Consider the following 68,068-nt stretch of genomic DNA (forward strand, 5'->3'; position numbering starts at 1 on the left):
GGTGCATGACACACTCGGTGCATCATGGTGCGACCTTGCCTCGTGCGCTTAATATTTCGCAATCCTCGAATATTCTTATGTTTTTAAGTTAATAAGTCCATCTTTTGAATTAATGGATTTTCCATTCGTGACAATATGCGGAGAAGGCTGATATGTGTGTTTTCCTATTGGTTTTCCCCTTCTTGTAAGAAAGATTTGTAGTGTATATAATGCTAATTTGGGATGACAACTAAATAACAGACAAAATTTCTAAACCCCATATCAAATTTATTTGATAAGCCTGGCCCTAATCGGAAGAAGCCCGAACATTTCTTTTTAATACCCTCTCAGGAGCCTTTGACAGAAATATAGATATTTGAATTTCTATGTCTTTTATGGTGACCCCCTCAGAATACAGCTGTACTGCTTCTGAAATATAAAAAAATATGATATATATTAGAGTCCTCAATTTTAATTGATCATTAGATACGTACTATTGAGTACTTTTAAAAAAAGCTGGAAGTATGTATGAACTTTTGACAACTTACCAATTAATGCTTGAGCAATTTTTAACCCCTTTAGAGGTTTTTTCTTCTTGTGGCCCACGTAACTGTACATAAACATAAACTCATCCGTACATAATTTTTCCATTCCACGTTTAATTAGCTCCTTATAATTCCGCGCTCCCAACATTTTTAGACGCTGTTTCTGAAATGTGTAATAAAAATCGTATATTTTATTAATATGCATGTAACCTACATTTTCGAAAAAGCTGTGTTTTGATACACTTCAAATACAAAAGATACATATAAGAAGCATGCATTTAAAATACTCCCATGCACATACACAATACATATAAAGACAACATTGCACATGTTTTGTTTTCCAATTTTGGTCAGCGTTAGAAGAAGAAACAGAGAAAGCAAATTGATAATAAAACTACATTTTACCAAACAGTTAAAAACATCCTTCTCCTGAAGCAGCTCTTCTACTTCATTCAAAATGTCATTCGAACTGATCGGCAATTTTAATTCCAATGCTTCCAACTGTGCCAAATTATTATTTGATGGATAAGATTCGTTTGTTTCAGCACCATCAGATAATTTATTGAAAATTTGTTTCAATAAGTCATAGTTTTTATCAAGTTTGTTATTAATTTCCATTAGTTGGTTTTCATGGTCTTTTAATATTCTTCTTTGTTTGACTAAATATTCTAGGGATTGCTTGCCCATTTTCTCTAGGAAAATAAAAAATACATCAACACAACCAACCAATTTACGAAAAGGGACATAACCTAGGACATGACAGCTTTAAAAACTTGCTATATTTGCAACCTACAATAAACTATATGGTAAATGCCCTAAAAAAACCATCTATTTCGATTAGGTTAAACTGTTCAATTTAAACAAATTCCTTTTGGATTTTTTTTATGATGTGGTTGGACTGTCAAATTCAAAGTTCACAACATACAACATAAAATTAGTAACCTATAAATTGCAAACATCTGGATAGAGTTAAGGGATTCTTGCCTGTGCTAACATTATCAAGTTTATTGTTTGACATACCAATATCGTGATTTTCATTTCCTAACGGACCTCCTGGATAAGGCTGATCATAGTGTTTCAATTGGGCTGGGTGTTGGGCTTCTCCATGAAGATTATTTAGAGGTCCTGTAAAATTATGTATTTTAGAACTGCTGCTTTTCAAATACTTTTTTATTGAGAAAAAATCTTTAATAAAAAATTATAGTAAGGTTTACCTTCTTTGGTTTTCTCATTTTTTGGTCTGCTGACAACAGGACTGGCATCTGATCTATGCAGCTCAAATGTCTTATTATTTTTAAATTAATTAAAAATTAAAATTATCCAATGACGCTTCATCACTTTCTTCACTGCTTGAAAAAGTCCTTTTCTTTCTTTCCCTTGTAGGCGGTAATTCATTTAGCTGTTCTATGTCACTAATGTCTGATGTAAAGCAAGCCTTTGTGGCTTTTGAATTTGCAATCGCAAAATTATCGAACAGTTTTTGACTCATTAAAAGAATGGAAAAGCTTTTCCACTCTGAAGATGGATTTTCTTGAGCTTTAATAGCTCTTTCTAATTTTGTTCTGCCATAAGGTGGGTAATATGATTTTGAATTATCATCAAAAAGCCACTTTTTTGGCAACACTTCTACTTCTTCACTCTCTACAAACTTGGCCACAACCCAAACCATTCTAAAAAGTAAATAAAATCATAGAATACATAACTACATGTTTTATCAATATGTACCAGTTTAAAAAAATCTATGAAATGCAGTAAAATAACAATAACAATAAAATAAAACTGCATTATTATTTCTGGATAATTATTAAGATTATTTATTTTTTAAATCCGTATAATTTATAATATATTATAAGTAATACAGATTTATATACTGGCATATTAATTCTTATACATATCATTAATGATGAAGTAGTGGATAGACTACAAATTTATTACCAAAAGGTAAACGAACTAATTTGCACTCTATTTGTGTTAATGGCCAATGACACAGTAGAACATCTAAGGTGTTAACTTCAAATATATTTAGGTTTGATGACTTGCATGGTTTATCAAAAAAAATTGATTTGTTATTGTATTTGTGACCTATGCATACAGGTTCATTATTTTTAGCTGAAAATGCAAAATTTCTTATTTCAATGACAGTTTTGTCCTTTAACAAGAAACAACAGTCAACTGACAATGATAGTTTTATTCCTTTCCAAGAAACTGATTTATATTCAGGCCCTTTGCAGCCTATTGGTAAGTTTGCACTATTGTGTGACTGGCTAAATTGTGGACTATCAAAACTTTGAATATTTTTATGCAAATCATTAGACCCATGATAAGAATGTGCTTCACTAAGTCTGAAAATAATTTGAGACAAGGGATTTCCAGGTTTTCGCAAAAGATTTTTTAACTAGTTTTCAAATTCAAAATTTTTCAATGCTTCCAAAACAACGAACATCAACAAGATGCAGAAGATTATGAAAATTGTGAGAAAGGAATTCAGGACCATACAAGTTCTTAACCATTTTAACAAAGTGGATCAATAGCTCTTCTGCATAATCTGTAAATGAGTGACATAACTTTGAAGAAGACAATATCCTCATTGCTACAGACAAAGTCAAAAAGTTTTGATATTTTTGTTTTGAAATAACTCCCTTCAATGCAAGGGAACCTGTATAAAATAAAAATTGCCGGAACTCAGTAGCTTTCCATCGTTTCACTTAATAGAAACTTCCACTACTTCATCTGGAAGCAAAGATTTGCAGTGAAAAATCTGTTCCAAGGACTTTTGAATACCTATGTGGTAATACCTGCCAGGTTCAACAGACCTAACTTGAATGCAGGTGGGAGTTTTCAAAAATGTTCTTGGATCTTTAGGAATACTTTTTAAACTGTCCTCTGAATTAGTAGGAAAGTTAGATAAAACATTTAACAAATCTTTTAAAGCATTATGAGTTATTTTGTGAGTGACCGCCCAGTGACGTAACGTATTTAAAGTACTGCAAGAATCTTCACTTTGAGAAGTTAAGGCTAGGCCAAACCAACGCGTTCAATTTGCGTCCGCGGTGGCGTGCACGGTGGCGATCACTGCACGTGCAAAAGTTGTGTACACCGTCGCGTCTGAGTTCTGCGTTCGCCAGCCTGGAGTCACGTCATTCAATACAATGCTCTCTGATACAGATAGTGAAATTGAAGAAATTTTACTTTTGTCTACTCTCATTGACGAAGAGGAACAAGAAAGGTAAGTACGACACAATCATTTACGAAGATATTGTGCCAGTTAAGTAGATACTATTGTAAGGTAATGTCTATTATGCTATGTTTTTCTCAGAAAAACAAGAGTATGGGTACACACTATAAATGAAACCAGAGAAAGGGAAGGTGAATTCCATACCTTGCACTGGCAATTACGTGAAGATGAAAAGCGATTTTACATTTACTATAGAATGACGATTGAAAGCTTTGATAATCTTTTGAATATGATAAGAGACTCTATTAAAAAAGAATTCACAAATTATCGCAATCCAATATCACCAGTAGAACGACTGTGTATAACCTTAAGGTAAGTAATTATATTATAATATATAAAACACGGCGATAGGCTGACAACCTGTCACGTTTAACAGTGTTCGATATGTCAACCGTGGGTGGCGTCTCATCAACACTCGGGTTGTCATCCGAGGGGTGATGTGATGTCATCTCTGCTCACCCCAATAGGGAAAAATGGGCGTGAATTATATATATTACTGAATGAATGAAAGGTTTATTTTTATAATCAGAAACAATAATAATTACCAAATGAATTAATTATAGGTTACTCAACATTACTACTATCATCACTTGTGAAATTTCTGAAATATACTGAAACATCTTGTGTAGACCTATTGGTGATAGGAGAACGTTCACGAATGTGTGCTAGTTCTTGTTCCATTAATAGTTTTGCCATTTCAAACTTGACCAAAGCTTGTCTTTCTGCCGAGAATTTTTTTTATAGTCTTAGCATATCCGAGGCAAATATGATCTATATCATCATAGTTTGGTTTCGAAGCACTCCGATTTTGAAGGTAATTTAATACTGAAGACGTGGTTGATCCAACGTTTGGAGAAGCATGTGTTCTTCTGGACCTGGCTTGTGAACCAATAGTAGAAGTATTATCTGATGTAGGCATAGAACGATTATCAAAACTTGCTTCACTTTCTATTTCTTTCTCTGTTGTATTTGCTGTAGTATTTTGGGTTTCCGTAGAGCTCAACATAGTAGCACAGTTATTACTAGAAGGTGCATCCAAGTGTGGGAGTGACAGGACAATGACTGACTCAGTAGTCTCTATTGTTGGAGATGGCTCATGTAAAATGTCTTGCGTTAAGAGCGAATTATCTGAGTTAATTGTTTGTGTATCATTTAGGTAGAGAACGTTTGAATCCGTGGGGGTTAGCTGAAAATAGCGCTTAAATATGGACATCTGATTTGCCCATGGCCAAGTTCTGTAACGGTCCAATTGCTTTGGTTTTTGCCCTGTATGAGTTTGTTCGGATCTTAGGTGCTTGGTGTAACAGTCTTTCAGGCTTTTCCATCTCTTTTTTAAAGTTTCACCTGTAAATGATAAGTAAAATTTAATATTTGTTACAGATATTTAGCAACTGGAGATACCTACAAAACAATCGCACATAGTTTTAGAGTTGGGTTTTCTACAGTTAGCTCTATTATAAAAGAGGTGTGCACAGCTATTTGGGACAAATTGCAACCAGAATACCTACCTGAGCCAACAGAAGAAATTTGGGAAGCTTCTGTACGAGACTACAACAATCTTTGGGGGTTTCCAAATTGCTTGGGCGCCATCGATGGCAAGCACGTAACTATTAAATGTCCAAGAAATAGTGGATCTGACCATTTTTCATATTTAAAAAAGTTTTCAATAGTTCTGATGGCAATAGTAGACCCACATTACAAATTTATTACAATTGATGTTGGAGCATACGGAAAAAACAGCGACGGTCGTATATTCGAAGAATCGGCTGTAGGGCGTCGCTTAGAACAAAGAACAATGAATGTCCCACAAAACAGACCGTTGCCTGGTTGCCAGGAATCACTTCCATGTGTACTAATAGGAGATGAAGCTTTTGCGTTAAGTCCATATTTGATGCGCCCTTTTCCATATCGGCAATCAAGAGACGACCTCAGATTGACTACGTATAATAAACGACTCTGCAGAGCAAGGCGAGTAGTCGAAAATTGTTTCGGAATATTAGCTCAAAAATGGAGAATTTTCCACAGACCCATGGAGGCAAAAAGGTCAACGCTTACTGTAATTGTAAAAGCTGCGTGCATTTTGCACAATTATTTGAGATCAAACAGTCGAAATGTGCACTATGATAACACTCTTTTGACACCAGTTACTGAACAGCCAAATGCCTTCATAGCAATGCAAAATACAAATCATAGAAGTGCTAACTATGCTTTTAATATTCGTGAACAATATGTGAGATATTTCAATCCATAAGGATTTATTTATTTTATTTATTTATTTATTTATTTGATTACAAACCCCACAGAAATACATCCAATTATAGGGTAGGTTGGTTAAAGACAATTATTAATGTACATAGCAAATATACAAAGTAACAAGCAATAAGTTTACAGCATTTCTTGAATCATCTTTCTAAATCGATTCAAATCTACACTAAAAATATCACATTGGTCCCTAACTTGATTATATAACTTACACATACTTATAATGGGAGAATTAAAATAAAAATTAGTTCGTGCATTATCAACATACATGCTTGTTGGATTCCTGATTCGATAATTTGGCACATGAAAACTTATTAAAGCTAACAAATTAGGGTCTTCAATATTATTATTAATAAGTTTGTGTAAAAACACCAAATATGCTACAGATCTTCGACTTTCTAAGGTGTGCAAATTATATCTCTTCAGGATGTCTACTTTAGGTATATGAAGTTGATATATACCGGTTTCCTTGTATTTTATATATCTTAGCATTTTATTTTGGACTTTCTCTAAGCTATACTTATGGATACTATAATGAGGACTCCAAATAACCGAGCAATATTCTAGGATTGATCTTATATATGACACATATAGTGTCCTTATGCATGTCATATTATTAAAGTCCTTGCAGTTTCGAACTATAAATCCATACATATTATAGGCTTTATTAACAATACTACCTATATGTGTCTTAAAATTAAGTTGAGAGTTAAAAGTGACTCCTAGATCCACCATTTCAGTAACACGAGGCAACACTGCTCCATTAATTGTATAGCTAAAATAGGATAGACTTTTTTTTCGTGTATAGCTAAGGACATAACATTTATTGACATTAAGTTCCAAACCGTTTTCAACCGACCAACTATGAACTTTGTTCATATCCTCTTGAAGTGATTGACAGTCTTCCATGTTTTTTATTCTAAGGTACAATTTTAAGTCATCAGCAAATAGTAACGTTTTGGACTTATTAACGGTATCAATTAAATTGTTTATAAATAAAAGGAACAGTAGTGGTCCGAGATTAGATCCCTGTGGGACACCTGAAGTTGGTATAAAATAATTAGAGCTAAACCCCCTGAGTAGGACTTTCTGCTGCCTATTACTAAGGTAAGATTGAAAAAAATTAACCAGGCCGTCATCAAACCCAAACTCTGTATCTAGTTTTTTTAGAAGAATGTTGTGTGGGATGCAGTCAAAAGCCTTTGCAAAATCTGTGTAAATAACATCTACCTGACAACTCTTGTCTAACTTTTCTGCTATGTATTGAGTTAAATTGCATAAATTCGTGGCAGTTGATTTATTCTTCATAAATCCATGTTGCATGGGTGATATTTTATTTCGTACGTAATTATAAATCTGTTTATATATTATTGATTCAAATATTTTTGCAGGACATGACAAAATAGCGATCGGTCTATAATTCTTAATGTCTGACGTATTTCCTTTCTTAAAAACTGGACATATCTTAACTTCTTTCCACATTGTCGGAAAGTTTCTAGTACTTATTGACATGTTAAACAAAATTCTCAATGGTTCAGCAACAAATCCTACCAAACCTTTTATTACATATGATGGCAAATTATCAGGTCCTACAGACTTATTGATCTTAAGTCTTCCGACTGCCTCACACACATCATCGTGGGTAATGCCATTGATTGAAAATGACTCATTTATATAGTGCTGGGTGTGCTCTGAGTAGGGCAGCTCTTTCTCAATATATACAGAATGAAAGTAGGAAGCGAATGCGTTTGCCATATCCGTCCCGTCAGTATACTCGTCACCATCAAGAAACATTTTACATGGAATGTTTGGCGCACTTTTGTTATTTCTAATGTGTTGCCAGAATGACCTCGAATTTTCATTAATATCCATCTGAATCTTATTTAAGTATTGTTGATATGCAGCTTTCACGTCCCTCTTGATTTTAGTTCTAAGTTGTATAAAACGGTTATGGTTATCTAAGTTAAAATAATTTTTACTTTTAATCCTTAATTTATCTTTGGTTTGTATATCTTTTATTATTGTTTTGTTGAACCATACAGGATACTTTTTATGTGGTCTCACTTTTGGTACACATATTTCAAATATTGAGTTAATTTTCTTATAAAAATATTCAACTGCCAAATTAACATCATTAAAAGATTCCAGGTCACTCCAACTGACATTTTGAAAGAGCTGATACATTGCAAGAAAATCCGCTTTTTTAAAATTAAAATTTGATGTCGTATTATTACTGGGTAAAGATTTTTGCTTTGGATTTTTTAAAGAAATTTCAATTGTCAATGGTGGATGATGAGCATCGCTGCCGACAAAGCCACAGCCATCACTAAACACACTACTTCCAAGATTAGTCAAAACTAAGTCCAATATGCGACCGTTGGCATTTAGAACTCTGTTTTGTTGTGTACATTCATAGAAACCTTGAAAGTTCAATAGCAGCTCAATTTGTTGATCCTTAAAGTTATTGACGTAATACTGATTTAGGTGCGTAATATTAAAATCTCCTAAAATAATAAACTTCTTTTGATAGAGATATTGCAAGCTTTCCATATATGAAAAAAGGTCTTCCCGATCTGAAATTGTACTACTGGGCGCAACATATACTAATAACACATATATAAAGCTAATTTCATCAACTTGTATCTTGACAGCTACTAAATCAATCTGTGGTATTTTAAAATCTACGTTAATCAAACTGCAACTATATTTACTTTTTACTGCCAAAAGCACACCTCCACCGCGCAGATTATCACTTCTGTTTCGACATCTAAAAATTGAGAAACGTTCTGGAAATAATTCACTGTCATAGACACCGTCAGTAATCCACGTCTCAGTTAGTGCAACAGCATCATACTCATTTTCAGTTACAGACACATTGTTATAAAATTCTATCACTTTACTGTTTAAACCACGTACATTCTGATAAGCAATTATAAAGGTGCATTCTTCTTCAAACACTCCGTTACTTACTAATGTGCTAAAAAATTGTCATTACTATAATTAGTAAGCTGTTGTTGGCGTTGAATCCTTTGGTTAAATACTGGACAATTTGGATTGCGGGCTGTGTGATTTCGGTCACTTAGTTTTAACTTACTGCAGTTGGGACAATTATTAACAGTAGCTGTACATTCTGTAACATTATGAGCCTCACCACACTTATAACAGCATTCTTTTGCTGTGCAGTATTTCGAAACGTGCCCGAAGAGACAACACTTGAAACATAATGCCACATTAGTATATTCCTGCACATACACTGGAGACAAATCAAAAGTTAGATTATTATTTTTAATTAACCACTTAAACAGTTGGGGTGGCGTTTGAAGAATCCAGTTTTCTTTACTTTTATTACGGCATTCCCTTTTTGTGACAAACTTAAACAGGTCAACAGCTTTTAAACCGAAGGTATCTGTTATTTCGGGATTTTCGACAATAAACTCCTTGATAAATTCTTTATCAGAAAATCCTTTAAATATGCCAGTAATCATAATCATGGGGTCATTATTGGATATATGTTTTATTTCTATTTCTTTGTTCATAAGACTATCATCTAGTTTTTGCTGCTGAATAGCATTTTGGCACTCAATAATTACAGCTCCATTTTGAAGATGTTTTACTCTTTTAAAGCTTCCCTCCATATTGGTAGCTTTGACACATTTTTTTATTTCTTGTAGAACTATCCTGGAGTCAGTTTGATTGTTGATTTTAATTAGACTTTCATGCTTTGTTTTTGGAGGAGGCGTTTTCCATTCTGGAATATCTGGTTTCAATGTTGGGTTGTTTGTAGCTGGGGTATATCCTGTTGATTTTAATACATCACTAAATGTAGGCCTTTTACTAGATAGGGATGGTAGCACAAACGTAGGTTCCGGACTAAGATTCCTATCCGGTGAATAAGTACTTGTTGATGTTAGTTTGTGCTTCAGTTCCACATTAATCTTCTCAGTTTGTCCAATTCTAAAAGCCAAAGTAGTTACTTGCTTATGAATAGTGAAAAGTGCAGATTGAACAGGATGAACTACATCTCGAGGCATTATTTCAGTTGTTTTTTGAAGGGTTTCAAGTGCCTTCAATACCTCATCTAAAATTTGCTCGGTTGGTAGAGAGTAACTTATTTGAGAAGCGTTTGAAATAAGTTGGATGTTCTGATTATTGTTAGACCTCTTTGCTCTATTTTTCTCCAGTGAGGCGGGACTGGAACCAGATCTAGGCCTCTTGTTTAGTTGGGAAATTCCATTAGGATCACCAGAGACTTTCTTACTTTGATCTAAAGAATCATTACACATATTTAACTTACTTTCTAGACTGTTGTTTGGAGGTGTTCGCGGTAAAAGTTTTCCGGCCTTAAATATTTCATTAGCGTTCGACGTGCTAAAATTCTCCTCGGATTGTCCACTATCTTTTGAACGTCCAGGTAAATCATTAGTTTTATCTTTATCGGTTAAATTCTTTTCCTTGGGTTTATCAAGATATGCTTTTGCATACTTTGAACTGGTTTCTTTGTTGAATCCAATAATTTTATTAATTTCAGCTTGACTTACATTGATATTTCCGGAGGAATTACTTCTTCGTTTAGGCCGCTTATCGGGGGGATTTTTGTCCCCAACACTATTGACACTCATCACAGTATTTTAGATGAAAAACGTTTAAGTAAACTATGCGAAAACGGCAATTATTAGAGAGCGACCACAATAGCGTCCGCACTCGTCGCTATCTATGCTTTTTTGTTATGTAAACTTGTTGATGTTACATACAATCACAGACTTGAGGGGGAGTGTAGAAAATCCTTAATCGGAATCCAAATCTGTTAAAGTCAGTCTGTCAGTTAAAAAATTACTGCAATGTAATGTAGAGTGTGTATTAAAAAGGAGACTTTGAGGAATTTACTGTTTAATTAAGTTTAAAATAAAAGTTATACTTGACGTGTAATTAGTTTTTTCACTTAACACCGTCGAAGCAATCCAAGACATTTTACCTAAAAAAACGGACTAACTATTAATTTTAACCTTTTCTTTGTAAAACATTATTTATTTATTTTTTTCTTAACAAATATTTAGGTGGATACATTAAGCTTTGTTTCTGTAACATTGGCAGAAAGACCGGTAGGTCGATAGCCTTTTTTCTCGGAAATAGAGATTGTTTGTGTGTGTGTGTATTATATTCATACTGTGCACCCGAGCACCCACTGTGACGTCACGCGAGGTAGCGTTTCGAGGAAACAGGTTTTGCTGATAGGGCCGCCCTCTTGGATCTGTTGTGTTGTCAAGTCAAATTTCCACTTGTCACTTTGCTTTTGTTTATTTGTTTTAGCATGCTGCTAAAATTAATTATATTTTTATGACAAAATCTAACAATTTAATTGGTGAAGATTATACACTAAAATCAAGTTAATGTATATTTTTTGATTGACATAATGGATACAACAGCTGCTGGCCCAGGTAAGATTACAATGACAATTTCATACCTAACCTATGTAATAAACCATGCTATTGCTGATGCATCATTACTACACATTTTTGTACTAACATTTTTTAAGGGTGGTTCTAGTAACTAATTCGGCTAGTCTTACAGATCTGCAACTGGTATATGCTGCATACATCACTACTTTTCCATGTGGATGAAAAAGCACAACTTTTATGAAGAAAGTAACTACATTTCCCAGGGACTGCAATCAAGTCAAGTTGAAGAAGAAAAATTGTGTGCAATATATTAAACTATCTACATTAGGTGCAACAGTGGATTAAAAAGCAAGTTTTAAGGTGAGTTAACTGTTTTAAAGCTAGATTTGTAGTTCTAATTCCGCAAGAAGTAAGCAACAAGCAGTAGTAGCCATGTCAATTCATAGTTCGACTTTAGTAAGAAGGAAATAACATAACCCCAAAGTCTTATAAACCATCAAAATTTTATTTATTATCTTGTGGGTTGTAATTTTTGGGCAAAACCAAAAGAAAGTATTTGTCGAGGTATTTGTCAAATGATATTCCAAAAATCTATGAATGGGGGTAAAGACCAGTAGTCTATGATGGAAGCAGTAAGGAGGAAGGTAAGAAATGAATATGATTCATTTCTTGCTGCTTACTGCTTGCGGTTAATGTGGCTTGCACTTATTTGTCAAACTATGAATTACAGTGTTACAAGTATATTATTTATTTTTACTGCAGCTTACTGATCACTTCTTCTTGCGGAACTAGAACTATGAATCCAGCTTAATGATAGTAACATTAACAAAAATAAAAAGCAATACGGTTTTCATTTTACCTTTAACACAATAATCATCATTGTACACTAACACTTTGTTTTTTGGTAGGTTAGAATATGTCCAAAGTCATAAACACATCTATGCTATCTAATTTAACATAACTTGAAAAGTATTTTGCCCGGTTTCAGGGTTGGCAAGTTTTGGACAGCGCGGTTTAAACCATTGGTTTTAACCCGGTTAAAACTGCCCTGGTCAAATTTATTTTGGAAACTTTAGTGGTCAAAATGGGTCAAAACCAAAAAGTTCAAAATTAAAAAAATATATATATATATCAAATTGTTTTAATTATTTTTTAAGAAATGTTTTACCTCAAAATATACAAACATTTGTACTCAAAATAAAAAAAAAATTGTTTTAAACAAAAAGAAACATTTAAACAACAAAAAGCCAACAAATTATAAACCTGTCTATTATACCTACATCCAGTCATCATTGTCTTCCTACCTTTCAAAATTTTTATCTTGTTTTATTTTTAAATTTAACATTCTATATACAGAAATCAGTTTGTTACATTTTTCTACACCTAATTTATATATTTTGTATTCTAGGAATACATAAAAAAGTGGTAATTTGCACATCCCTGTCCGGTTTATACTTTTAAATTAAAAAAATTAATTTGATTTTAATTACATGTAATGCTCGGTTTATACCTCCAAATTTAAAAATTAAACTAAATTTTAATTACATGTAAAATTGAATGAACATTATTGTGGTTTATACTTTTCAAGATATGCTAAATTAAATGACATAGATGTGTTTTTGGCTTTGACGTATTTTAGACATATTCTAACCTAAAGAGGGTGAAAAATTCATGAAAAAGTTCAGCTATAAAATAATCGGGGGCAATACCACAAGAGCTCAGATTTAGCCGGATAATTTTTGTGCTTGTCTTAGAACACTTTCTTTTTGGTGTAACAGCACGAGACCTGTTGTAACTAAATCACGAGAGCGCAGCTCGAGTGATTTTGCCAAACAGGTCGAGTTTTGTACCATAAAGAAAGTATGAGAAGACAAGCGGAAAAATTATCCTGTTCAAAATCTGAGCTCGAATGGTATTTGATAAGACAATTCCATGAATAATCAATAATATAATTAGACTGCGACTTTCTTGTACTGGCAGAAATTCATTTTTCTGGTTCTCTTGATTTTCTGCAGTAGAACTCTATCCGAAGCGAGCCATAACCAAAACAATACAAACAAAAATCAAAATTGACAGTGCCAGCAAAAACCTCAAGGTGAGACATTGCAACAATAGAAGTGTAGTGAAAATCCGTGGAAACGATGAAATCAACAGCAAAATTTATCCGATTTTTTTATCCGCTAGCAAACTCTCTTCCTTCCTTATTAGCCGATAGCAAACCGTGTTTTGATGACGTATATATGGCATTTTTTGTACATGGGTGGAATTGTCATTTGTAAAATTTAAAATAATAACTAATGGATGAAGTTTTCTTTGGCTGTGGTTACCACACTAGTTGGAATCGGTGTATCCTTGACAAAACGATGGAAATGAAATTGGAGATATGGAGTAAGACCGATAAACAGGGAATGAAGGAAAAAACAAATCAAGTTTCACATTTTATCACAACAAAGGTTTCAAGAATTTGCCCTTAGTTTAAAGTTGGCAAACATGTGGCTTTAACTTTTTAAATTTAAGTTAAAACTTAACTTAAGTTAACTTTTTAGTTTAATTCGTTAATTTGGAGGTATAAACCGGGTGATAAATTTGTCTTTAATGAACATTTACTTTAATTGTTAATTTGGAGGTATAAACCAGACATTGTCCCCTGTTTATACCTCCAAATTAAACTATATTACAATTAAACAATATTTTCGTTAAAGTCAATTTAGTTTTATCAAAGTTAAAGCTACACATTTGTATATGACATGCTGTACTTAAAATTTACACAAAACTAAAACTAATGTCAACTTGAAAGTGAACCAACTTTCACCATTGGGTGAAATTGAGGCTAATTTGTGAACCCTTTCGTTGTGATAAAATGTGAAACTTTATTTGTTTTTTTTTTCTCATTCTCTGTTTATCGGTCTTACTCCATATCTCCAATTTCTTTTCCATCGTTTTATCAAAGATACACCAATTCCGACTAATGCGGTAACCACTGCCAAAGAAAACTTCATTCCTGGTTTAATATTTTTAACTTTACAAATGATTATTTTATAGCTAAACTCTTTCACCCTTTTTAGGTTAAAATATGTCTAGAATACGTCAAAGTCAAAAACACATCTATGTCATTTTTAATTTAGCATATCTTGAAAAGTATAATGCCTGCTTTATACCTCCCATTTAAGAATTAAATTAAACTTAAATTTCCACTAAAATTAATATTTAAACTAAGAAATCTTGTTTAGGTTTATACTACCAATTAATAATTAGAAAAATAAATGACTGTTTTGACTTACTGGACGTTCAACGTTGATGTTTGACGTTGACGTTTCTATTGTCATCGTCATTACGCGTGTTTTGTGGATAAAGAAAATTTTTATTAAAATAATTTAAAACATTTGTTCTTAAACCACTTTTTCGGTAAAAAATCCAATTATGGAAATAGACGATTCAAGTCTAATAGACTACGTATCGCAATATCGATACTTATATGACAAAACTAACAAAAGCTATAAAAACAAAATAGTGTTATAAATAATTTTTTTTTATTTTTTATTAATTAAATTAGTTGTAGAAGATTAGCATACTAGTATTCAACTTACTGCAAAGTTATTATTAGTCTCTGACCTGCAGATATTGGCGTTTTTGTAGTTTTTAATTTTGTAAGCCTAGGCTTCACCAACTTTAGTAAGTATGCAAACATTTCAGGAGACATGCGGGAATAGTTATAGAAGTATTCACGATCTTGATTAATCATGGCTTTTACAAACTTGTTGTACATTCCCAACTCTTTCCTACATCCGTTTATAGGCCGCACTCCGTATCTACGTTGCCTTCTTCGTTTTTTAGTAATAGAGATGCCTACTACTGCAGCAAGGAGAATCAATCCAAAATACACCTCTTCATCCATTTTTTAAATTTTTGCAAGAATTTAATGAATCAAAAAAATATACACACCAGGAACCAACATTTGTTAGGATTATGATGCTTCACAGACTGACAGAAGACAGCAATTTACATCATGAGTGATGACAAGTATGACAGTGATAGTTCCGAAAGTCAACGAATTTAAACGAATTAAGCCGAACTTTAATAAAGTTGGTTTAACTTTAATTTAAAATTAATTTTAGTTTAGTGTGAATTGAAAGTATAAATGGGCTCGCTTGTAAGTTCACTTTAAGCTTTGATAAAGTAATTTTAGTTTAAATGAAAGTTTAGTTTAATTGTTAATTGAGAGGTATAAAGCAGGCAAAACCACAATAACTTTCATTCAATTTTACATGTAATTTAAATTAAAATACATTTTTTAATTTGAAGGTATAAACCAGGCATTCGTTTTTTTAAATAGAACCTTATATTTTTTAATACATTTGTAGATACTAGGTAGAATTTGAAAAGTTTTATGTTGTCTATACTTCAACCTGATAGTTTTCTTCAAGGTTAGTAATACAATATTGAATTTTTTAAGATATTAGTTTTTACTCTGATATAAAATTGGTTGTATTACCAATTACCATTGTTTACACAGGGACCTCAAATTAGATTTACGCAAATAAATTTGCGTTAGATGCTACAGGGCGTTCAATTTTTTTACAGAGTGTTTCATGATAAATGCGTCATATTTTATGGTTTGATTAAATATAACAAAATAACACTACTTAAACAAAGATGTTTTGCTATGGAGATACATGGTGTCAAAGTTTGCATAAAAAGATCTAAATTTATTTATTTCTTCAAAAGGGCTGCAGATACCTATGTTCATAAAACTTTGTAGGTGTCAACAACAGAGCACGCTTTGGAATAAAAAAAGATATTTTTCAATTTTGCCAGTGGTATCCAATTGAACGAGTTGGTGAAGATTTTTGTTTTATCAAATATAAAGTTTTATAAAAATAGCTGCAGCCGATTTGAGAATTATAAATAAATTTAGATTTTTGTTATCAAAAGTTTAAGACCCTGTACCTCCATAACGAAACATTTTTGAATCATGGTTTATATAGAAAACTAGGTTTTTCTTTGACGTTTAATCGAACCCTAAAATACAGGGTGTTTCACGATAAATGCGACATATTTTATGGTTTGATTAAAAGTTAAAAAATACCCTAGTTTGCTAAATAAACCATGGGCAAAAGATGTTCCATTATGGATATACAGAGTGTTAAAGTTTGAATAAAAAAATCTAAATTTATCTATTTCTTCAAACCGGTTTCAGATATTTTTATAAAACTTTGTAGGTGTCAACTGTCCGCGATAAGGCACGTTTTGCAATAAAAAACATAATTTTTAATTTTGCCAGTAGCGTTCAATCAAACACGTTCCTGAATGTTTTTGCAAAAAAATATGTATACACCACTCTTTTTCCATTAAACGCAAATCAATTTTGAATTCCCCATTCAATTTAGAATAGAAAAGCTATCTAGTAACTTTTCGGTACACCTTTCTGTTTTCCAATAAAAAATTGAAAATCATAAAAATGTACCCATAAAATCAATTTTAAATCGTCGACTGTTTATTTTATTAATCAATATCTAACCTTTTATTAATTTAGTGTTTTTAAAAAAAAAATTATTCGATAGGAACAAGCAGTATCCTATTTTTTCCTAAAAAAACTGAATAAATCAAAATTTTAAAATTGAATAGAGGCGAAATTCGAAGATTTAGTATTAATTGTAAGGGTACTTTTGCAGGATTTTTTATTCGAAAACGAGATGACGTACCAAAAAGTTACTAGATACCTTTTCTGTGTTAAATTGAATAAGAAATTCAGAACTGATTTGCGTTTTTTGGAAAAACAGTGGCGTACATATTTTTTTTGCAAAAATGGTCAATAACTTGTTTGATTGGACGCCACTGGCAAATATAAAAAATATATTTTTTAATGGCAAAACGAACTTTATCGTTGACACCTAAAAAGTTTTATGAAAATATCTCTTATTGTTTTAATGAAATAAGTAAATTTTGATTTTTTTACCCAAACTTTAACACCCTGTATCTACATAACGAAACATCTTTGGACCATGGTTTATATAGCAAACTAGAGTTATTTTTTGACCTTTAATCACACCCTAAAATATAACGCATTTACCATGAAACACCGTGTTGACTAATTCAGCTTAAGTAATTTCGACTTTTTTAAATGGAACAGCCTGTGTATTACTTATTTTTCTGATATCTTTTACAATTCAACTTTTGTGAAGTATGTCATATACCTACCTAATTTAAATGTCTGCGATTTATTTATATGTTTTAACTTTTACCTTCATTTTTTGTTATCTTAACTAAACTATAATCTGAAAATTGTCTTTAACAATTCAATTGAAAATAAACATTTTAAATTGTTGTTAATGACATACAAAATTAAAACATTTGTTTTTTTATCAATTATACAGGGTTATTCACGTTATTCGACACGGAAAATTGTGACTAAAGTATTCACTTTCAACAAACTTTTGATTCTGGGATGGATATAGACCTATTTTAGGTATCTTTTAAAAATATTTTCAAGATGTACCGGTTGTCCCAACTGCAGAAAAAGTATCAAAGTTATATTTTTTCAAATGGAATACCTAGTATTTTATTTGATTTTCAGAATCTACGTTGAAAATAAAAGGTAATGATAATGAATGACATTGAGGTTTGGTACGTCTAAACTTTACAGTTTCTCAGATATTCGTTATTTTGTAAAAATTTAGAACAAATTTTAATGTTTAATCACTCAACCTCTGATTGATTTTTATCACTCAAAATTGGCTTGGGACCTACTAAATGATCAAGTTTTAGGATCCATGGGTGAGAAATTGTCTAGCTCATACAGGATGTCTCAACACTTTTCTCCCAATAATTGCAACCTTTAAACTTTAACAACTTGTCAAAATCAAATTGAACACCACCTATTTTATTGTTAAAGTAGATGCAAAATTTAATTATCTATCGAAAATTATTGAGGTCTCCTATGGCTAACTGTTCGCGTTTTCTTGGAAAGTCAACATTTCTCGAACTCGCACCGATTTTGAGTCATTTTTGATACCCTTGAGAAATGACCAGAGATTAGCGAATTAGCGAAATTTTTAGGAGTATATCCATTAAGATACTTAATAATGTTGCTGAAGGACTCGAAAACGGAGTAGTTGGATGTTTAGTTTAGTTTTAGTAGTTTGTAGTCGAATTGTCGCCGTTTTAAACATTTTTATGAATTATTTTTGTTTGAATGATTTATTTAATTATTTTTATGAATTACTTCTATAGCAAATTTACAAAGTATTAAGCCACTATTTTATTCTAAGCTTTACTTAGATTAGAATGATAGATATGTAATTCGAAAAGATACCAAGTGATCCTTGAACGATATCAAAAATCAGTCCGTCAGCTCTACTTTAAGAAATGTCGATTTTTCCAAGAAAACGTTAACAATTAGAGGTACGAAACCTTAATAATTTTCGATAGGTAATTAAATTTGCATATACTGTAACTGTGGTTCCATTTGATTTTGACGAGTTTATACTACTTTAAAAATTTTAGTTTTTGATTAAATAATTTTTTTTGAGACCCCCTATATGAGCTAGACAATTTATCACTTTTGGATCATAAAACTTAATCTGTTATCATCGCCCAAACCAATTTTGGTCAATTAATCTCAAAGGAAGGTTGAATGTTTAAATGTTAATATTTGTTCTACATTTTTACAAATTAAGGAATATCTGAGAAACTGTAAAGTTTAGACCTATCAAACATCAATGAAATTAATTTTTATTTTCAACGTAGATTCTGAAAATAAAGTAATATACCAGGTGTTACATTTGAAAAAACATGACTTTGATACTTTTTCGGCATTTGGTACAACCGGTACATCTTGAAAATATTTTTAAAAGATACCTTCAATAGGTCTATAACTTTTTTGAAAGTGAATAGTTTAGTCACAGTCTTCCGTGTCAAATAACGTGAATAACCCTGTATAGGGTGGACCATAAGTAATGGGACATAGAGCTACAGCATTACTACTACTATTTTGCAGTGACTGATAGGAGGCGCTATCTGCAACTATTTCAGCTGCTTAAAAGTACTTAAACTTTTTTTTACGCAGCTGAAACGGACATACGACTTCAAAATATTATTCTAATATGTTTTCTATTAAAAAAAAACATACTAGTTTTAGATCTTAAATGTTGACCGTTTTCGAGATATTTAATGTTTTAATATTGCATTGCTAATACGGTTAAATGGTTAAAGGGTAAAGTACATTTACGTAATTTATACACACCTTAAAAAAACTAATTGGAATATCTTTTAGCTAAATCACACAACAAAAAGACTGATAAAAATAAATGAAAAATCCTTACGTATTTTCAGTGAATTTGGTGAAACAACTTACTCCACAAACCACTGGAAATTAAAGTATTAACATTAAAAAAAGGTTTCTTTTGGACAACAAGTATTCTACAAAGGCAAAATAAAAACTTACTTTCATAAAATAAATATTTACTAATTTGAAAGTTGCTACATGCAATATCAAAATAGTGGATATCTCAAAAACGGTCAACTTTTAAGCCTTAAAACAAGTATACCTTTTTCAAGTAGAAAACCCTAGTCCTTTAAGCAGATGAAAAAGCTGCAGGTAGCGCCCCCTATCAGCTACTGCAAATAGATGAAACCATCATATTTACCGGCTGTCAAAACCCCCTTATACACATTTTCAGTAATTTATATCAAAATACCTAGATAATATGATAAAAAAACAAGAATAAAATTTCAACTTTCACACCCTGTATCTTTCGTAATATTAACTTTCGGTATAGGACAATTTAGCTAAATCGTATTATTTTGATGTCTGGAATATGCTGTAACTCTACCAACGGTTGACAACACCTGCATTTTTATTTTGTCGTAAGCTAGTTATAAACTTAAATTAAACTAAACTTAAATTTAAATCGAAGGTAAAAATTAAAAACCATAAATAAATTGCAATCTACTCAAATTAGGTACATGACATACGTAAAACCTATCAGACAAAATAAATAATGTACAGGGTGTTCCATTTATAAAAGTCGAAATTTCTTAAACTGAATTAATCAAAATATATTTTAAAAAATTGAACGTCCTGTAGCATCTAATGCAATTATTATACGATTTATTTGCATAAATCATTTTTGTCGTTCCTGTAGAACGTTCGTACCAAATATGAGTATTCTACTTTTAGAAACAATGGCAATACAGTCAATTTTACATCATAGTAAAAAGTAATATTTGTATAGAAAAATTAAAAATTAAATAATCTGACATTATTAACAAAAAAGTTTTAAATTGTTATGAAGAATTTAATAGTTATTTAACGAACGAGTGTATTAATGAAAGCGATTAATAATCGAAATGGTTTAACGCAGTGAACGCGTTACTAAAATTGAGATTATTAATCGCTTATTAATATAAAAGTTGGTTACAACATTTTTCCGTCAACTGTAGTTTATAATAAAGGTTTATAATCCTACAAAGTTTTGAAAAAACTGTTCTGTCAGTAATGGTGGATGTCAACTAAAGAATGTGTGTTTATTTCTCTTTGTTTCATACAAATAAAAAAGGATATAACTATACTATGAGCGTATTTGATTGCCTGATAAGATCATGCATTAAAGTAAAACAATTGAAAAATCATGCATTAATGGAACTCAATATTGAACGATTTTGCATTCGTTATCGTCCATCAAAAAAGGCTGTCAATACATGGTCGACGGAAAAAATGTAAAAAAAAAAGTATATTTAAAAAAATGTTTTCTGTCATGTCTTTAAGAACCTGTATATCCAAAAGTAATTTTAACCTATAAATATCAATATTCTCTAAAACTTTTGTATTTAACATTATTTTTCTATTATATCCAAAAGTAATTTTAAACTAAGAACCTGTATATCCAAAAGTAATTTTAAACTATAAATATCAATATTCTCTAAAACTTTTGTATTTAACATATACGAGTGAGACCACAAACGTCAAATCAAACGAGATAATGAACTTTATCATTGAATCACCTGTACAGGGTGTCAGGATTTAGAGTGTTTTGACAGGAAAACCCCATTTACTAGCTAGATACGGTGTTATGGCAAAAACCGTATTTCGATATCTTGTCAGATTGCGGCGCTAGAGGCCGTTTTTCGAATTTCGCCCATTTTAAAAACTTTACCCAACTTTTTTCTTTATTGAAATATCGGAGTGAAACACAAACATTTTTAAGGCACTTTTTCGATCTGATTTCAGTTTCGTGTTTAGTTTTTAGCTACTGCGTTCAGTTTTCTCAAGAATTGACATAACTTTCTTCTTTTAAATAGAATTCATAATCAAATATAATTTTAAAAAATGTCTATTTTTAATATAATATGTAAGATTCAGGGTGATTCACGCTGATGGTATATTAGAAGTATCTAGAGAACGACTTAATATTTTTCGTTTAAATTTGGAGTGTAGCCTATCCAAACTCTCTATGTAAAATATTTTGGACTTTGCAGTGTTGCCATATCAGTCGGAAAGAACACCAACTTTTGATTTGCTTGAGTATCTCATAAAAAGGTTGGTGCAAGTGGGTATGCTCGATTTACACATATTACCTTTAAAATTTTACATTTATTGTAATGTAATTTTGCAATGCGGAAAAGTAACTTTACCGCATCCGGTGTGGAAAAGTACTCCTTCCCGCACTCAAATAAGTGTGTAAAAGTGCATTTACCGCACCTGAGTAGGAAAGGTTTTTTTCATTATTCTTACTAGCCTGAAAACTATCTATTTTTTGGTGGATTTGTTTAAAAAATGTACCTTTTCCGTGAGGACGCTGGAAAGTGCCAATTTCCCGTGCCCTGTTTTTAACTGGTGGGTTTTCTCGTGCGCTGACAAATACGTGTTTTGCATAAATTTTTTTTTTTTAAAGTCAGTGAATTTCTAACATAATACGTTAAGTTGTGTGCTAGATTACCATTCAATGTATTGTCACGTTTAAGTTGTAAAGCCCTTTTGGCCCAACAAGTTAAACGAGACGTGCGTTTATTACTTTAATAAACGCCTTTACCGATATCTTGTTTCAGAGGTAGAATCAAACCACTTGGTAGAAAAATATAATTTAATAACTAAATAACAGTTAAAACTAATTGACAAAATGGTTGGTTTATCATCTTACTGAATCGGAATAAAACCTTCAACATAATTCCCAAAAGTAGCACTTTAAACAATACCTTTTACATGCACAAAATATTACAATAATAAATCTATACTTACATTTGTTAAACAATTATGAGGGCAGCTTTCTGGAGGGTTTGACACTCGCGATTTATTATAATTTAAGATATGGTTTACTATTTAATTAATTTGTAAACCCGGTGCGGGTTGCAGAATTCAGGACGACTACATTCTGTGGCGTGAGCGGAGTCTTCTGGCTAGGTACTGCCTTCTCCGACGTGGTGCACAGCAAAACTGGACTGACCGGAATGAACCCCTCTCTAGGGTACAACTTCCTTCTTATAGCATTCCAAACACTGGTTCCACCAATCAAAAACTCCCAGACCAGGTCTCCTCTAGCCGACAACTCGTAACGACCTTTCGACCCTCGGTACCTGGAAATATTTCGCATATTTCGCAACTCTTTCGCGTCCGGTCACACTCCGGTGCATAGTCTAGCTATTGCATCATAGGTGCAGTTGCACTCTGACCGCATACCACAATTTTAATGTTTCCGCTCAAGTAATATAAATTCCACATTTTTTAATGTTTCCGATTAAGTGAAATAAATTTGATTTATTTCCTTCCTTAAAACACATTGACATTTCTTATATTCTCGTGGTAATATTATTTTTTTTGTTTCAGATATTCTCCCGGTGAAGCGAGAAGCAAAAAAAAAGTCATCCAGGTCAATCTTGGAATTTTTTTTAAATTTAATAATAAACTCAGAATTGGGGCGCGGGTGGTGTGTAGTTTTATTTACGGATTCGATTTGCTGTTATGCCATATGCAGCATAGTTCTATCCACAATATCTGGCCGAATAATTTTCCTTTAATTTCCAACTAAATGCTGATGTATTAGAAATATTGTCATTCCTTTAAATGTCAATCTATGCATGGCGAACTGAGTAACTGTGCAGAAGTTGACATTGGGAGTGAACAAGGACCAGCAATCCGTCATTCATATCTATCTAACGTACAATTTATTTTCCAACTGATTAACATCCTACAGCAAATTTAACTTGTTGTGTCTGCTCAGCTCCTATTTATATCGAAGAATTAATGCTAATCACGTGTGTTTTCTAAGAACTATCCATAATGCCCAAACGGCATTTGGACGTCGAGCCAACGTTCGATTACCCGACGCAACGTCAGGTACCGACGTTGGGGAGACGGCATTTCTACTCGTATTTGCACTATTTTGGGGAATACAAATTTGAGTCGATTGCACGTCGGGTCACCACTAATACGGTACATTAACCCTTTCAGTCATGACCCTTCTGAAAACATTTTGAAAAAAGTTGTCGTTTTGAGGTAAAAATATTAATTTTTTTATGATTTTTCGTAAATTAGTCTAATTAGTTTCCTACGGCCGTGACGTCATGTCGTCGACGGACAATATGTCTAAGTAGAAAATTCATATACATATACGTTGAAGACATTTTATTTATTAAAACTCTTATTTGTTATGAAACTTATATTATATAAAAACCCTTAAAGCAGCACAAATGTACTTCACATTTTACACAATAAACATGTGTTTTTGAATAACAGCCTGGCAACTTGCACCGTTTCTAGAATTCAAATATCGGATAAAAAGTTGGTCATTCTATTTAAAAAAACTTAAGTTTGGTTCGTTACTCAAATTTGGGACACCCTGTAAAAATAAGCATTTGTTTACATGTACTTGCAACATTTAAAGTAAATGCTTTAAATCTACTGTGAGTACCTATATTTCTGGAAGCATTTACTTCAAGTTTTGCAAGTCTGTATCAGAAAATGTTTGTTTTTCTTCTACATGCTCTAAGCGAATTTTTTGAAATTTTGCAAAGAAGGATAGGGGAGTATGGGGCAGGTTTGGACACGTAACAGAAACCTGCTATAAATTTTGTAATCATGTAGTTTAATTTACCAAACTACAGTTAACATGAAATTTGATATATTTGCTACCAAACGACAATATTTTAAGTTTGTAAAAAAGCGAGAACTGTCCGTACCTGCCCCACTATGGGGTACGTTCGGACAATTGAGGGGGCAGTTTCGGACATCATTTATTGTACATTGTAATTAAAGAAATTAACATCAAATCTAAACTGTGAGGCTTGTCTTGACGTCCCTGCACTCGGAATGGGTGTTGGAAGTTTAGCAACAATGTCAGATCTTGATACTAGTGCTGTGTCTGTTATTGCTGGAAATGTAAACCCGTTATGTTTGCTTTTCCTTAAAAAGTTATATAGTTATATAGTATTGCATACTCCTGTTCGTCACAAGTCTCCGTCACCTGGCCTATATAATATAACACTCTCTTTTTGGTAGAAAATTTAATCAAAAGAAAATCGTTTACTCTAATGGGTGTGTCCTCTAGAAGAGATTCTAAATCATTGTCTCTCTCAAAATCTTCATTGCAATCAGAGTCTGATAACCCATCACCTTTTTTTCTTTTTATTATATTTTTGGGCAACTCTATATCTGATTCGGATGACGAGGTTTCTGCTAATAGTTTCCTTTTTGTCAGTTTCTTCTTGTTCCTTGGTTTACTCTTCTTATTCAATGTTGCTTCTTGGCAATCAGGTTTCGGCACTGGTTTGAGTTTTTCAAGATTTCGTTTTGCATTTTGAGTGTCTTTTTCGGGTGTGCTCGTATATATCCTTGATTTTCCACTTTTTCGAGTGCGATTGATTTTTCTAGGGCCTGCATGTGGATACGGTCTAATATCTGATGGTTTCAACGTGACCACAGAAATAATATTAACTTTTCTTTTAGTCGCCTTTTCAATAAGTTCGTCTAATATACTTTGAACTATTAAGCTGGCTTCATCATCTACAGAGCATATTGGATCGGGTAATTCATTATCAGGTTCGACATGATTGTTAGAAAAGTCCTGTAAGAACAAATTGTCACTCACAGAAGATGGTAAGAAGTCGTCAGCTGTATACACTAAACTATTGATGGGCCATATCCCAGTGCTTGAAAAACTGTTGACTATATTGTTTATTGAAAAACTTTGTAGATATGGATCCGCGCTAAGTTTGGCTATTTCATAAATGGTGATAGGCTTTCCAGGGTTGTTTAAAATGTAATCATTAAACGACTTTTTAATTCTTGATTTAAATGGTCCAAAAATTGCTTTATCAAGCGGCTGCATCTGATGGGTGCAATGGGGTGGAAAAGAAAGTAGCACAATTCCATTTGCCCGGGAATACAAAATCGCTTCTAAAGAAATGTGGGTTTCATGGTTGTCCATAATTATCAGAATACAACTAGTATATTTCTGGATATGTTGCAATACTTTAACAAATATATTAGCAGTCATCCATCCAGACTGACCTGAAAAACCAATTGCTCCCGTTACAGCCCCATACATAAACTGCTCCTTCATTCTAATTTTGGGGAAAATGTATACCGGAGGGGTGGTATTGCCAGAAGCCGATATTATTCCACACATTGTGACTAAACTACCTCTTTCTGCTGATATCGACTGACCTACACCTTTTGATCCCTTTTCCGCAATAACTTTGGGAGCTTGAACTACTGTCAGAATCCCAGTTTCATCGATATTATAAATATTATTTGGCTGAAAATGATATCTTGACTGAACTTCTGAGTAATTATTAAAAAATAAGTCAACGTTTGCTTGATTAAAGGCTGAAGCTCTAGCCATGCCGGTATTCTCAGGTTTTCTGTGGGACAGAGTGCAATGTCGCCGCATTTCATTTTTATTCCAAGATAGAGGATAATTCTTGCCTAAACGTACGGCATACTGAAAGGCCAGCTTTCGGGTACCTTCATATGTGAGGCCATAAAATATTTTTGAAGACCGCTTTAGATAATTCTCCAACTCTTTTTCTTCATTTGTAGAAAAAACTTGCCTTGTAGCAAATTTATTCCTATTGTTTTCTTCACTTTCGTTGCCTGAATCATTACCTCTTTGCAGTGTAAGTTTCTTTTTCTTCTTAACCCTATCGTAAAGTGTATAAAGTGTATAGTATAGTAAAAAGTGTATATTTTTTAAATACATTTATTTGTTTTATTCTATTTATTCTTTATTTATTAATACATGTATTTCTGAGACACCCTGTATTTTTATATTTTATTAGGAAAATAAGTGTGTTTGTGTGATTTCATACAATTTTTTATTGAACAAATAGTTTTATAAAATGATGAGTCAATAGAGCCACATTATGTGCCTGATTTTATGTACAATTGTAACTGGATTATATACATTTAAAAATAAAACAAAAACCCACGATGTTTTCAATTTGTCAATGACGTTGAGAATTACTTTATTTTACTAGTACTATTAGGTCTACTAGTTTTTATTAGGTTAGGTTAGGTATTATTGTAACTCGTATTGGGTGTTTTAATTGTAAAGTAGGCGTCGTGACATAAGATGACAATGTAATAGAAAAGTTTGACCCTTACACTTTGACTCTTGCCATATACGCCCCACAAAAAAGACGCCAACAGTGACAATTATACCTTCACTAAAACTGATGTTTGAAAATAATAATTAAATTTATAAAGATTTGTGTAAAAGTATAAACCTGTTTTCGTTTTAATTATGTTACTTTATTTGCAAATAAGTACACAGAACGTTAAAGATATATATTTTTCGCGTTTCTATCACCTCCATAATTTTTTAGTAAATTTCCGAGTCGACACTACTAGATTATAAGTTGATGCACAAGCCGTTGCGCTAGTCACCTAGTGCTTTAACTGAAAGGAAAATATATAGTATAAGTATAAAAAATACAATGCCTACTTGGTTTTTCTTCCATCCACCATTGTTTATTTGAGCAGACCAAGCCTTCGGTGCTCCGGCTTTTCTCATGATCTCTCCAGAGTAGGATGTATAATACTAAGAAACATAAGATGTTATAAAATAATTGATCAATATTACATGAAAAACATTCTTATCAGTGATACTTTGAAGTCGAGCGCAAATGGGCTACTCTCTCCCCTACACCCTTTCTAATCCCATCCACCGATTTGTTAAAGTCGAACGCAAAAGGGCTCCTCTCTCCTCTACACCCTTTCTAACCCCATCCACCGATTTGTCGGTCAAGTCGAACGCAAAAAACGGTTTACGGCTTGAAATTTTGACAGAGTTTGCAAATAAAATTTTCCGGTTCAGTAAATAAAGAATCGTAATCATAAATGCAATTTTCATTCCACCAGCGGTTACACATTTCACACAATAAAGATTTTGAATTAGACTCATTTGTATCATTGCCGCATTTTAGGCATAACTCTTTCATATTTCCTGCAGAATTAATAATAAAATTTTGAATTTCGAGTCTATATATATTTGCATCAAAAATGTTTGAATTTATACTTTCTTGTGATAAATAACATTTACTTATATATATGAGAAATACTCCACAATTATACGAATCTTTTTGCTGAGGAACTGCAATGCGCTCTAAAACGTATTTTGTTGGTTTCTTATGTGAAGGAAATTTTTTATTAAATATCTGTATAAAGTGCTCTAATTCATTTTTTTTCTCAATTTTTTCTTTGAAGTTACTAGGGTTTTCTGCCGAATTTAAATAATGAAATGTCCCTTTTTGAAAATTTACGTACACCAAAGTCCAGTGCTGGCCTCTCTGGTTTATAGGAATTAAAATTTTTGTGGCTTTTTCTAATAATGCCAAGTTTGCATCTTTTGCTTTGGGTATAATACCTTCGGAGTTCTGCTGAGGAAATATAGCCGTTCTTTCGTACCAAGATAGCACAGTAATGTTTGAATTTTATATTGTTCCAAAACTAAGTCTATAGCAATATTATCCAGCCAGTATATGTCAGTATTCATCTCGTCCGATTGAGGTATTTTTAAAGTTGAAAAACTTTCGTAGTTAATAAAATTGATACCTAAAAACCTGCTACTTTGAAACTTGCTCACTACAAAATTAATATTGATGTTTTGCTGATAATATCTAATGTTATTTACAAGCCCATTACATAAAAATTTTAAATTTGTAAAATCGTTTAATTCGCTGAAATCTTTTTGCTTAAGATAAATTTTACTGTTAGCTGCCTTACAATACGAACCAATCTTCTTTATTTTTTTAGACCAACTTTCTATATGTTCCTTTCGTTTTCTTTTATTTACCCCGCACGATTTTCTACTAATCTGAAATTGTACCGTCCGATGTGTAGCCAAAACATACTCCCGTACTTTCCTACAAAACCTTGAAGGTTTTTGTCGCAGTTGTTTCTGAAGGATTTCATTTTTTAAGTAATTAAAATAATTTTCTATTGGCGCATTCGACATTCGCGGTTTTACTATAATTGCCGTCCACAAAGGCAAATAAGTACCTAACGTATCTTTTTAATAGAATATTTAAAAAAATCGGATTATAATATTTATTCAGATTATTAACGCCATCGTTACATATAGTTTTTGAAATACCCTCTCTAATTGAGGAAAAGTTCAAAAAGAACTTCGATTTTCTATAGAAATTATCTCTTTGATCAAAAATTGTTGGTTTTTCGGCTTCGTCTGAATAAATTTCATCCTTTAGATGTACGTGTTCTAATATACATTTTTCTGCGTTTTCCACTGATAAGCAGTTAAATTTCGAGTCAGGCAAAATGGTGAGGTATTCAAAAAACATTTCTAACTCATGAATGTTGCTCATGGTGGTCATTGAGGTTAAAGTTTCTTTGAGTAAATTCCTAACATTTTTTTCTTTAAAATGTTCATTTACTAATGATGAAAAAATTTTCATCATATGGGCGCAACACAACTGTATTGGAGTAATATTGCTCTTAATAGAAATATTTTTGTAACTTAATTCATAACAATAGTTAATGTACACTAAGAGTGTCTGTTCATTAAACGAATTACATACGGCATGTATTTCCGCAAGAGAAAAATCTGTTGAAAAATTGGCCAACTATTTTTAAATTTAAGCCAATAACTTTTAAATTTTAATAACCAGTTACCTATTGAATTGGTATCATGAGTGGACGAGATTAATTCGATCACTGGACATACGCATCTGTTACCCAACTTGGCCGATCCGATTTGAATAACACCGGCGTAGTATAATATGCGCTTCTCGGTTTCGAACCCTTCAAATATAGATGGCTGTCTTACTACAGTTCCAGTGGCGTCAAGAAATAAAACTGTTTTCTTATTTTCTGATTTTTTCATTTCGTGAATTATCATTTCATTTTGTTCCTTGCTAAATATGTATACAGTTAGTGGTTCGCCAGTAAACTGTATATACTCTCTATGTACTCTACCTAGCAGATGAATGTCTATTTTATCGTCATCGTCCTGGTCTTTCCTTCCTTTAAATTCCGATTTTATATTTTTATAAACACTATCAGATTTTATTCCTTGCAGATTTTGATTCTAATAATGTTGTATCCGCAACAAGCACGTTTCGCATTCTTATCTGAACCATATTTTTATCAGAATACAGTTTTCCAACTAAATTTCTTTCAACTCCTCTTACTTGTCGCGTAAAGTTATCCGTGTGTGAGAAATTAAACGAAGAACTATATACCTTAAATTCGTATAAACCGGTCACTGTAGGGTTAATTAAATTGCAAACTACTTTAAATGTTTTACAAGAGTAATGCCCGCAATACCCGTAAACTTTAATCGATTTTAAATTAATTCGATAAGATTTACTATAAAAATGACACGTGCTATTGACTTCTTTTATTTTTTTCTTTAGAAAATACACATAAACACCTTCTTGAAATTTTAACTGCCCCGTTGCATCACAAATAAATGTCATTTCTTCGAGGTCGCATTTGGAAACAAAAAAACTCCCTTCAAATATAGGACAATTAAAAGAAAATTTTCGAGAACTGTTTAAACTTTCATTTGAAGGATTAAAAATATTTTTTGTATTTTGAGGTAAAATTTTGACAGAATTTGAATTTTTCCGTTGTACGTCAAAGAATGTTTTTTCCGCATATTGCGGCATGTCAATTTCGTCATCCGTGAGATAATTATTTTCATGTCTCTCTTTTGCGCAAAAAATGGTACCCTTTTCAACAATTTCCGATTTTTCTACAATTTCTGTTCCCGTAATAGTGCTTGAAAAAGTTTCTTCGTGCAATATAAAAAAGAACCTGATTTTCGCTGAATTTTTAAGCAAAACCCGTTTAACATTTCTACGATATTCGTACGTGTCCGCCCCGTAAGTATTAATAGCAGCTTGTCGCATTATTTCAGAATCTAATGACAAGTTGCATGAATTTTGTTCTTATTAATGCAACTTCTGTTTTTAAAAAACTTTTATTTAATAAAAACTAACGAAATTACATTTGAACGTTAACCAAGCGAGATATCTTAATGACTAATTACATGCACAAATGCTGCTGTATAAATAGGAAAATAAATGCTGACTTAACAAAGCTAGTCTGAGGATGTCTATTTAGTATTAGATCATCAGAAATGGCCATATAACTCCTCCCTCACTAAGACTGAGAAAATCGGGGTACATTTTCGAGGGTTTCTAGTTGTATGTCCACTTTTACATTGTCCTTATTTTTCCTATAGTAAAAGTAAATTACAATACCAATAATGATTAAGATAATAACTAATATTAATATAATTGATACGCTAGAGCTAACAACATCGAATTTCTTAAGATGATGTACAGTTAATTTTTTTGCTCTTTCTAAGTCTTCATGAATCTTATCTAGATTAATTTCCGTTAATTGTAAAGGTTCAATTTCTTGTACCAATTTTTCATCAATAACGATGGTTGGCAATTTTAATCGTGAACTGATGATTTCTGGATTTTGAGATTCATAAATTTTATCTTTTATTTTTGGTGAACATTCTGATGGTAAAATTAATGATGGTTGATTTATAATTTCAATCGATTTTTGATTTGGACATTGAAATTGAATGTTCTCACTTTGAGTTGGTATTATTATAATAGAATTATCCTCTAATTGAGTGACTGAAGTTTTCTTGAAATTTATTGGAACCATTGGACAATGATTTGTTAGATTTATTGATTTCATTACACAAGGTTCGTTTGAGTTTAAAACTTCCTCTAAACAAAGAGATATTTTCTCAATTTTTGGACATTTTTCCTTTAAATTATAGAAATCATTTGAAGATTTTAATAGGTATGGATTGGTAAGGGTTATTATTTGATTATTGATTGGGATCGGATAAACTCGATATAATGTGTAGGGTTTACCGGATATCAACGGAATCGCAATGTAGAAAATGATTAGGTCATTTTTTATAGTTACGTCCGTGTGAGCTGTCTCGTAGTATTTGATTAGGTTGTCAAAAGGAATTCGAGTTTCTGGTTTCAATTTATGAATTACCGCTCGTAATTCTTTGTATTTTAAGATGCTATGATGTAGTACGTTAATTTCTGCAAAATTGATAGCAGTTTGCACATTGTTGCGAATTTCATTGAGGATGTGAATATTGTTTTCCAAGTTATCTAGTAATATGACTAAGTACATAGTCGTTGACGTAGACTGAGTCATTTGTGTTAAGTCGTTCACACGGTCTTGCAGTTTTTGCTGATTTGACTTTATGTTAGACAGCTGAGTATCAACGTCTTTTATTAGTTGCTTAACAATGGTTTGAGTTGAGGAAATATCATCATGTAAAGTATTTTGATTTTCCTGGATGATTTTAATGTAATTGTCATAACGTTCGCCATCATCCGCATCTAATGTTCCATATAAGTATTTTTGTGCTTTTCCCAGAAAATTGAATAGTCCTCTTTTAGTTCTACGTTTTGTCTTGTAATGAGTGATAAAGTCTTTGATTGAATATACTTGATTTAGTAAATCACTAATTCTAGTAACTAAAAGATTGTACATAGGTTTTTGTACTTTATCAATTGTTTGATTAACTTGCAAAAGAGTTTTTTCAGTTAATATTAAACTTTGCCTTATATTAGTTAAGTTTATATGATAATAAACATGATGGTAGTTGGTTATTATGTAACTTGGTCCTTCCTGTACGGGCAGTAGGGGGTTTGAAATTTCTTCAATTTTATACTGAGCGTTGACCAGTAATGGTAGTAGAATTAGCACTATCTTCATCTGAAATTTACAATCGTCTTTTAATGTCTTTAGGATGTCTTTGATTTTTAAACTTAGTCAATTTATATTTAGGTTTTAGATTTTTTGTTCTAGTAAAAGGAGTTGACATTAGTTGTTCTGTAAGTTCAGGTATCTCGGGGTCATTTTCGCGTTTTTCATTTAATTTTGACAAAACGTTGGCTTTTTTAGCGCTTAATTTTAAGTTTATTTTAGTATTTAATTCCTTAAAGGTTTCAGCTAACTCATGAATGTAGTCTGTTTGAATTTGATCAAGGTTTTTCTCAAAATTTAACTGATAGTTAAGATTTCCTTTGAGAATTTGAAAAGGCGTATACTCGTGTGAGGAATGAATACTGTTATTATAATTCAGTATCGCGATATCTACAAGTTCCTGAATCGTTTTTGTTCGATGATCATTTCTAATTGCAATAAGACTTTCTCTGAGGGTCGAATGAAAACGTTCGATTGGAGAGTTTGAGTTTGGGTTGTACGGTGTTGTAAAGTGTAACTCGATTCGGTAAGTCTTGCAAAGGTCTTGCACTAAATTACTTTTAAAGGACTGTGCGTTATCCGTGGTTATTTTGCATGGGGTTCCATGATGTGAAAACAGTTTAATTAAGTTTTGACATATTTCGATTGCTGTTTCATTTATAGGATAAGCTGTTGCAAATTTTGAAAAATTATCGATTATTGTTAAGAATTTCTGACCTGAAATATAATAGATATCCATGTATATATGTTCAAAAGGCTTATTTCCGGTTGGTGTCGGTTTATAAATTACCTTGTATGGATGTCTTTCATATTTTGTCCGTTGACAGGTTTCACATGTGTTTACGTAATTAATTACATCTCTTTCTAAACTCGGCCAGTAATATTGTTGTTTTATATTTTTGATATTTTCGGTCATACCTCGATGAGATGTTTTTGTGGTGTGATATCTTTCAATAATCTCTTTTTGTTCATTGATGTTTGTAATGTCTTCTAATAATGTGTTAGAAATAAAAAGTTTGTATGAGTTATTTTTGAATATTTCTTGAAAGATTCGAATTATTATTGGCTCCAATTCCTTATTTGGAAAATGTAGACAGTAGGTGTCTGGGGGTAAATGATTTATAAATAGTTGTTGAATTTCCTCGGTCACTGGTTCTTTGTTTATAAAGATAATTATTCTTTTCTTTACTTCGAAAAGGCTCTTTGTCAGAGTATAGGGTTTATCTTTATCCGTCCATTTAAATATTAATTGATGTTTGTAGGTGTTTAAACTTTTATTAACATATGGTGCTCCTAGAATAGGATTTTCTTGAGACGTGTGGACCGTTAGAGTATCTGAGTTGTCGTCTAGGGGTTGGTTATTTTCTTGAGGAATTTCTGAATTTAGGTCAGACTCATTAGCTGTTTCAGTGCTAAATGATTTTTCTGAATCCTGTGGCTTTTCTGAACTTTGTAATTTTCTTGGTGGCTTTATTTGAATGTCGGAAATTATTATGATTGGAATTTTTCTCGGATTTTCAAATAGATTTTCCTGTGATTCAAAGAAATGTTTAATTCTATCTCGCCAAGAATATTGATCGTTTTCCTCATTGTTACTTTCGCATGCGGCTGACATATGTGTTAATGGTGGTTGTTCATAAGAGATAGGGTTTATTTCTCTAGGTGGGCGCGAAAGAGCGTCAGCGTTGGAATTTTGTGTTCCTTTTTTATAATTTATAGTATAGTCATATTCTTGTAATTTTAGTCTCCATCTGACAAGTTTCGAATTGGGTTCCTTTATAGAAAAGAGCCATTGAAGTGGTTTATGATCGGTAACTATAGCGAATTTTCGACCAAAAAGATAGGGTCTAAAATATTTAGTAGCCCATACTATGGCTAAAAGTTCTTTTTCTATAGTGGAATAGTTACATTCGGAGGGATTGAGGGTTCGGCTAGCATATGCTATAGGAAGGTCAGTTCCAATTGAACCTTGAGACAAAATTGCTCCGATTGCATAGTCTGATGCGTCTGTTGTAAGAATAAAGGGTTTCTCAAAATCGGGGTGTTGGAGAATTGGGTCATTCATTAAAATGTTTTTACATAAATTAAAAGAATTTAAAAATGGTTTGTCATGAATAATTTTTACATTTTTCTTCAAACAATTAGTCAAAGGTTTAGTGATTCTAGCAAAATTTTTTATAAATTTTCTGTAGTAACCTACAAGTCCAAGAAATGATTTAATTTCTTTTGGGGTGTTTGGAATTTTGAAATTTTTTATAGCTTGCAGCTTTTTAGGGTTAGGTTTTATTCCTTCAGGGGTCACGACGTGTCCTAAAAATTCGACAGTTTTTTGTAAGAACTCTGATTTGTCAAGTTGAATTTTCATGTTGTATGAAATTAGACGGTCAAAAACTTGTTTTAGAGAATCTAAATGTTCTTGCAAACTGGTGGAATATATAATTATGTCGTCCATATAGACTAAACAAATTTTTCCTTGCAGTCCGCGTAAGACATTGTCCATTGCTCTCTGAAAAGTTGAAGGGGCATTTTTCAATCCGAATGGCATTCTAGTATATTCATAGTGACCATGCTCTACATTAAAAGCTGTTTTGGATATGCTATTGGGATCCATTTCAATCTGGTGGAAACCGCTGGCTAGATCGAGGGTTGTAAAATATTGGCATCTACCAAGCTTGTCTAATATATCAGTGATATTTGGTAAGGGATATCGATCGTCGACAGTTTTCTCGTTAAGTTTCCTGTAATCGACTACCAATCGCCATTTTTTCTGACCAGAAGCGTCAATTTTTTTTGGTACGATCCATATAGGTGAACTCCATGGGGAATTAGATGGTTGAATTATTCCGTCTTCTAACATTTGGTTGACTTGTTTGTTCACTTCTTCCTTATGAACGTAAGGGTATCGGTAACTTTTAGTGTGAACTGGTAATTCGTCGGTGGTGTTAATGACATGTTTAACTTTATTTGAAAATGTTAGTTTATCTCCAGGCTTATGCAAAACTTGTGAATAATTTTTAATTAGTTTAAAAAGTTGAACCTTTTCTTCCTGATTTAGGTGTTGATGTCTTATTAAATTTTCAAAGTTAACTTTTTCATGTTCTGAAAATTGTTTTTTGTTTGTGTGATGTTTCGTTTCAAAGTTAAAAATTTCAAAATTATTAAGATCTATTGATTCTAAAGGAAGATTATTTTTTGTGTTACATTCGAGAGTAAGAGTTTTATTAGTATGATTGAGTATGTCAAGAGTGTAAGTGTTGTCTACGATTGATACTAGTGTTGGTTGAATTTCTATCTCGTTGTCACGATAATAGGGCATTGTCCAAGTCGTATTGTTAGGTAATTCAGTTCTTAGTGTTGTTTTCTGAATGGTTTTTGGTGGAATTTCAATGACATAATGATCGAAATCTCGTCTATACTGAAATGGAATTTCCAGATATTGATTGATTAATCTTTCATTTTCTATGTCAATGCCTAACTTTAGTTTACGAATGTCTTTTATTCCTAAGATTCCATCGAAATATTCGTGAAATGGGTAAAGTATAAATTCTATCGAATCTGTTATGCCGAAGCATAAAAATAAGGACATTTTTGCTTTACTTGTTGCTTTCCTTGAACCTGCACATGTATGTAGTGTACTTACATAAGGTTCGATTAAATTTGGAAAATATGTTTCTGCTATTGATGGTCTAAGAAGAGATGCATGTGATCCAGTATCAATAAGTAATCGAATGTTATAATTTGGAATTTCTATATAAGGTAATTGATTGATCTGCATACTGTTTAAACTTAAACATGGTTGGTTTTGTCCGAGGCTTGTAGATGAAAATTTTCAAGCTGATCGACTAAACTTTCTTCTGGAGGTAACATCGAAGTTGATTGATTATCTTCAAGGTTTTCAGTTTCAAAGTATGCGTCGTCGTTATTGTCAAATTCGGGTTGGTGATAATCATCATTAATTTCATTTTCAAGATGTGTTAATTCTTGAAAAGAGAAATTGGGTTTTCTTGTCTGTTGGAAATGATTATAAGGTCTGTATTCAGGTCTATTCTGTTGAGGTTGAGGACCTGGTGGTCTATTTATGTCTATTTAGTATTAGATCATCAGAAATGGCCATATAACTCATGCATCACTGTTATGGCCAACCAAATACCAAACTCAAACAAACAATAAAAAAACTGTAAACATGCACAAACACAATTTTATTTACTTTTCGGCAACTAGCGTTTTTAAAAATAAAACTCGAAATTACGAAAAGCAATATGTGTATTACCGCACTGGTTAAGACAGAAGTTATGACTAAAATGTAATGCTGCACTGCATCATTTATATAGATTACAGTAAATGCTGACGGTGCAACGTCTGAAGAACAATATTATAATGATAAAATAATATAAATGGTCATATAATTCCTCCCTCCTTAAGACTGAGAAAATGGGGTTTCATTTTCGAGGGGTTTTAATTGTATGTCCACTTTTACATCCTTTTTAGGTTTTCTACAATAATAGTAAGTTAAAACTATAATTCCTAATATTACCAATATAATTAATAATGTAGTAAATACAGATACACTCGTTGTTTCAACATCAATGTTCTTTAAAGGGTGTACAATCAATTTTTTCGCTAAATCTATGTCATTGTGAATATTTTCTAAATTGATCTCTTTTAACAATAATGGTTCTGTATTTTTAATCAAATTTTCATCAATATTAATTGATGGCAATTTCAATCTTAGATTAACAGTATTTGGTCTCTGAGAATCGTAATGATTGTCCTTTATTTTTATTGTGCATTCTGCAGGTAATATTAATGAAGCTTGAGATATTTTCTCGATAGTGTTTTGATTGGGACATTGAAAGTAGATATTTTCAGGTGAGGTTGGAATTATTATCACTGAATTATCTCTTAATTGGGTAATTGATGTTTTTTCGTACTTTACGAACATCATTGGACAATGACTGGTAAGGTTCATGGTCTGTAAAACGCATGGTTCATTTCTGTTTAATTGACTTGCTTGACATAAGGTTATTTCTTCAATCTTTTGGCAATTTTCCTTTGAATTGAAAAAATCGTTTAATGACTTTAAAAGATAACGATTCTTTAAGGTCATTAATTGATTATTAACTGGGATTGGATACAATTGATAGAATTCGTATGGATTTCCAGAAATTAAAGGAATTGCAATATAGAAAATAACTAAGTCTTTCTTTATTGTCACGTCTGTATAAGCAACTTCATAATACTTGATTATGTTATCAAAAGGGATACGATTTCTTTGTTCCAATTTTGAAATTATGCTTTGCAGTTCTTGATACTTGAATATACTGTGATGCATTATATTAATTTCTGCAAAACTGATCGCAGTCTGAACATTAAATTTTATTTCATTTAGCACGCGAAGATTGTTTTCAATATTATCAAGTAACGTGATAACGTATAATGTTGTACCTGTAGACTGGGTCATACGTGATAATTCGTTAATCTTGATTTGTATATTTTGCTGATTTATTTTTATGTCGCTTAACTTAGAGTCAACGTCTTCAGTCAGCTGCTTAACTATAGTTTGCGTGGCAGTTATGTCTTTATCAATTGTTAATTGATTTTCATGGAGAATGTTAATATATTTGTCATATCGGTCTCCATCATCTGCGTCTAATGTACCATACAGATATTTGTGAGCTTTTCCTAGGAAGTTGAATAAACCTCTTTTACTTCTATTACTAGGAGTAGTATAGTGATTTACAAATGATTTAATTGAATTCACTTGATCAAACAAATCGTTAATTCTAATCTTTAAAAGGTTGTACAAAGGTTTGTTTGAATTGTCTAAGGTTTTGTTGGTTTGTAAAAGTGTTTTTTCAGTTGTCCTTAAACATTCTTTAATGTTGGTGAGATTGATATGGTAATAAATATGGTAATTACTTATCACTATATAACTAGTTTCTTGCGAAATTGGTAGTAATGGATTATTTAATTCTTCGATCCGGTACTGAGCGTTGGTGAGTAACGGTAGAAATATGAAGAATAGTCCATTTTTCATTTCCTGAAATTACAATTTTCTTTTAACATCTTTAGGATGCCTTTGATTTCTAAATTCTGTTAATGTATATTTAGGTTGTAACTTCTTTTTCAATTTTACTGGTTTAGATATTAGTTGTTTAGTACCTACGGGTATTTCAGGGTCATTTTCGCGTTTTTCATTTAATTTACTCAAAACGTTTGCCTTTTTTGCATTTAATTTTGACGTAATGTTTTCATTAAGTGTTTTAAATGTTTCCGCTAGTTCGTGAACATAGTCAGTTTGAATTTGATTTAGGTTTTTCTCAAAATTCAATTGATAATTTAGATTTCCTTTAATTATTTGAAAGGGTGTATATTCGTGTGAAGAATGTATACTGTTGTTATAATTTAAAATAGCAATATCAACTAATTCTTGAATTGTTTTATTCCGATGATCATTTCTTAAGGCGACAAGACTTTCTTTAAGTGTCGAATGAAATCGTTCGATTGGTGAGTTAGAGTTTGGATTATAGGGTGTAGTAAAATGTAACTCAATTTGATATGTTTTACATAAGTCTTGTACTAAGTGACTTTTAAATGATTGTGCATTGTCAGTAGTTATCTTACTTGGTGTTCCATGATGTGAAAAGAACTTGATTAAGTTTTGACATATTTCTATAGCACTTTCAATTATTTGGTATGCCATAGCAAATTTAGAAAAGTTGTCAATTATCGTTAGGAACTTTTGTCCTGATACAGAATATGTATCCATGTAAATGTGTTCAAATGGTTTTGTTCCTGTCGGTGTTGGTTTAAAAATTACTTTGTAAGGGTGTCTTTCGTATTTTGTACGTTGACATACTTCACAAGTACTGACGTAATTTATTACATCTTTTTCTAGGCTAGACCAATAATATGTTTGTTTTATGTTTTTAATGTTCTCTGTCATTCCTCGATGTGATGTTTTGGTTGTATGATACCTTTCGATTATTTCTTTTTGATCATTTGAATTTGTAACATCTTCGAGTAGAATGTTAGAAATGAATAGCTTGAACATATTATGTCTAAATGTTTCTTGAAAAATCCTGATAATTACTGGCTCTAATTATTTATTAGGGAAGTGTAAACAGTAAGTATCTGGTGGTAAATAATCTCTGAAAAGTTCTTGTATTTGTTCAGTAATTGGATCTTTGTTTATAAAGATGATTATTCGATTTTTCGTATCAAACAATTTAGTTTTGTTAATATACGGTTTTTCTTTATCTGTCCATTTGAATATTAATTGATTTGTGTAAGTATTTAAACTCTTATGGACGTAAGGTGCTCCTAAAATTGGATCTTCATGTGATGTGTGTATTATTATCGTATCTGAGTTTTCTTCTCTTATTGGATTTTCAGTGATTTCTTCAGTTATTCTTTCACTAGCTGTGTCTGTTGTTGATGAATTTTTGTTTGTTGGAATTGGGGATCTTATTCTAATATCCGATATTATTTGAATTTTTGGCTTAGGTTTGATCTTCTGTGGGTTTGAATTGAATACATTCTCTTGAGTTTCAAATAAATGTTTTACTCTATCAAGCCATAAGTATTCATCTTTAATTTTGTCTTCTTCGCTTTTATCGCATGTAGCAGACATGTGTGTCAGTGGGGAATTTGTCACATCTATAGGGTAAATTTCCTTAGGTGGGCGCGAAAGTGCGTCCGCATTGGAATTTTGCGTTCCTTTTTTGTACTGAATAGTGTAATCGTACTTTTGCAGTTTTAATCTCCATCTGACTAACTTTGAGTTTGGCTCTTTTATAGAAAATAACCATTGGAGTGGTTTATGGTCGGTTACAATCATAAATTTACGTCCGAATAGGTATGGTCTAAAGTATTTAGTAGCCCATACGATTGCTAGTAATTCTTTCTCACTCGTAGAATAGTTACATTCAGCTGGGTTTAGAGTTCGACTGGCATAGGCAATTGGTAAGTCAGTTCCAACTGATCCTTGGGATAGAAAAGCGCCGATTGCATAGTCTGATGCGTCCGTTGTTAAAATAAAAGGTTTCTGAAAGTCAGGGTGTTGTAGTATTGGATCATTTGTTAAAATATTTTTACATAAATTAACAGCGTTTATGAATGGTTTATCATGAACAATTTTTACGTTCTTTTTTAAACAGTGAGTCAAAGGTTTGGTAATTTTGGCAAAGTTTTTTATGAATTTTCTGTAGTAACCTACAAGACCTAAAAAAGATTTAATTTCTTTTGGAAGTATTTTAAAATTTTGAATTGCTTGAATTTTGTTTTTATTGGGTTTTATTCCTTCAGGAGTTACAACATGTCCAAGAAATTCAACAGTTTTTCTCATGAATTCAGATTTGTCTAATTGAATTTTCATGTTAAAGGAATTAAGACGATCAAATACTAATTTTAAGGAATCTAAATGTTCTTGAAGGCTTGTGGAATATATGATTGTTGACGTGGATATGTAGAATCGTGGATTGGTCGTGAAATTGAATTATATACGAGAGTGGACTGTATTAAAATTGTTTAATTTAAAGTTGAAAAACATACAACAACTAAGTAAATAAAATGCGTGAACGTGTATTGTCTGCATTCGCGAGAGAGAATAACGCGAGAATTACAACGCTGCCACCACATCACGCCACCACAGTCTGTCTGGAAGCAGCGCGCGGTGTTGCCACTTTTGTTTAGCACACACAATTAGCACACTAAATGTTTTTGCGTGAACATTGCCGGCTCCGTTGAAAGGCTGGGCGTTTCAAAATCTAATCAGGCGGATGCATTTTTCTCAACATCGCCTTGGTTGCCATTTCCATATAAGTCTTCTTCCAAAGCTTCCACTGGTAACGGGCAGATCTTGGATAGGGTCCTCTCTACCACATTTCCACTTGGTAACCGAACGCTTGCCACTCGGATAACTCCATCAGCTCCAGGATGTAGAGTGACAACTCGAGCCATTGCCCACCGTAGGGGCGGAGTGTTTTCGTCCATCAGAACAACCAGACTGCCAAGTTGTAGAGAAGTTGCGCAGTCTTTCTTCCACTTCGTCCTTAATTGTAGGGTAGAAAGATATTCTTTCGACCAACGTTGCCAAAATCTCTGAGTTTTTTTAGCAAGCAATTTGTATCTTTCCAGGGAAGATATTTTAGCATCCGTAACATTTTCATCAGGCTGGGAGAGTAGAGAGTCGCCGATCAGGAAATGGGACGGGGTTAACGGGGTCAGGTCGCTTATGTCCGTAGAGAGAGGTTGTAACGGTCGAGAGTTGAGGCAAGCCTCAATTTGCACGAGAAGCGTGTACATGTCCTCATAGGATAATACAGATTCTCCTAGAACTCTTCTGAGGTGAAACTTAGCTGATTTTACGGCCGCCTCCCACAATCCTCCCATGTGAGGGGAACGAGCTGGGATAAATTTCCAGCTAATTTGGTCATCAGCTAGAAACGTAGCAACGGTCTCATTATGTTTCGTGTCATTAAGTAAATTATACAGATCTAGAAAATAGTTATTTGCGCCCACAAAGTTTAATCCATTGTCGGAATGAATGCTAGAAGGTTTGCCTCGTCTGGAAATAAACCTTTTTAGACAATTTCAGAAACTATCGTCCTTAGCGACTTCTATATGCACTGCCCGCGTCGAAAAAAAGACAAAAATGCAAATATATGATTTTAATCGTTTACTATTACGCAAAGTACCTTCTTTGACTAACACAGGACCTGCGTAATCCACACCACAGTGGAAAAAAGGTCGACATGGAGTAACTCGGGTTCGTGGTAAAACCCCCATTAAAAAAGTTGCAGGTTTTGGTTTAACTCGACAACATCTCATACAATTTTTTAAAACGCGCTTTACGATAGTCTTTCCCTTTATGGGCCAATATTTAAGCCTAATGATAGACAATAAATTTTGAACTCCAACGTGCAAATGTTTTAAATGAGCATCTGTGACAATCAGTTCAGTTAATCTGTGTTGATAAGGTAAGATTATCGGATGCTGCTGATCAAAGTCCAGTTCAGAGTTCACCAACCGTCCACCAACTCGAAGAATACCATGTTTATCAATCAAAGGATTCAAATTAAGGAGTTTACTGGTCGATTTAACTTGATTTTGTTTTTTAAGTTGCAAAATGTCCTCCTTAAAATCCTTCATTTGAGCATGTCGAATTAGCGTTAGTAAAGCATTTTTTAACTCTTCAGAAGTTATAGTCCGAGATATTGGTCTAACCTTGTGTTTTAAACGATTAAAGTAACGAAAAATGTATGCAGTTACTCGTGTTAGTTTTCGCAATGAAGAGTACTTTTCAAACAAGTCTGTGAAAGTACTATTCTGCACTTTATTGTTTTGATTAACATCTATCAAATTTAATACAACAGCTCCTGATTTTAATTCAGGAAGATTATTCAATTGATTAGCGTGTTGCGAATTGTCAAAGCCGATAAAGTCTTTTTGTTTTAAAAACTCGGGTCCCTCAAACCATAAGGAGCTACCTAATAATTCGTTAGGATTTAGTCCTCGTGAAATTATATCAGCGGGATTCTGTTTGGTTGTAACGTATTTCCATTTGCTTATTGGAGATAGTTCTGTGATTGTTGCAACCCTATTTGCGACGAATGTTTTCAAATTACTGGGTTCTATTTTCAACCAGCTTAATACTATAGTTGAATCAGTGTAATAAGTTGTATTTGAAATAGGTAAATCAGGGGTTTCTTGCAAATGAAACATCAGTTTTGCCAACAAACAAGCGGCAGATAGTTCCAAACGTGGCAAAGTAAGTTTTTTAAGTGGTGCCACTTTGGATTTGGCAGTTAAAAGTCTGGATACTCGTTTACCATTGCCATCTATGGAGCAGGCATAGATGCAGGCTCCAAATGCCTTTTCTGAACTATCACTGAACCCTACTAGTTCTAGTGATACTGAATTTTGAATGATAACATGACGTGGCAGTTTAATTAAATCAAGACATTTGATTTGAGATATCAATTCTGACCAAGTAGTTTTTATATGTTCTGGCACCTCTTCGTCCCAATCTATATGAAGTCGCCATAAGTCTTGGATAATTAGTTTCCCTTTTATAACAGCTGGGCCTATTAATCCTAGCGGATCATATATTTGAGAAATAGTCGAGAGAATTACGCGCTTGGTTATCTTGTGAAATTCGGTTTTAATATTTACAGCGTATTGTAATATGTCTGAGCTTGGTTCCCAAACAATACCTAAGGGTTTTAGTGCCTTATTTTCGTGAAACAAAATTAGTTTGTCCTTGTCTTGTTCGTCTGAAGTCTCAAAAATGTCGTTCAAAACAGCTAAGTTGTTAGATGACCATTTTCTTAATTTAAAATGGGCTCCTGTCAAAATGTGATTAAGTTCCTTGTATATTTCGAGTGCTTCTTCTTCAGAATTTAGACTGACAAGCAAGTCATCCATGTAAAATGACTTTTCAATGATTTGTGACGCTTTAGGAAATTTAGTTTTGTTTTGATGTGCTAATTCCATCAAACATCTAGTGGCTTGGAATGGTGCACACGCTGTACCATACTTAACGGTGTTCAAATTGTAAACTTTTATAGATTCATTGGTATTCCACCTCCACAAAATTTGTTGAAATGAACTCTTAGTAAAATTGAAAAAAGGTCTTCTTGTATTGTAGGTCCTACGAGAAGTAAATCGTTAAGTGAAACGTTGGTAGATGATTTGGCACTAGCGTCAAATACCACCCTACATTTTGTAGTGGTAGCTTCTTCGCGCAAAACCGCGGTATGAGGCAAAAAGAATGAATTATCGGGAAATGACTCATCAGTGTCTAAAGTATTTTTTAAGGTCATGTGCCCTAAAAATTCGTATTCGTGCATAAAAGAAAAATATTGTCGTTTTAAATCGTGATTTCGCTCTAAGCGGTTTTCTAAAGACAAATACCTCTTCAAGGCCATGCTTGAAGAGGTATTTGTCTTTTTTTCTTTAATGTAGCATCAATTTCTTTATCAAAAGGATAAGAAACTTCGAATCTACCGTCAGGTTTACGGAGAGTTGTATTCTGAAAATGTGTTTCACACTCTTTTTCTTTTCGTGAAAAATGTTTGGTTATGGGTAGTTCTTCTTGTTCCCAAAATCGAGTTAATAAGTCTTGTAGTTGTTTGTTAGAAATATCAGTTATTAAATTACAAATCTGTGTTTTGTCTTTGTTTAGTCGAGTGTCAAAAAAATGTAAGTTTCCACCAAACACCCATCCGAGTCGAGTGTCATGTAATACTGGTAAGTTATGTCCTAGATTAATTTGGTTTTTACCAATTACTTCATAAAACACTTCAATTCCTAAAATAATATCGATAACCTTAGGAACGTTAAAGTTTTCATCAGCCAAATATAAATTATCAGGGTATGAAATTTGAGATTTGTCAAATCCAATAAGCGGTAACTTTTCTGTCAACGATGGTAAAACTGTAAACTTTAATTTTCTTGAGTAATTGTCGTGTCTGGATTTAATTATAGCGACAGTTGTATAAAAAATGTCAGTAACAATTTTATTGACTAAAGATAAATTAATGATTTCGCGGTTTAATTTCAAATTTAATTTGTCACATAAACTTTTTGTGATTAGGTTTGATTGACTACCGTTATCCAAAAGCGCGGTACATTGCTGATAATTACCTTGATCATCTTGGATAAAAATTGTAGCAGTAGACAGTAAAACTTGCCGATTTATACAATTATTTTTGCTGCTTGAACTGGCTGATACTGTATTATTTGAATCTACCAATTCTACACAATCAAGAACATTACAATTCCTGATACCTTCAATAAAGTTTCGTGATGTAACAGTTGCTGAATTAGTTACCGAGTTTTTCGATTGATTTAAATGTACATTTTGCATGTTAGAAACATTTCTTTCGAGAAGCACATTACTTTGACTATTGGATACAATATCAGAGCAATTTGGTGACCACTCACTCCTTACCATGTCGTGTTCCGTTATAGAGGTAGTGACATTGCTGGAATTAATACTATTTTCCGAATTGTTTCTATTATCTCTATGCAACAATGTATTATGTTTTAAGTTGCATACTTTGCAGCCTGTAGATCTACAATTGCCTCTGTCGTGACCGGTTCTAAGACAATTGCTGCATAGATTGTATTTTTTTATGTGATCATATCTTTGAGAAATGTTGTAGCTTTGAAACGTTCTACATTGATAGATAAAATGTGATTCCCCACAAACTTGACATTTAAAAGCATTTCCTGTCAATGAGTATGATACTTGACGAGTTTCCGGGCGAGAATTTGTGTGAAACGATGACGATGGTTTTTTATTTTGTGTTTGTCGATATTTTAAATTATTTTGCGTCGAAGAGTGATCATAATTTCGTGATTCCATGACAAAACTTTTCTTTGTTAAAAATTCAACAAGTTCTTTTAAAGATGGTAAATTATTGGTGGCTTGCTTTAATTCCCACTCATTTATTGTGATTTCATCTAATTTTTGAAGAACAATTGGAATTAATAAAGCATCCCAGTGTTGAACAGGCAATTTTAGTTTATCTAAAGCCAAAATGTGATGGTTTACCCTATCAAGTAATTTTCTCATGCAACCAGCAGATTCTTCTGTTACTTTTGGCAATTTAAATAAAAGTTCGTTAATGTGAAAATTAATTACAGCTTTTTCATTAGCATATCGGTTTTTTAATAAATCGAGAGCGATAGAATAGTTAGATCCAGTGACTTCCAAACTGTCAATAAGTTTTAAAGCATCTCCTTTACAGCAAACCCTTAAATATAAAAACTTATTAATGTCCGGTAAGTCCTTTTGATTATGTATGATTGAATTAAAAACGTCTATAAATCCAAACCAAGTTTCGTAATTGCCGTAAAACGTGGGCAATCCTAAGTCTGGCAACCTTGCAAACGCGGCAAGAGATGGCGTGTTCGAGGCGCTTGAAATATTGGGCAAATGCGCTTGCGTATTTACTTGGGCAAAATTATTTATATCTGTTTTGCTTAAATCAGAAATAATCTGCTTAGCTTCTGCAATAAAAGAATAAAACATTGATTCAGTGTCAATTCGAGAATCATCCTCGGATCCAGACAAAAATTCTAAACGCGTTTGTATGCGATCAAATTCTGAGAAATCCTCCTCAATACTCTTTAATCGGGTTTCAATGTCAAACTTGTTTTGTGGTTTTGACTTTAAAAATTCTTCAAAACGGTATAAACGCTTACAAATGACGTCACGAGCATGCTCAAATTCGAGAAACTCTTGATCGATAGCCGACTGTGTATCGACAGATTTGATATTCGATTTTGTAGGCATTTTTATCGATTAATAAGGAAACAAATGAGCCGTGTACTACGAGAATATCTGATTACGTTCGAGAATGAAACGTGGATTAGGTAAACTGTCGTAAAATCAACCTATAATTCATAAATGCAAAAATCAACCGAAATTCGTGTACACATTTTAGTGCAATTGAGGTAAATACGTGGTAAAATCGATAAATAAACGTTCAATTTTAATAAACGTGAAAAACACTCTTTACGTGATAAACGAGATTATTTGTGAGGGTAAAACGATATAGGAAACTTGACAAATGGACAAATAATAGGAAGTGAGAAAATTCAACGATCTCACCAGCTAAATGTCTCCGTGGTTGTCCCAACTTCTCCAGTGTAATTTCACCAAGTCGTGTTGTGCGTCGAGCTCATGTGAAGGCCGTATTTCGTGTTTCTATGCGGCCGGTCCAAAGGTGCAGGCTTCAACGGATCTTTTTACGTGAAAATCCGTGTCGAAGGTCCAAATGTTGACGTGGATATGTAGAATCGTGGATTGGTCATGAAATTGAATTATATACGAGAGTGGACTGTATTAAAATTGTTTAATTTAAAGTTGAAAAACATACAACAACTAAGTAAATAAAATCCGTGAACGTGTATTGTCTGCATTCGCGAGAGAGAATAACGCGAGAATTACAACGCTGCCACCACATCACGCCACCACAGTCTGTCTGGAAGCAGCGCGCGGTGTTGCCACTTTTGTTTAGCACACACAATTAGCACACTAAATGTTTTTGCGTGAACAATGATAATGTCGTCCATATACACTAAACATATTTTTCCTTGTAATCCGCGTAAAACGTTATCCATTGCACGTTGGAATGTAGAGGGTGCATTTTTTAGTCCAAATGGCATTCGATTATATTCGTAATGTCCATGTTCTACGTTAAAGGCTGTTTTAGGGATACTTTTTAAGTCCATCTCAATCTGGTGGAATCCACTTGCTAAATCAATGGTGGTAAAGTATTGACATCTCCCTAATTTATCTAGAATGTCAGAAATATTAGGTAAGGGGTAGCGATCATCAATAGTTTTTTCGTTTAGCTTTCTGTAGTCAGCTACTAATCTCCATTTTCTTTGATTAGAAGCGTCCAATTTCTTTGGTACGATCCAAACTGGTGAGCTCCAAGGTGAGTTAGATGGTCGTATGATTTCATCATTTAACATTTGATTAATTTGTTTATTCACTTCGTCGTTATGTATATGTGGATATCTATAACTTTTGGCATGTACTGGTATTTCATCAGTAGTGTTAATTACATGTTTTACTTGATTTGAAAATGTTAATTTGTCTCCAGGTTTATGTAAAATTGATTCATAATTTTTCATTAATTTAAAAAGTTTAAATTTTTCTTCTTGATTTAAATGGTCATGTCTTATTAGATTATTAAAATCAATATTACAAGAAATGTTTTTTTGCTGTATTGATTGATTGAATATTTCAAAATTAAAAATTTCAAAATTTTCAAGATTAATAGGTTCTAAGGGCATGTTTTCATTTATATCGCAATTTATCGTAAGAATTTTATTCGCATGATTAAAAACATCTAGCGTATAGCTTTGGTTATTAATCGTCACTAAAGTAGGTTGAATTTCAATTTCATTGTCACTATAATAGGGCATAGTCCAAGTAGTGTCATTTGGTAACTTGGTTTTGAAGGTTGTCCGTTGAATAGTCTTAGGTGGAATTTCAAACATGTAATGATCAAAGTCTTTTCTATATTGAAACGGAATTTGCAAGTAGTGATTAATTAGTTGATTATTTTTTAAATCAATATTTAATTGCAACTTTCGCAAATCATTTAGTCTAAGAATTCCATCAAAGTATTCATGAAAGGGATAAAGAATAAATTCGATTGGTTCTGTTATACCGTAGCATAAGAATAATGGAATTTTTGCTTTTTGAGTAGCTTTTCTTGATCCTGCACAAGTTTGTAAAGTGCTCGTGTGAGTAACAATTGCTTCAGAAAAATGTTCTTCGGCTATTGAGGGTCTAAGAAGGGATGCATGTGAACCAGTATCAATCAATAATCGAATATTGTAACTAGGGATTTTGACATATGGTAGTTGATTGATTTGTAAGCTATTTAAGCTTAAACAACATTGGTTTCTTCCGAGGCTTGTAATTGAAAATTTTCCATCTGTTCTACAAGACTTTGTTCTTCTGATGATTCATCATCAAAATTTTCAGGGTAATAATTCTCATTAAATTCATCATTTGGATTAAATAACAAATTTTTACAATCACGGTTTTCTTCGCTTTCTACATGAGTTAGCTCTTGAAAAGTGAAGTTCGGATTTCCGGTTTTTTGGAAATGAGATTGAAAAGGTCTTTGGGGTGCAAAATTGGATTTTTGTGGCAAATTTCGATTAATCGTACTCACTCCAGACATTGGTTGTGGAAACGATTGTTTGAAAGGTGGTCTTTGCTGATTTGAAGTTGAAGGCTGATTTGGTGGTTTGAATGTTCGTTGAGGTTGCGATTGAAATCTGGGTTGAAACATTGGGGAATTGTGTAGATTTTCTCGCCCATTAAATGGTTTTGCAAAGTTTGAAACGTGTGGATGCTGCATTGGCTTTGTGAAAGGATTATGCGTTGTTTGATTAGGAGATTTATTATTAAATTTGGAATGATTTTGAATGTAATTGTTTTTGAAATTTGTTTGACTAGTTAACACTTCGTAATTATTAATTATCTCAATTGCGTTTTCCAAATTCTGAGGGTTTTGAACTATCAATAAGGTTCTCAGTTCACTGGAAATATTTGCTAACAAATTTTGAGTTGCTGTTGACTCATTTTGAGAAATTAAAATTGCTCGTGCTTCAGCATTCTGAACTTCGGTACAAATCTTAGTGTTTACTTTCGTGACTAAGGCTTTGAGTTTCTGAATGTAATCTTGAGTAGTTCATTCTTCCTTGACAAGAAAATTAATTGATGCTGTAAGTTTGCTCTAGTGATCGGGTCACTGAACTTTTGTTGTAATGCTAACTTAATTTCAGGCCAGGTTTTTAAATCTGGTCGAGTTAGTAAAAAGTCTTCGGCTGATTGTACAATTTTGGATCTAATAGCGAGCATAACATACTCTTGCTGAGATAAATCATTATTAAAATATCTGCTATGAAAAGTGTCAATTTGATTTAAAAAGAACTCCAATCTGGAAGGTGTTCCGTCAAAGTTTTTTAATAGCGTAACAGTTGATCTCAAAGCGTCGGCCATGTTTGTTGGTCTTAAATTAGTTTGAGGACTACTGTCTAAATTAAAATCTACGTTAGTTATAGGTAATGGATAATTTATCCAATTCAGAAGTTGAAGCTTCTGAATTGGAACTTAAATTATTACTTGTGTTTTTTGTATAAGAGATTTCCTCTAGAACTCTTTTAGTTTGAGCTTTAAATTTGCTCATTAAAACATTTAAATTCACTTCCTAAATAACAGGTTGTACAACTATAAGAAACAATCAACTCACGGATTGATTTCAAGTCTTCTTCCTGTGTCAACGGGACGTCGCTAAGAAGATACACTCCCTAGGTTGGTTGCAGTGGACACTAGCATAGGCCAATTTGTCCAGGCTGGCTATCTCGTTATGGTTGACCAAGAGCGATGTTGCCAGGAGTCACAAGCTATCTCTCCGCAGGGGTAATCACAAGGGTGATTCCTTTCTTAACTGTTGAAACAGAAGGCACAGGTCACTCCGCAATCCAAGATGGATAAATTCCGAACACAACACAGCACAAAACTATCGTTGCACTCCGACACAAAATAACCGTACTCTGAAAGGAATCCTACCGACTGCGCCAATTTTATTTACTTTTCGGTAACTAGCGTTTTTAAAAATAAAACTCGAAATTACGAAAAGCAATATGTGTATTACCGCACTGGTTAAGACAGAAATTATGACTAAAATGTAATGCTGCACTGCATCATTTATATAGATTACAGTAAATGCTGACGGTGCAACATCTGAAGAACAATATTATAATGATAAAATAATATAAATGGTCATATAATTCTTGAAACACTTTTTTACACTCAAAAGTTTACACATTGTTTTATTTTGTACCTTCCTTGCGATTAATCTCTTTGAGTAAAACTTCTTTTCTTTGCTACTACGCCTTTTTATAAAATTTCAGTTTGAAGCTTATTAGATGTCAAATATTGTATGACGGATTTTTTGAAATCTGTGATCGAGATGGTTTCTTGTTCATTTTGTTTGTACAACATATATGTATGCGTTCGCCATAGATGTGATCAAAAGTAACTCGAAGGCGACTATCTTATCAGATAGATCGACAGATTCGTTAGCCCTGATATAATCCCAAACAGCTTCAGGTTTTAGTTTTACCCCTATTGTGCCCCTCACCTCGATCATTTTGTCAGTATGTTTACTTGACAGCATAAAAACATTTATGTTGTCTTTCCAATTTATAAAAATTAGACCCTCCCTACTCTGCTGCGCAAATATTTGACCTTTTTGAAGTTTCTTTAATACAACTGCTTTTGGCAAACCACATCGTTTTTTCCGTACCGTACCTACTAAGTGAGTATCTGAATCGATTAATCGCATAGCTAAAGGAATGTTGGTGTACAGGGTGTCCCATTTTCGACACTTTTGTAAGGTATCTCACTTATTTTTAAAGATACGGGGTTGCAGTTTTTGCGACAGTGTGTTACTTTTTTGTGAAATTTAACATGGCGTCAGCAGAATTGTCATAACCCATTTCGTTGTTAAGATACAGGAGAAAATTGAAAAATATCATTGTTGAGGTACCCTCAGATATCTTTAAACTTTTTGAAGAGGTGAAAACGGATTCTTATAGATATTTTTCCGTAGGATCCAGTGACGTAGTTTGTTTTTTGCATAAACATATGTTGAATATAAAACACCTTGTATCACAACGTAGTACCCTGCTGTGGTGGGTAATTTGATTAAGCACAACAAAAAGTTGTATTTGATTTTTATGGCTTTTTTAGAAAAATTATATAAATTTTTACTTGCTTTTCTCCAATCCTTCCATTCCTTACGTGACACTGGGACAGAACTCAGAATATCTGTTAATTCACACCATAGTTTTCCGGTTTGTAAAATTGGGGTTTTCTTTATAAATTCCATCATAATTCACTTTTGTTCTTCCGTCATCGGAGAACTTTTAGTTTTTAAATCTATAAACATAACACATTATAACAATAAATTAACGTAAAAGTAGATTTTCTTACCCATTTGTCAGACTCTAATTTGGTTACCCATCAATAAATTATTAATCACAGCTATACAGGAACAAATGTTACAATAATAATAAATTAAATAACACCGTTCAGGGGGGCAGCCGGCAGGGTCAAGTAAACCCAGCTGATTCCACTTTTTTATCAATATTTATTATTAGATTACCCACTAAACAAAATAACGTCGTTGTTTCAATACAATTTAGTTTCTATGTTTCTTTGTTTCGTTATTTATTTGACACATTTACATCTTTTTTAAGTTAAAACGTTCGTTATATGTCCCGCAACTCAACATTCTCCCTGTTACGTTAAAAATGTTCCTTTTTAGTTTTGACCGTTACGAATCTGCAACAAACCTGTGTCAACTTACAAATGTACAACCGATTATAAAACGGTTATGTTTGATCTAGGACGTTTTCCTAACGATTCTTTATAGAACATTTTCGTTTTGGCTACGACATTAAACCGAAACTGTGTCTAACCAGTATCGACACATGCTGGTGTAAAAATCGTTCCAGCATCGTTTCCATTTCTATAGGGTTAGTTTCTAATGTGACAAGCTGAGGTTGTTTATTATTTATTTTTCAATTTAGAAAAAAAACTTATACAAAAGTTAAGATATTTGCATAAATATTTTATACGTGCTGTCAATAAAAAAATAAACGTAGATGGCAAATCAAGAAATTCGCCTGAATATACGTTTTTCCAAACGAACACTCTGCATATATTTTACATAAATAAATTGGCTGCATTGTGTCATTTCAAAAATACATAGGTAAAGCACTGACATTTTCGTCTTTGAAACGGAAGAAATGCAGGAAAGCGGTTTATTTATGTAATAAGATTTTCCAGTGTCATTTAAAAATGTAGATTTTGTTAATTTCATTGTTCTTGGTGTTTTTGTCAGACAGCATGTATTCAAAATACCTATAACTTTTATATAAGAAATTTTATTCTATACTCGAAAATAAAGGCACCACAGCTTGTCACATTATGAAAAGTAACTCTGCACATGAATAAATAAATCTCCTTTCTGCACTGGCATATACCTATAACAGATCTTAAAGTTTAAAAATAAGTCTTTTATGAAAATCCAAACCAACCAAATAAAAGTTACTTTCAGGTAAATAACATTAAGTTAAACGTAAAGTAAAAAGTTTTGATTCATCAAAATCCTTGTCGAGAGCGTTCAACAAAATGGTTCTGCCTTACGAATACGACTTAGTGCCGTAGCAGTAAAGGTATAAAAAATATTATTAAACCACTAATTTTAAATTATTATTTATGGTATAATAAAACATATTCCTGTTAAAACAGATCTTTTAGTATTTCACATTATTTGCATATAAAATGCAGGGAAAAAAATATGTATTTAAAAAATACATCTAAAATAAACTAATGAACAGATTCTAAATAAAAACAAATCTTAACTTTTACTAACTACAAATATACAGGGTGTCCCGTGACTCGACAGACAAAGGTATACCAAGACAAAGGGTTCTAAAGAGTTATTCTGATGAACAAAATTATAGCAACCATAGGTCAATTCGTTTTTGTATCAGAGATATTCAAGAAAATATGAAAAGCCTAATAATGAATAGTAAAAGTTGTTTGTTGCATATCTAATTTTTCCAAAGCAAAAAAGAATTTACCTATAAGTATAGTGGCTCTGACCTTTTGTCATCAGAATGACTCATAGAACACCTAGACATGGCAAAGGTATTGTCGGTAGAGTCACGGGACACCCTGTATACTTAACTTATATTTAGTATATCATATATCTAATGAGTATAATAATAAAAAATAACTACGCCTAACCTAATGATAAATCTTGTTCACCTGAAAGTTTAACATATATTTTATTAATGTATTGCATTAAATAATCCATTTAAAAATATCAATTTGAAATTTCGATTTCTTATTTATGACTGCTCTGAACGCGATGAAATTAATTTAAGGACCTTTTCAATCTTTGATTCCCATGTCGGAACCAATCCATCATATACGTTTCAATCTCTTTATCCGTGGCTGACTTGAATACGTGCTGTACGGCTTCTGTGAAGTAGATACATAATAAATGTAAAACTTAATACATTTATACAAAAAAAAATTGCCTTTTAATATCCGAACAAATTCAGAGTCTTTTACTCTGAAATTATTTTTTTGGCCTGTCCAAGAACACTGAACCGCCAATTCATTGGTAAAAATGGTCGCTAATCCTCTTCTAGTGAAATCGGCTGCGTTTTTTCCCGATACTTGCAGGAACTTATGCATCTGAAATGTTTACAAGTGATAACATACTGCCACAAACTTTCATTGTAAATTCGATGTTACCTACCATTTGCTTTTTATTCTCTTCCGTTTTTATTATCTCATGTTCTGCTTCTAAAAGGAGAGTTATTGAAGATACAGGTAGTTTTATTGGCAGCGACAATTCCATTATGTTATTTTCTGGAACCTGCTTATTCGAAATTTCTAATGCGTTTAAACGCATTAATACGAATTTTAATGTGTTCTCAATGCTAATTAATTTGTCCATAATTTGAGTGTTGGAGACTTCTACATCTATGACTTCTATATTTTGGTTAACTTGTGAAGTTCCTAAAAAAACATTGAGGTTAAAAATAACCATTATTATAAATCCGTTTGGGTTTGATTTTACAATACATTGTGAAATAAATACTATATAGACAGTTTCATAAGTAAGCTGTTAATAATTTTTGACTAAAAAACTTAAACTAGCTTATTCTAGTCTTCATACAAAATCATTAAGAGTTTTTTCCTTTTTTCTTTTGCAACTTCTGGTGGCAAATTATTCAAAACAGCGCAGATGTGGTCAGTACATGATTTATTCTCGCTGTGCGGAACCTTCATCTGCTCCGATATAGTTCAGGCAACGGAGAGCAACTCTGTGGCCTCAACAATGGGTTGTTGACTAGATTTTTTCCTTTTTTTTTTCTGAAAATGGGACAGATTAAGGTCGTCGTCGAAAATATTTAAAAAATACTAATCATTTATTACCAGATCGTGGTGTTTCTACAGGATCTATTATTGGATCATGTGTTGTAACTGTCTCTTCTTCTAAATGTTTGCTAGTGGAAGCCTCAGGCGACAACAGCACCTCCATAGTGTCCCATATGGACCCTGGCGAAGATACTGAGGCAAGTGATGACGCTGCCGAAAGCGGTCTTGTTATTGACGTAGTTGGGAGTGGGGTAGTCGTATGAGTTCTGTTTGAATGACATACCCATGTAGTGCCATGTACTTCATTGAATTATGCAACATCATTATCTAAACTTACTTTCTTGGTCGGTGGCACTTTTCAAAAAACATCATTTTTTTATATAATGGCCACTTCACTTCTGCCGAAGCTCCCGACTTAGGCCCTTCTCGTTTCTCGCGGGTAAACTTGTTTCGTAGGTCTTTTACTAAAAAAAGAACGGTATAATGGTAATAATTGGATAATAAAAACGCATCTCAAACAAGATACCTGATATTTTTAAGGCAGCCGCCATGTCAGCCCATGCGGCTTCCTTTTTTATATTATTTTTGTAGTCCTTGTGGGCCAAGTTGTACAGGTATTCATAGTTTTGAATCAGGTCTATAAGCAGTTCCTCCGTCTCTACAGACAACCCTACTCCTACTTCACTTTCTCCTTGCGATTCCTCCATGTCTATCTCAAACACAACACAAAACGACGCAACACAACAAAAAAACGCACAGATAACCAAGCCAAGCCAAGAAAACGGTCGAATGACTGGAACGTGCCTTTTAATAATTTTGTGTTGGCGTTAGAAATGTCAATATTATCTGATCTGTTTAAGCACTCTCATTGGTTGAATCGCGAATCACGAGCAACAGAAATAAAATTTGGTTAAATGGGAACATCAGAGAATAACGGCCAGCAACAATGGAAACTACGAGCAACGCGATAACCGAGGTTTATAAATGTATGCGTGCGAATCCCTATGTGTTATTTTCGGAACAGCGCCAATCACGAACAACGAATTACGAGCAACGGGAACAACAGAGTTTATATAAATCCAGCTTAAGCGGTTGTCGAGCAACCGTATCAGCAACAATGACTTGAAAACAAAACTTGAACAAAAATCAAAACCATTTTCCCACGTTAATCTCCTATGTCCAGGGTGCTCCTGGACACCTGTTGTACTAGTTCTACAAACCACTTGTATGAGACAACATCTATCAAGTACTGTGATTGTAAAGAAAACATTTTTGTGCTGCTGCCATGTTTTTTTTAAACAATAAGTAATGAGTCTAAATTTTTAGATATTTTGATTATTCGAACTTACCTATCTCAAAAGGAAAGTAATGTCTCCACTCTGTGAAGATGGACTACTTTAATGTAGAGAGAGAATCAAAGAGTAATACATAACCACAGACCACGTCAGTAATTCTTTCGGTTATAGGGCATATTGTGCCCCCGAGCATCCACTGTGACGTCACCCGGCTGATGACTTTACGTAAACAAGTTCCGCTGATCGGCCATCTTGGATCTGTTGTGATGTCAAATGCCAGCTGGTCACTTTGCTTTTGTTTTTGTTTTGATGTGTCAAAAAATTAACATGCAATAATTGTATTTTTATTACAATAATAATCTAATAATCGGTGAAGATTATACACTAAAATCAAGTAAATGTATATTTTCAATGGTCATAATGGATACAATGCCTGCTGGCCCAGGTAAGATTGCAATAGCAATTTCATACCTAACCTTAATAAACCATGTTGATGCATAATTACTACAAACTTTTATAGGTAGTCTGACATTTTTTAGGGTGGTTCAAGCAAGAAATTGGGCCTATTTTAAAGATCTGTATCCTGTATATGCTGAATACTTTACTACTTTTTCATGTGGATGAAAAAACACAACTTTTATGAAAAAATTGACCTGACCTGACCTGATGACTGAAGCGAGGAACAAATTACCCACTAAGAAGATTGCAACATAGTTGAAGAGTGAAATGCTGTGCAATGGGTTCAACTACTTACATTAGAACAGTGGATAAAAAAACACGTTTTAAGGTCAGTAGGTAAGTTAGGAATCGAGATTCGATAACAAATTTTTAAAAAACTTTATTGTTTGCGGTAAAGCGACAAGTGACAACTAACTCAAATATAGGTTACAGTCCTATTTAATACATTAAATGTACTGAGCTAAGCATAAGCATTTATTGCTACAATGTTAGCATTTCTAGGAACGAAACTCCTCCCCTTGTAAATGAAAGCAGGGATTAGAAACAGGTGATTTCACCTTTACACAATAATGACATTTTCACAATTTTCGGGATCGTTATGTTTCTTGAAATACTTTGGAACAAACCTTAATATTATAAAATAGATTATTAAACACGTAATTCCTATATAAAGTACAATAGTCCAAAAACTAACTCTATTAACGTACACATTACTAGAAAATTCGGAAAGTTCTTTTTTCTGTTCTTTGATATTGACAGCATCCAAGTCCAATGATGGCGGTTGATAACCTTTTGATTGATTTTTCCTCATTTGACAAAAATCCAATTGTGGAAGTATCAATTCCTGATATTGTAACTGGTTTGGTTTGAATGTCTGTAGCATGATTGATTGCATTTTGATTTGACAATCAATCGGTACTTCAGCAAGATAGGTACCCATCAATGGCATAGTTTCTTCATTTTCCTGACAACTTAACTTAGCTGTGATGCGAGTTGGGACAATGATTATCCATTTGCCATCGGCGACTTTTGTAATTTGGATCGACGCAACTTCCAATTGAAAAGGGTGGCACGATGTTATGTTCGGCTCATGGTTAAGTAATTGAACTTCACAGGGAGAAAGCTTTTCCTGGGTACTGCTATGAGTCCGCTTACAAAGGAACTGTTCTGGAACCATTTCTTGACATCTTGAACTCATGTATTGGTACTTGGAGTTATGGAGTGCTAAGTATGGCTTGTGTGGAATGTTGACCCAAAATGTTCCATCTTTAAGTACCGGAAGTGAAAATACTTCAAAATATTGGTACATATCCGATTCAACAAGTGGAATTTCCAATATGAAAATCAAGCTGGTTTCTTTTAAGTAACATTTTATTTCAATTAATTTTTCTAAAATTAAGATGTTTTCTATGTTACTTTGAACTGGTAATTTATTCATTTGAAAATGTGGTTCTAGCTTTTTGATTTCCAATAATAGATGCTTAGGGTCAATTATCGAATTATGCAAAGTGTTTGATTTGGCAAAACTGATTGCAATTTCTAGTGTGTCAAGAATATTATAAATAGATTGATACAGCAATGTGATTTGATTGATTATTGCGAATGTTTGAAAATATATTTTCATATCTTCATGCAGTAGTTTAGCTTCTTTAATAGCTTGTTCAATCTGCAAAATTCGCGATTTTAAAATGATTTCATTGTGAGTGATGTTTGATATCATTTTTTGAAACTTTTGAACTGTTGAATCTATTAATGTTATTCGATTGATTGCATCGGTCTTAAGTTTGTTTTGCATTTGCTGCAAAGCCGTAATTTTTATGTTTATTTCCTCAGCATCATTCTGATCTAAATTTCCAGTTATGCTTTTAATGAAAATTCCTAATGGGTTAAATAATCCTCGTTTACTCTATGTTTAAATTCGAAGGTAGGGATAATTTGCTCCAAAAGGTTGTCAATTCTGTTTTCCAACATGTGTAATGAAAACAAAGCATTATTAAATTCTGATGTGTTTTTAGTAATGCTACTGGAAAGATGTTGAGCTTTATTTTTTAATGATTGGTATTGAACAATTATCGGCTTCAACTTATATTCTTGAATAAATGTCCAATGGTCAGATATAATTTCAGCTGTTCCAATTTTAAAGGGTAGTATCCCTGGATGTTTGTCTAAATTATGAAGTTTTATTCTTGTCCCGAAGGTCCAGCCAAATCTGGAATAACAGATTTGATTTTGGTTTCATTAATATGAATTACTTCAATTTGATTATTTTTAGGATTTTTTATTTTGATTTTATTATTTGGTAATATTTCCTGAAGAATAAAAGGGCCTAAAAATTTACTTTTAGTTTTAGCTGATCTATCTCCAGATTTCTTTTAAACTTGACATCCGACAGTTAGATCGCAGTTTGTTTTATTTTCATTAATTTTATTAATTATTTGTTCTTTGTTTGTTTGACATTTTTCACTGATTTTCTCGTATAAAATTTGTGTATTATTTTTGTGATTGTTAATATACTCTGTGTAAACGTGAGAGGGTATTAATTTCATTGGGTCTCTTGAATCTGTGTGTCCGAGTACTAATTCAAAGGGTGTAAAATTGGTACTTGAATGAATAGTACTATTATAAGCAATTATTGCATAAGGCATTAGCTTAGTGATATTAGCGCGTGGATCAGATTCATTAAGAATTCTTAAATGTTCAATAAGAGTTGAATGTAATCTCTCTACAGGTGAATTAGATTCATGATTATAGGGTGTAGTAAAATGTATTTGTATTCCATGTGCATTCAATAATCCTTTTATAACCTCATTTTGAAATTCGGAACCATGGTCTGCAACAATTTGTTGTGGAATACCGAAAAACTGAAAGAAGTGTATTAATTGTTCAGCACACGATGTAGGATTTCCTGAATAAGGCAAAGCTTGTGCAGCTTTTGAGAATTTGTCTAGGATCTCTTTCAAGTCTTTTTGATTTCCTGCCATAAACGTGTCTACATGGATTATCTCAAAAGGCTTTGTTGGCGTTTGTGTCAATATTAGTGGTTGATTAGGCGGTCTTCGATTATATTTTGATCTTTGACAAATTTCAAAATTATTAATATAATTGGTATCGTCAGTTTTTAAGGATTTCCAATAATAATTGGATTTTAAATGATTGTAAGTTTCCGGAATTCCGCGGTGATTGGTTTTACCTTCATGTCTATGTTTAATCATTAATTGACGTTCTTCTGGATGTACGTTGTTAATTAATTTTGAACATTCAACAAGCTTGGCTTTTTTAAAATAATTATTCATGCAATGTTGAAAGTATACTCTTAGTTCTTTCGAATAAAAGTAAACGTATGTTGTTTTGGCATTTAGATATTCTTTAAGAAAATCTTTAATACGTTCAACATTGGCTGGTAAAGTTGCATCTATAATTTTATTTCCATCAAAATTTTCACGTTCAACTTTACTGTAAAAATCGTAAGGAGATTTTTTAATGATTAATTGATGAGTTTTGTTGTTAATGATTTCATCTAACATAGTCATATTTGAATGGTTATCTATAGCATTTATGCTATGTGCTGTCTCCGATAAGGTGTCACTTTGATTATTATTATTAGATGGATGAATTAATACATCAGAAATAATATTAATTTTGGGTTGACAATCATGCTCGATTTCTTTAATTGTTTCGGCTACCATTTCATTAGTAATATTGTTAGGATCAAAATTATCGTTTAGAAATTCCGAAACATCATTGTCAATATTTCCTGGGCAATTAACTAGAGATCCAGTTTCCAAAGCGTTAATTGGGATTCTAGATAAAGCGTCAGCATTGGTGTTTAAACTACCTTTCTTATAAATTATTTCGTAGTCAAATTCTTCAATTCGAAGTCTCCAACGAACCAACTTAGAATTAGGTTCTTTTAGATTAAACAGCGAAACTAATGGTCTGTGATCAGTGTAAATTTTAAATTTCTGTCCATACAAATATGGTCGAAAATATTTACAAGTCCATACTATTCCTAAGAGTTCCTTTTCTATTGTGGAATATTTTTGCTCTGTTTCATTAAGGGTTCTAGATGCATAAGCAATGGGTTGATCATTTGGTGGATTGCCTTGTGACAATACAGCCCCTAAAGCTATATTTGAAGCATCAGTGGTTAGCACAAAAGGTTTTGAAAAATCTGGATATTTTAAAATGGGTGCATTTATTAGTAATTCTTTAAGGTGTTCAAAAGATTTAATAAAGGCTTCATTATGAGTTACTTTTGTTCCTTTTTTCAAACAAATGGTTAATGGTTTTGTAATTTTGGCAAAGTCTTTAATAAATCTACGGTAGTAACCTGCTAATCCAAGAAAAGATTTAATTTCTTTTTGAGTTTTTGGAATTGGAAATTTTTTAACTGATTCGATTTTTTCAGGATTGGGTTTTACTCCTTCACATGTTATTTTATGTCCAAGATAAGCGACTTCTTTGTGTAAAAATTCTGATTTGTCTAATTGAACTTTGAAAATTGATTGTCGAAGACGTTCAAAAACTTCACGAAGTCTTTCAATATGTTCCTGAAGGGATGTGCTAAAAATGATTATATCATCAAGGTAGACTAAACATGTCTCATTTTGAAGTCCTCTGAGCATGTTATTCATAACTCTTTGAAAGGTTGAAGGTGCATTTTTAAGTCCGAATGGCATTCTTTTAAATTCGTAATGACCTGTATCTCTAGAAAATGCAGTTTTAGGAATATCCAAAGGGTCTAACTCAATTTGATGAAATCCATTAGCAAGATCAAGAGTAGAAAAATACTGAGCTTTTCCTAACTTGTCAAGGATGTCCGATATATTTGGTAAAGGAAATTTATCATCGATGGTTTTTTCATTTAATTTTCTATAGTTTATGACTATTCTCCATTTCCTTTTTCCAGATGCGTCTAATTTTTTTGGTACAATCCAAATGGGGCTACTCCAAGGAGAATTAGAGTGTTGAATGATATTATTTTCAAGCATTTTGTTTATTTGCATATTTACTTCTTGTTTATGCACTGCGGGGTATCGATATGTCTTTGTAAATATTGGGGTTTCATCCGTTAAATTGATTTTATGTTTGATTAGTGAAAGTTAAAGGTGTTTCTTCACAATAAAATATGTCTCGATATTGAAAGCAAAGATTTCTTTAAATTCTTAAAAATAGCTTTAAATTCTTCTTTGTTACAATGAGAAAGACGTACATTTTTTAAATTTTGTTTTTGAAGGTTGTCATAATATTCGTTAATTTCCGTGTTACTTTCCATTTTTTCTGTTTCATTTACTTTTTCAATATTTAAAGGTTCAAAAATGTTAATTTTTATAGGATTTTCAGAAGGATTTAAAATAGTTGTTAATGCATGAAAATTATTAACTTCTACTAAAGCTTCTGGCATTTCCGCTTTTCCAAAATTTATGTAGTTAATATACCTAAACCTTGTTGTTGTTTAACAGGAAGTTTCACTTTTTGACATGTTCTAGGTGATATTACAATTTCAAAAGTATTACAGTTGATTGAATTGTTAGGTTGATTATCGAACAATAAGGATATTACAAATTTCAGGTGTTTCTAACATACAGTTATTTAAGTTTACACTTGCACCAGTTTGTTTTAAGAAGTCAATACCTAAAAGTCTGTCAAATCTAGGTGAAAAGTCAAATATGTAAAATTTATGATTTCCTGAAATCTTAAATGAAGAGAAAATTGGTATTTCAACTACCTTACTATGCAAAGAGGTTGCTTGTGCCGTTTTGACAGTAAATAGTTATTGTGAAATTAATTTTGGATAAATTGAATAAGCTAGTTCAGGTTTAATGAAACTTTTGCCGCTTCCTGTGTCTATTAAAAAGTAGGCATTTAGCTCTGGTAAGAAAATGACAGGTAAATCACAATGAGTGTAGTTGTTTAAATGTATTGTTAAATTTGATGACTGATTGAGGGGTCTATCCGAAAATTTACATCATCGGATTGTTGCATATTTTTATATTGAAAGTTTGTGTCTACGTAATTGTCATGTTTAGAATCGAAACATTGATTGTTTTCTTCATTTGTGTAAGGGTCAAAATTATTATTAGACATTATAGGTGTGTCAAACGCAAATGATTCGTCATTTGGGTCTTGGAGAAATTCTTCTGTTGGTGTTTCAACAGATTGGTTATATAGCTCTTGGCTAGTAAAAGTACAATTTTTACAAGTACAAGAGCTCTTTTAATGATAGTGTTACCTGACGAAATATCCAAAGGCTCACCTCTACTAAAATTTTGATTTTGATTAAATTGTCTCAGTCGATTACTTTGACCAAATTGATTTTGATTTGTAAAACCGGGTTGAAAATTTCGAGTTTGATTTGATCTGGCTCTAAATTGTCCATAACCTTTGAAAGCTAGGTTGTTCCCATTTTGATACTGATTTCGGGGAAAATTATTATGGTACTGTTGTGTTGGTGTTGTGTTATGCTGAAATGCATTAAATGTGGGTCTTGGCAACTGTGTGGGCATAGTATGCATTACGTTCCCATTTTCTCTATGGAATATAGGTCGATGCATGGTTTGCACTACAGGTTGACTTTGAAAAATGTTATTTTTATTTTGATTAGGTACAATGCTGCTGGAGTGAGGGGAAATTTTATTAGTTACACTATTTCTGTTTCTGAAGTAAATAAAATTTTTCTCTTCAATTGCATGAGTCATTGCCTTTTCTAAAGTTTGGGGATTTTTCAATCTAATTACTAATTGCATATGATAATCTAAACCATTAATAAAGGTTTTCATGGTTAGTTTACCATACTCCGAGATTTTTAATAATTTTACTTCGCGAGGGTCATTTGATGCGTTAACTTTTGAATACAACAGACTTCTAGCGTCTTGCAACCTAATACCAAATTGCAATAAATTTTCAGATTTATTTGGTTTCATAGTTATGATATCTTGCACTACACAATCTGTAGATCTTTGATCAGAAAATGTGCCATAAATAGCATCTTTTACTAGATTCCAATTGTTTAATTCGATTCTAGAAGCTATTAAATTTGCTGCTCTACCAGTTAGTTTACTTAAAATAGTATCAAATAATGCAATATTTAAGGGTGCATTAACATTAGCTCTATCTTGGTGTGCGCCAAGAAAATTTTCACAAGCTGTAATAAATCTACTTATATGTTTGGTATTACCGTCAAACAAAGGTATATTATCAGCTTGATATCTGATTAATGCATAATTAGTAGCCATTTTACAGAAAATAAACTTGTTATTAATGAACTAATTAAAGTAATTATTTTAAATTGTAATATTGGTTTTCCAACTTGTTTCACCAAACATGCAATCAATAAATCAATATTTTCCACTTACAATAGTATTAGAAGTAGCTTCATTCCTTAGTCTATGGTAGGATCCAATAGGAGAAGCGATGCTTGTCTGCTCCCTGGGGTTACTTATGAGGCCTTAAGGACGATTCTTGTTCCTGGAGTCTCGCACCAATAGGACTTGTCGAAGTTGGGCAATTCCCTGGTCAATGAGTTGCTTGCCGTTCCCGAAACTAGTTTTTTGATGTTCGGATCTGTTCACGAATAGTTGAGACGAACCGGAAATTGCACGATGCACGCCGTTGAACAAATCCTACCGACTGCGCCAGTTAGGAATCTAGATTCGATAACAAATTTTTAAAAAACTTTATTGTTTGCGGTAAAGCGACAAGTGACAACTAACTCAAATATAGGTTACAGTCCTATTTAATACATTAAATGTACTGAGCTAAGCATAAGCATTTATTGCTACAATGTTAGCATTTCTAGGAACGTAACTCTAGTATTGTAGGTGTAATGTAATACATGTTTAGAGATTTGTTTGTTTGTATGTATGTATACATACAATGTACACAATAACTAAAATATACATTTACGTAACACATTAGTAGACCCTCTAGTTAACGGTAAATACATGTTTTCTTAAAGTTCTAAAAAAAATAAGTTTTTTCAGACTATTACTAAGAATTTTGTGAGACCAATGAGACATGTAAAATCTAATATATCTAATACATATAGTACTAAATTTTATTTATTCTTATTTAAAATTAAACTGTAAGTACAAGTTTTAATTATTCAAAAGGGAGGATCATTCATTTTGAGTATCACCAAGAATCTTTTTAATTTTTAATTTTAGGTACATCATTTTGTTTTTTACTGTAGTTATTTAAAAAAGATATTGGTCAATGAATTTAATAAAATATTTAAATTATATTCACAATTATGTGTATTGCAGCTATGCCCCTCAAATATTCAAATATTTGATAAGTTTAACAAAGTATATGTAGTTAAAATGGATTTTTGGGAATTACAAGTAAAAAAAATATTCTTCTTCTGCTTCTTCTACTAAACTTTTTATGGTTAAATATGTAAAATCTGTATACAGTACTACATCTTTGTTGGGGTAGCAAAGCCCACTATACATAAAATTAATGGAACAGTCCTCTTCTTGAATTAAATAGACTTTGCAATACTCACATTTTTTTTTATTGCAGCGTGAGCAGCATAACCTGCTATGTATACTACAAGAGCTTACATTCTTTCATCAATGTCATCCAAATGATCTTGATCCATTTCTGTGACGGTAATATCTGGTGTAGTCCTGACCAAATTCAATGTAACTGTTGGAGGATCAATAAATTCCAATAAATCTTGTCTTGAAATTGGTATGGATCCAAACTTCCGTGACTTCCGCGGTTTGTCACTTTGAACCCTTAATTGGCTCTCTGATTCTTAGATTTGTCATAATGACACATGTTACTTGGAACCAGATTGATACCTAATAGATAAGTAACATTGGAAGTAAAGCATATGATTTTGATTTTTCATCCAAACTTTGTCATTGATAAGTAATGCTTACTTACTGTTCTTGATACTTAATATACTATTACAAATTTAGTGAGATGTGTACAAGAAACTATTAAACTGTATTATTAAATTGACAGAAATGGTTTCAATAACCTTGATGTGCACTATCTTATTTACTGTTAGGTCATCCACCTCATCAAATAATCGCGTGCAGTTTTGGATGACACGATCTGGCTCTCAAATTTTCAGAGAGACTCTGCTTGCCTGGCATCACGTAATGCCAGAGAAAACTACTCAAAACCGATCGATTCAGTATCGACATTGCATTCCCATGTTCACGCATCACAATGGGCAAGGTTTGAGGAAAGTCACCGCCAAACACAACCACTTTGCCGCCGAACGGTGCTTGAGAGCGCGTAATGTCTCGCAAATAACGATCGACGGCCTCCAAAGCAAATCGACTGGTCATTGACACTTCATCCCAAAAGATGACGTCAACTTCAGCCAACCGCTTGCTGCGATTGTGCTCAACGGGCCAGCCCACCGTGGACGTTTCGTTGAGGTCCAAGCCGATCCGGAAGGCCTTGTGGCACGTCATGCCATCCATAATTAGGGATGCTGCAATTTCCGTCCACGCCACCGCCAACACTGTCAATCCATGTATATACCGGCTCGACTTTAATCGAGCATTTAATACGTTATACAAAAAGGTTTTGCCCGTGCCAGCCGGGCCGTCAATATAAAACAAATTCTGGCAATCGCGAACACAGGCATCGGTGGCAATACATGATTGGATGTGTTGGTTGGTGTGACGCAACCGTCATTGACTCCTTGTTGGTCTCTATTCTGGTCCTCGTCGTCGTTGTCGTCATCGGACTGACCAAATCGATAGAGACGTTGCGACACTAACCACTCACATGAAACACCAAAATGAAAACACGCATCACCATTGTTTAGTAATTTTTTTCGCCGTAAAATGGCAAACACTATACGACGCTAGATGGCAAGCTGTTCTACCGTCAAACTAACAACACGGTATTTAGAGCAATACTCCTCCCAAGCAATCCGTTCACGATTACTTTCGTCGGCATAATTATCGTCATCGTTGAGGGCAGCAGCAGCAGCATCAGTAGCAGCTTGTGCAACAGCAGCAGCAGCAGCCGTCGCCGCCCCAGCAACAACAACAACATCATCAACAGTATTCGTGACAGGAGTACTGGTGGTGGTGGTGGTAGTAGTAGCAGCATCGGAAGAAGAAGTAATCGTAGTAATGGCCGTCGTTGTTGTTGTGGTCAAAGTTGTAATGTTGGTTGTGGTCGTGGTGGTGGTGGTGGTGGTGGTAGTCACAGCCTGTTCCACCACTTGCGGTTCCGTCACTTTCGTTACTTCTACTTGCGGTACCACTGCTACTATAGACGACTCCATCACTTGTACTGTTGATGTTGTCGCTGTTGCAGCGGCAGCAGCAGCAATTGTTGTTGTTATTGTTGCTACTGGTGTTGTTGTCGTCGTCATCACTGATGTTGACAATTGGGAAACTGTCCCGCCACCCCTTCCACCGCACGACGCCCGACGCATCAATGACGCAACTACCTCGGTATCTGCGTCATTACGTCCGTCATCGTAAGATATTGCTTCGGGATCGTGCAAACCCAACCTGGCCAAGGTCAAGTTATCGTCATTACTATTTCTCGCCAAGATCGAATCGATCTGTGCAATGGCAAGATGATAGGCATAACCGTATGAAGTGGTGGTGGGACGTGGACCCAATACCAAGTCGGCAATCATGTGCGGAAACTTGAATTTGGACCAAAGCGCTAAAACATTGACCACATAGGATTAGCCCGCGTCCAAACTGATCAACACTAAGAGAGAATAAAATTTACGTAAACGATATGGTGCCGCACGCGTAGAAGCTTGTTGCATCGCACGTTCAAAAATATCACGATACGTGTCGCACACGATCGTTTCAAACTGACCACTGTCCGAATCAAATGCACGGACAGTGCGCAGTTCGACAAATGATCGGCAGCCACGCACGTGTTTCAACAGTGTACGCAAACAGTACAATTCATCGTCGTGCGTTGATTTGACGTCCACGACAACGCCAACTGCCTTACGATTATAAACACGTGATTGCCATTGACCGCGCTTTGCGTTCCACGTGTAATTTTCTGGGATTTCCCTATAAAATAAATCACGTGGCGCTCCCTCCATTTGGTTAAAAAAAAAAAGCTTAAAGTAAGCCGTGAGTTTGGTGTCGATGGTGGCAAGGAGCAAAATCTGCTCCGCGTCCTCGTCCTCCTCGTACTCGATGGTCTGCTGGTCCTCAAGGTG

At 33.0% G+C, this 68,068-nt stretch overlaps 3 protein-coding genes and 1 long non-coding RNA gene across 5 annotated transcripts; 1 reads left to right on the forward strand and 3 right to left on the reverse strand.

The window, feature by feature from the left end:
* Positions 1 to 286: 286 nt before the first annotated feature.
* LOC145738395 (uncharacterized) lies at positions 287 to 1,211 on the reverse strand. The gene is made up of 3 exons (XM_081993214.1): positions 930 to 1,211; positions 528 to 687; positions 287 to 408 (listed from the first exon to the last, which is right to left on the reverse strand). Exons 1-3 carry the CDS (start codon positions 1,209 to 1,211, stop codon positions 287 to 289), a joined length of 564 nt encoding a protein of 187 aa, XP_081849340.1.
* Positions 1,212 to 4,107: 2,896 nt separating this feature from the next.
* Positions 4,108 to 5,086, reverse strand: LOC145738228 (uncharacterized; the record flags this gene model as incomplete). Its single annotated transcript, XM_081993074.1, is given in 2 exon segments — positions 4,108 to 4,488; positions 4,490 to 5,086. Coding segments are annotated over 2 exon segments (762 nt in total), but the record flags the coding sequence as incomplete, so codon positions are not given.
* Positions 5,087 to 10,955: 5,869 nt separating this feature from the next.
* On the forward strand, positions 10,956 to 29,737 carry LOC145738156 (uncharacterized). 2 transcript variants are annotated; one of them, XR_014180611.1, is made up of 3 exons: positions 10,956 to 11,456; positions 11,590 to 11,777; positions 23,239 to 29,737. It is a non-coding gene; the product is annotated as an uncharacterized LOC145738156 (long non-coding RNA). The 2 variants fall into 2 exon arrangements; XR_014180610.1 differs by having other exon boundaries at positions 10,956 to 11,777.
* An 11,666-nt stretch (positions 29,738 to 41,403) lies between these two features.
* Positions 41,404 to 42,024, reverse strand: LOC145738396 (uncharacterized). Its single transcript, XM_081993215.1, has one exon. The coding sequence runs from the start codon at positions 42,022 to 42,024 to the stop codon at positions 41,404 to 41,406; it is 621 nt and encodes a 206-aa protein (XP_081849341.1).
* Positions 42,025 to 68,068: the final 26,044 nt, after the last annotated feature.

Source organism: Ips typographus, linkage group LG15, assembly GCF_016097725.1.
Source record: "Ips typographus isolate SLU linkage group LG15, UJ_Ityp_2.0, whole genome shotgun sequence".
In the NCBI taxonomy this organism is placed as follows: Eukaryota; Metazoa; Arthropoda; class Insecta; order Coleoptera; family Curculionidae; genus Ips; species Ips typographus.

What these genes read in the sequence shown, in the direction of transcription:
- LOC145738395 (XM_081993214.1), bottom strand. Translation starts at nt 1,211, where the DNA reads ATGGGCAAGCAATCCCTAGAATATTTAGTCAAACAAAGAAGAATATTA. An exon ending in AGGATGTTTTTAACTGTTTG is followed by an intron (nt 688 to 929) that starts GTAAAATGTAGT and finishes TACACATTTCAG; the next exon opens with AAACAGCGTCTAAAAATGTT. An exon ending in AATTGCTCAAGCATTAATTG is followed by an intron (nt 409 to 527) that starts GTAAGTTGTCAA and finishes TTTATATTTCAG; the next exon opens with AAGCAGTACAGCTGTATTCT.
- LOC145738396 (XM_081993215.1), bottom strand. Translation starts at nt 42,024, where the DNA reads ATGGGAGGATTGTGGGAGGCGGCCGTAAAATCAGCTAAGTTTCACCTC.